Here is a 72,089-nt window from a genome sequence, read left to right as displayed (position 1 = left end):
CTGGTGCCAAGATGGCTAGCCCGTAGGAGTGGAGGATCACTGGCTGCTTAAGGAGAAGTCACTAGGCTGAGGCTGGAAACTGAGAAGGCCAAAGTTCCTATGCCAATAAACAGAAGATTTGGGTTCATGAGTGGTTGCTATACTTAGAACCTGAGTGAGATAAGGAGACCTCTCCCCCCTCAAAAAAAATTAGTATCACGTTCAGATCTACACACAAAAAAATGATTCTGGTAATGGCGTGAAGGGCAGATTTGTTGGGGAAGCCAGCAGAAGAAACAGGAAGTTAACATCAACAGGCCTAAGCTTATATAGTAAGTTAGAAGTAATTTTTAGTTAGGAACTGTTGTGCTTGTTGTTGTTCCTTGGTGTCAAACTCTTTGTGACCCTGTGGAGCATACTCTCCACATGGTTTTCTCAGCAGAGATACTGGAGTGGTCACCATTTCCTTCTTGACAGTGGATTAAGGCAAACAGACTTGCCCAGGGTCACACAGCTAATAAATGTCTGAATTCAAGTTTGAACTCAAATTTGGGCGCTCTAGTGGCTAGCTTTCTAGGTCTAGAGTCAGGAAGACTCTTCTTCCTGAGTTCAAATCTGGCCTCAGGTACTTACTAGCTATGTAGTCACTACATAGGCAAGTCATTTCACCCTATTTGCCTCAGTTTCCTCATTTGTAAAACGGGCTGTAGAAGGAAATTACAAAACCACTCCAGCAGCTCTGCCAAGAAAACCCCAAATGGGGTCATAAAGAGTCGGACACAACTAAGGAATGACTCAACAACTTCCTGACTCCCCGTCCAGTGTTCTCTCCAGTGAGCTATCCAGCTGTCTCTAGATAGTACTTACTAGTTTGTGATATCAAAATGGTTATTTTATTTTAGTTACCAACCATATTTCATACTTAAGTTAACCGTATTTTTCCTTTATTTTTTAGTATTTGGAACAGAGAAACCCGAAAATGATGGTTATGTTTCCCTCAGGGCCACATAGGTAGGAGCCGGGTCATTTACAGCTACTATATTTTATTCTCTCTGTCTCACACACATACACATATACACCCACACACACACAATACACACACAACTTTGTCTTCTCTAGCAGGGGCTCCTCTGATTTATTTAGCTCTCGGTCAAGGTTGCAAGGATTGTGGCTCACACTACTGCTGTAGCTGCTGTTGGAGGACTTAGAGATTTGCACAGAAGAGACAGACCGACCAAAGACGTTGAAAGCAACAGAACTTTATTAAGGGCCCATTTTACCTCATAAAAGGGAATGTGCTTAACATGGGATACTTAGGGGGCCAAGAGGAGGAGGATGAAGGAAAATAGGGAAGAGAATATGTTGGGACCACAGCAGTGATGTGCTGGTAAACGTTTTGTGACTAGGTTCTGGGGGAAAATGCACACGAGACACACCTTTAAACTTGAACTGCATTATTAACATTTTCTTAATAAGTTTCTTAAGTCTAGACAACCGACAGATCAATATGTCAAGGCCTGATCTGTAGCGTTTGTCAATTTCCAAGATGTAAATGCTTACACTGAAAATTTAACTATCAGTTTTCAAGATATATCTGGCTATATAACAGTTACCTCAAAGACACCTTACCCTTTTCACGTGTTTCTTTTCCCTGGCTATTTCCCCATGGCTGGAACACATTCCCTCTTTACCTCCACCTCTTAGAATCCCTTAGTGTTCTTAAAGGCACAACTCAAACATCACTTTCTACATGAGGCCTTTCTGAATCCCTTCAGTTGCTGATGTCTCCCCCTTCTCCCATCCCCATTCTTCATTATCTTCTGTTTACTTTGCATTTGCAGCAATTTTTGAGGGCTGATACAGCTTAGCAAAATGAATAAGCTTTCTCATTTGACCCATCTCTGCAAACTTAAATTTTCTCTCATCTTCTCAGATGAATTTTGTTATTCTACCCTTTTGGGAAGAGAATCTATTGGGGCAATGATGAACTTTAGATTAGTAAGCCTATCTTAACTTGCAGTCCAGACATAACGATAGATAAACAGATACTCTGAAAAATCAACCTTTTTTTAAACTCTAGAAGAGAAGGTAATAAGTATATTGGTTCACAAGTAAGCAGTAAAAGTAGTTCTGTTATCTCTTTCCTCTATGTAACTTTGTGTTAGGAACAAATGTATAGAAAGTGATTTTGGAGGGTACTAGCCCAACCTAGACATGAAAAATAATTCCCTCTATAAGATATCCAACAAGTGACCCTTCAGCTTCTACTTAAAGACCTCAGGGTCATGAGTGGGGAGCCTACTACCTTCCAAGGCAGTTCATTCCACTTTTGCCTATATCATTGAACTTCCCCCAGTGCCTTTTTTTCACCTATTGTTTCTAACTCTCTAGATTTATCCATCAGGGTCCAAGCCTTCTCTCTTCTCCCCCTCCCTTTTTTAGTTCCTAGTCTTTCAACTCTAGAATCTAAGTTCCTTGAGAACAGGAACTGTCTTTTTTACTTTACTTAATAAATGCTTGATGTTAAAAAAAAAGTTTTTCTCAACACCCAGCTTAAGTTTGCTTTTTTTGTTTCTTCCTCCCCCTCTACCTCAGTGCTCTTCGTTCTCACCTTGGAAGTCAGGGAAAGCAAATCTTCCTCAGGGCAGTCTTTTAAGGTAGCTCTCATGTGTTATCCCCCAATTCTGTTCACTAGTCTGAACACTCCCATTTCCTTCTTCTGATTCTCATATGACATACTCCTCAAAGCCTTCTCCATCCTGTTTACTTACCTCTAGGTGTTCGCCAGCTTAGCAAATTTCTTAGCTACGACTGACTATAATATTCTGGGCATGCTCTAACCAGGAGAGAGTACAAATAGGATCAGTTTTCTACTCTGTCACATGAAGGGATTGGATCAGGTTGTCTCTAAAGTTCCCTTGAGTTTGTGAAAACTTCTTTAAGAAATCAGACCTTAGCACCCTGCTCTGTGGCTGAAAGTGAGAAGGCAAGGGAAAGGAGGGAAGCTATCCATCTAAAGGGAAATGGTGGTTGAAAAGGAGAAATAGAAATATGAAAGTGAGGGTGCTGTGGAAAGGTCCATAATGGGTCATAGGATTTAGAACTGGAAGGAACTAGGGAGAAATCTAATTCAGCCTCAACACTTTATATTTTATAGAGGAGTAAACTGGGGCAAGAAGGTTCTCAGCTAATTGCTCTGAACATCTTTGGTACATTTGTTTCTTTGTTTTTTCTTTCTAATTTCACCAGTGCATGTGATGGAGAGGAAAAGGGACGTAATAGAGACACAAACTTGTTTGAATCCCGGGTCTAGCATTTACTAGCCATTACCCAGGAAATACTTGCTCAAGGTGGTTGGTCCTATAGCAAGAGACAGAATGGTAACTGTCACGCCCCTATGAACTACTCTAACCTGGTAAAGGGGAGCTACAAGGTTAGGGTAGCATTAAGGAGATTCTACAGTAACAGAAAACAGATGTACACCAGTGCTCTTGAAATACAAAGAGGCCAATAGAAAGACCTGCAGGAGACTGTTTTGCTCCTTGGAAGATGAGCTCTAAGAAAACACAGACAAGAATTGCATAGGATGAGGAGGGATGGCTGGATTGCCATTTGCACGGATGGAAAGACTATCCATATTGGTGAGATCATAGTCATTGAGGTAATAAACTCTAGGTGACATTAAGCAGATTACTTAATCTTTCTGAGCCTCAGTTTTCTCATCTATAAAATGAGGATAATTATTATATAATTATTATACTGGTGCTACCTATCCCACAGGGTTGTAAGGAAAAGATTCTGGAAACCTTAAAGCTCTAGATAAATAAGAACTCAATTTAGTAGCAAAAAGTTCCTTTGTCACCATCTTGTCTCAAGCAATTAGTCTGAGGCTATGGGTAGAGGAAGGGGTTTGTTTTGTATTCAATAAGAGCCAGGTAGAAATCTTTGGTTTGGAAAGCTCCTGATTTCTGGAGAGTTGGAATCTGGGCCAGTCTCCTCTGCCCTTTAAAGATTAATTCACTAAATGGACAGCTCTAGAACTCCTTGGCCAGATACTCAAGTCATTTCAATTCAGTTCACTAAAGTATCTACCACACGAATGACATCATGTTAAGCCCTGAGGAATACAAAGACTAAAAAAGGCCTTCTCTATTAATGGAAAGGAAAGAAGGAAAGAAAGGAAAGGAAAGAGCTAAGGATTCCAGGAGCCTGAAATAAAAAAGGAATGGACATTGGGCATGGGGGGCAGCTTAGGCAAAGAAGCACAGGGAAGAGATGAGATGTCACGTTTAGCAAACATTAAGCAGAGCACTCTGACTAGACTAATGGTGGGCTAGAGTCAGATTGTAAAGGGCTTTGGATACAGTCTGACCCTTGCCTTCCTCTACGCTCAATAAAAATGTGTTGACTTATTGATTAAACTTGGGCAGACAATCCAACTGTCCAGAGACAATCTGGGCCAGGTGATGGGGGCACCTTGAATGCTTGCTCACTTATGTTATCGAGATTTTAGCAATAAAAATCAAAGTTGTCTGAGCGCTCCATATCTCCCATTCTGCCTGCTCATTCTTCACAGTAGACACATCGCTGGGAACAGAACTCCCCAGGAAAGGTGCTCGTGACCCCAGATATTTTTAACAGCACTTAATAGTTTACAAAAAAACTACATCCAGAATCAGATAAGACTCCCCCCCAAACCCAACTTTATGAGGTAGATGGGAGCAAGGATTATCATTTTTATTTCAGAAGTGAGAAAATTGAGGCTTGAAGAATGTAAGGGATTTACTCAGCGTCAAACAGGTAATGAGTGGAACATCAGGATTTAGTCATGGATCATTTTGGTTCCTCACTAAGAATTCTTTCCACTATATCCCACTTCCAAAGCATACATTGCTGTGGAAGGCATAATTCTGTACAATAAAGGAGGTGTAAAGAAGGCAGGCAAAAAGGCAAAAAATGAAAAGTGAAGAAGAAAGAGAAGGAGGCAAAAAAGAGAACCCATAATGGTCTACCCAGGAATATAGAAGTTTAATATACATCTAACTAGAACGCACCTCTGAGGCCATCTAATTCCACTTTCTCATTTTGCAGAAGAGGAAACTGAAGTTTAGGGAAGGAAAGAGACACCCAAAATCATATAGCTACTAGTAGACCCTGTTTGTTTTTGCTGAGGCAATTGGGGTTGGTTGACTTGCCCAGGGTCACACAGCTATTAAGTGTTAAATGTCTGAGGTCAAATTTGAACTCAGATCTTGCTGACTTCAGGGCTGGTGCTAAATCCTGGTTTTTGAACCCAGATTCTCTGAGTCCAGTTCTAGTGTTTTTCTGGATTGGGCAGACCTGACTCCAACCAGTTCCCCTGATAGTTCAGGTTTGACATTGGAACAAAATAAAATAGATGTAGTCTATTAAGAACAATCAACAGTTAAAAAAAAAGACATGTACTTAGCATCCTGACTTGATTCCATAGAGCCAACTTCCTCTGACTGAGTTTCCCACTGGACCTCCTCTGGCTACTTTGATAAGTTGATCGCCAATCAAATATGAAAGATGATTTCAATATTTTTTTCTTTTTAAAATAAGTTTTTATTGGTATCTTTTTTTTACTTCATCAAAATTTCTTCCAGTGTTCGTCCGCTTCCTCTTCCTACAGAGTCAACAAATGTGCTTTTTTAAAAGGAAAGAAAAAAAAAGTAGAAAAAGTAGAGGAAAAAAATCAGTATACTTTAATAGAGTTTAAAAAAATAAAAAATCAGTATAATTGATCAATATGTCAAAAAAATCTGAAAATATTTTCAATGTACTTTTTTCAGCTTTGCTTATTCTTTGTTATTTTTTCAAGATATACTATTGCTTTGTAAAAAATCATTGTGTACCCATTGTGAAGGTTATTTTCTTGGTTTTCCCTCTACATGTCAATCAATTGGGAAAAGACTAAATAAATTGTGGAGCAGTATTTCTGTTCTGTAATAGATGATGAATGTGATGAATACAGAGAATCATGGAAAGACTTACATGAATTGATACAGAGTGAAGTAGGGAGGAGCCAAAAAAAATCATGATTTATTTTATTAAACTATACTGTTTTTTTTTCCTCTAATTTTTCTACTTTTTTTCTTTTCTTTAAAAAAAAAGCACTTACTACTAAATCAGCTGATAAGGACTGCTCAGACTCGACTGAAAAGGAACCAGCACACACTGGTTGAGTACAGAATCAGTGGGGCAGGAACACTGCTGGCTTTGGGACTTGTTGGTTTCAGGTTCTGGGCTAGAGGGGAGCCTCAGTTCTCCCCTGTACCAGGGATACCAGGTACCAGGAGTAGAGGTGATTGTACTAACAATCTGCTATAAATTTTTTAAAAAGAGCAGGCAAAGGAAAAAGAATCCAACCTTAGAAAGTTACTATGGTAATAGAGAAGACTGGGTTTTGTCTTCAGAGGAGGATATTAAAATAAAAAAGCCTCTCCTACCCCAAAGAATAATGTCAAAGGATCCTCCCCCAAAATAATTTATAGAAAAACTCAAAAAAGACATTAAAAATCAAATGTCAGAGATTGAGGAAATTTTTTTTAAATAATAACAATCCAAGAAAAACAATAAGACTATGAAGAGAAAGTCAATCAACTAGAAAAAGATCCAAAATCTTAAAGACTCCTTGAAAACTAGAAGTGGGCAAGGGGAAGCTGGTGAAGTTATAAGAAACCAAGGTATAATAAAACAAGAATGAAAAAATAGAAAAGAATATGAGACATCTAATAAGAAAAATAACTGATCTGGAGAACAGTTCAAGAGGAGAAAACACAAGAATAATTAAACTATCTGAAAGCTACAATCAAAAAACAAATCTTGATGCAATAATACAAGAAGTAATTAAAGAAAATTGTCCTAAAGTGTTGGAACAAGAGGGGAAAAAAGAAACAGAAAAAATTTACCAATCACCATCTGAAAGAGATCCTATGAAAAAAATCTACAGGAACATCATAGCCAAATTCTGGGAACCCCCAGATCAAGAAGATATTATGAGCAACAAGAAGAAAACAATTCATAAGTGGCAGAGTCACAATTAGAATCATACAAGATCTAGCAGCATCTACATTAAAAGATTGTAGTTCTTAGAACACTATATATTGAAGACCAAAAAAACCTGGGTTTGTAGCCAAAAATAACATATCCAGCAAATTTAAGTGTACTCCTGAATGAAAAAAAAAAAGAATATTCAATGAAATGCCAGATTTTAAGGATTTTGTTGCAAATTGTTGACTTTAATAGAAAATTTCTCATACAAGATCCAAAAGAAATATAAAGGAAACATCAAAGAATAATTACAAGGGACTCAATAAGGAAAAAAAAGGACAAATAAGAAATTGTAAATGGTATATCTAAGATTGTCATTAGTAATTGTGTAGTTCAAAAGAAAGATTGAGGTAGAGCAGAGTGTGACGTGACCTAAAAAGCAAAACTGTTTAGAAAACACAGAGGAATTAAATTGAGGAAGAGGGCTAGAAGTTCTGGAACCTTGCTCTTATTGGGAATGGGTTAAAGCAGGAAATATATATTTTAGAAGAGTATAAAAAAATCTTCTAAATTCAGAAAGAAATAAGAGGATGAGTAAGTAGAGAAGGGGGAAAGGTTTAGGGGAGGATTTTTAGAGGGAACCCTACTCACATCAGATCAGGGTTAAAGAGAAAATCATATACATTTAGAAGGGAATGAAAGTCTTCTATATTCATAAAGAAATAAGAGGGTAAAGGAATAGGATTAGAGGGATATAGAAGGATTAATGGGAATAGCATAAAGGTGGGGAGAGGGGATAAAGGAGGGATGCGGGGGTAGACCATAATAGGAGAGTAGAAGTAAAACAGAGGAGTCAGGAAAGATAGGAAACAAGAGATACAAACATAATAATAGAGATTAGGAATAGAATTTATTAGGTAAAAAAGTAGAGGTAGTGATCATGATTTCAGACAAAGTTAAAGCTAAAATAGATTTAATCAAAAGAGAAAAAAATAGGGAAATCACACTATATATCAGCCATAGTAATCAATATTGTTTTAGACTATTTAAAATAACTAGACAATATAAGGTTGGAATAGTACTGTGGTATAGGAGATGATGAGCTTGTGGATTTGAAAAATATGGAAAGATTTGAATTTACGAAGGATGACAATCATAGTCTATAGATGTATATGAATGCATGTGTGTATATATGTGTCTGAATATAGATATCTATGTATATGCATGTATATATATCTATATATGTATGTATGTATGTGTGTGTGTGTATATATATATATATACATATATATATATATATCCATCTACATACATATCCATGCTTAATTGTAGCTTTCTGGAAGGGGGAAGGGGGAAAAGAATAAAGTAAAAAGTACAGAGAACAAAAGAAAACCTACAAGGAAGCAAAGAAAAGATAGACAGCTCTGAACACAATGTTTAATATTATATAGGCTTTCTTGGAATGGAAATTTATTGCTTTATATTTTGAATCCTCTCTTGCCTTCTGTTGTGTACATGACAATTTTTTTTGGATATAAGTTTTAAATAATTAAATAGATTTTTTTGAAAGAAAGAAAAAACAAAGTAGTTATGCCGATTCACAATTCCACCAATAAGGTACTAGTGGGCCTATCTTCCCACAACCTTTTCAATACTGACTATTCCCATCTTTGCTAATTTATTATAGGTGAGGTAAAACTTCGGGGTTATTTTGATTTTGGTGCATTCTTCCATATGATTGTTAATAATTTGTACTTCTTCCTTTGGTCTTAACATCTTTTTTTTTTCTCAAAAGTATTTTATTTTTCCAAATACACATATAGTTTTCAAGATTCATTTTTAGATTTTGTGTTCTAAAATTTCCCCCCTCTCTCCCTTACCTTCTCCCTCCCTGAGACTGCAAGCAATCTGTTATAGGTTAAACATGTGCAACCCTTTTAAATACATTTCCATATTTGTCATGTTGTGCAAGAAAAAGCAGACCAAAAGAGAAAAAGGCACAAGAGAAAAAAAAAACAAACAAAAGGTGAAAATGCTATTCTTCAATCCACATTTAGTTCTCTCTCTAGATGCGGATAGTATTTTCCATTCCAAGTCTATAGTAATTGCTGTAAATTTGCATTGTTGGGTCTCAATATCTTTAAAGGAAAATTCAGTTTATCATTCATAGGAGCGGGGTTAGGATATTAGTCCCACTGGCATCATTATATTCTCCCCAATGGTGGTGATGACAGTTTCATCAGAGGGTAGATGATCCTGGGAAATTCCGGCTTTCTACATTCTTTGGGTTAATTTATCCTCCAAAGAAGAAAACAACTAATCAAGCAGTGGATATGCTGAACATGGTCCCTTGCATACAGTAGTTATTCAGTAAGTGTCTGTTAACTTGGAAGAACATCAAACTTGGTTCCATAAACATCAAAGAACTTCATTTTAACACGACTTATTATAGCTGGTATTTGCACATTCTAGATCATTTGAGAGCTGAGAGAGTATAGTTCAAAACTTACCTTGTAAAAGAAGGGCAACATGGCATGATGGATAGATGGCGTACTACACTGGGAATCAAGAAGATCTGAATTCAAATCCTGCCTCAGATCCTTATTAGCTGTGAGACTCTGAGCAAGTCACACTGCCTTATTCTCTGTGTGTCATTTTCCTCATCTGTAAAACAATGGTGTTGGATTCAGTGGCTTCTAAGAGTCTTTCCGATTCCAAATCTATGATCTAAACCATACAATCCTACTGTATACCATTAGTCAGTCGGATAGGTGTTTGTCCTCAGTACCATTATCTATCCCTCCACTGAATTCATAGGTCAAGAATTAACATATGAAAATGAAAAAAAAAAGAAGTCTCAGCTATCCATTAGTAAGGACAGAGTGACCCCAAGGGAGTGAATCTGCTGGAATCTTCCTTTTCAATGATTATCTGGCTCATAGAAACATGGATTCAGAAGTTCAAAGGACTCGGAAGTCATCTAGTTGAAACTCCAGAGAAATTACTGATCCAAGTTCATGTAAGTAGCATGAGCTAGACTTTGAACCTGGGTCCTCTGACCTCAGATTTCATATTTTCTCCACTGTCCCAGCTACTTTTTGAGCTGTTTAAAGTGAGACTTGCTTTAAGTGACCCAGTGAGACTGGTCAAAACAACCTTGGAAAAGCAACCTTGATTTTTATTCAGGGCCAAAGAATGCTAGAACTAAGTAGGACCTTGGGCATCACCCAGGCTTCCTGTTGCTCTTGTCCAACAGACATGGTGACAGCTGGTCTCTATATATCCTCCCTTTAGAGTCTGGAAAGTCATAGAAGAGGTAACTACCTCCAGATACAGAGGAACATTTAAATGGCCATTAACCAATTCTCCAGAGACAGCTCAAAGCAGGTGTGTTAAGAATCGTAGCCGAAATACTACCGGAATTTGGTAAGTACAGAATCAATTTCTATTAGCTACAAATTGACATTTGCTGATTTATTTCATAAAACCAATTATGCTAGCTGCCTTTCGCCCATCCTATGCCAGTCTCCCTTCTGCCACCTCTGGACGTCATTGTTGTTGTTGCTAACTGTGTTGTTTTCAAAAGAGTATGATTCTCACAAAAAATAGAAAACAACATCAGGCACTACAAGTCATCTGATTTCTCATCTGGATGGTGTTTGAGGTTGGCAAATTGGAGAGAAAAAGTAGACTTTCCAAATCCTAGAGCTAGAAGGGGCCTCAGTAGTGATAGGATTATCAGCTTTAAAGGTGGAGGTTATCTCCAAAGATCCATCTCTGAGCAGGAATCCCCTTTAAAATTTCCTTCCCTAATTAGTGATTTGAGAGAAATGAATGTTATACCATTATATTAATAATTAATAACTAGAATTATGATCCACTCTTTCCCCTCTTATTTCAGTTAAAACCCATTTCCTGAAAAGATCAGTCAGCCTGAAGGGCACTGCTGAGTGAAGAGATTTGTTTCCAGCCCTCAGGGCACATATGGTCTGTTAGTTGGGGGACCTCATCCAATTGGGAGACCTAATTTCTCTTTAGAGCAAGGCTTCTTAAACTTTTTCCACTTGTGACCCCCTTTATATTTGAGAAATTTTTATGTGACCCCGGGTATATTGGTATATAAAATAGGCATACAAAATCAAACATTTACTGATACTAAATCATAATTTTGTGATCTCTACATTCAATTACAAGACTCCTTATGAGATGGGTGAACCACAATTTAAGAGCAAAAAGAGAATCCAGCCTGGGTGAGCCTTTGATTGGAAGAGGAACCCCCTGTTCTTGGTGCCCTCCATTAGAGTTACTGAGCTCATGAAGGAAAAAACCAGCTAGAGAGGTTGGGATGGAATTCGCTTTCCCAGTGCAGATGCCTTGAGACTGTTGGATTTCATGATCAAGCCACATTCTCAAGAGGAAGAGCTGAAGACTTTTAGCCTGGCTCCTCATTAAATGGCCACCAAACAGGATTGAGCTTCACTTGTCAAGGGAGTTCCCTTTTGGAAGGGATTTCAGATGTTTCAGGGTCTCCCTTGGCATCTCTGGTTATTGAGAAACCACTGACCATCAATTTATTGACTGCTCTGCCAGCCTAATGAAAAAACGGATTATTAATTACTGAGAAACTCCATCTCTCAGGCTTTTCATTCATCTCCGGTTAATTGCCTCTTCTTGAACACCACATTGATGGGAAACTCTAAGGCAGTCCATTATACTTTGGTACTTCTTTAATTGGACATTTTTTTCTCTGTGGTGAGCTGAAATCTGCCTTTCTGAAACTCCTTATTCTGCTCTCTGAACCCAAGCCAAGCAAATCTCATTCTTCTACCTTACTTATGTGAAAATCACTAGTGTTTCTCCACCAAGTCTTCTCTTCTCCAGGCTAAGCATCTTTAGGATTTTCAAATGCTCCTGCTAGAGTGGGATGGCAAATCTTTTCCCTCTCCTGGATGCCCTTCTCTGGAAACTCCCATCTTGTCAATGTTCTTCCTAAAACGTGGTGCCCAGAACTAACTGCAAGAATCCAGATGGACTCTGATCAGTGCAGTGGAACAGAAAGCAGGCACTGGATGAAGAGACAATATGGGAAGAGGAGCTTTTTGGGTGAGGAGAGAAAGAAGTGCCACAGTGGCTGGAAGTATAATTTCTACCTAGGTTCTTTTCACAGACAACAGCCAAAGGCAGCTGCCATTTGTATTAGGGAGCTGGGTCTGGAGTCAAGAAGACTCTTCTTTGTGAATTCAAATTGGGTCTCAGATACTTCCTAGCTGTGTGACCTTGGGCAGGTCACTTTATCCTGTTTGTCTCCGTTTCTTCTTCTGTAAAATGACATGGAGAAGGAAATGGCAAAACCACTCCAGTGTCTTTGCCAAGAAAACCCCAAATGGGGTCACAGAGAGTTGGAAATGGCTGAAATGACTCAAGAACAAGATCAGTTTCCTGAACTTGGCAGATGAGGAAACTGAGACCAACAGTTTAAAGGAATTTGTGCACAGATAATGAAAGAATAGGGTTGGGTCTTAGGTCCTGTGACTAGAAGCTTGTGTCTTCAAGGGGTTACTCTGAAGCCCCCAGTGACTGAGCCCCCAATGCAGGAAGCAGCGAGTTAGCTTTGTTAATTAGCCACAGAAACTTCCCATAAGAAAAGCACAGAAGGGAGAATCTCATTTCTAGCAAGTACAAAGGGTAAGAAAAATGGTCTAGTGCCTTGCAAAGAGCTCACCGACCATTTCTATTCCTGCCAGTGTTGAGTAACAGTTGTGTACATTAAGTGCATTTTGGTCTCCCTTTTAGAGAAGAAGATGAAAGGGCTGGAGTAATGCCTTTCTGCTCTTCAGATTACCAGGGAAAATGAGAGATTTCTTGGAAAAACTGCTTCAGGGGGAACAAAGGAAAAAAGAAAGCAGGAGGGACAAGAATTCTAGCTTGTGTAAGAGGAATATGACACAAAGGGGGAAGGGAAGAAGGTGTACCACTCAATACTTAGGGCTATACAAGAGGTATGAAAGCCAGAGACTTGGACCCTCTGAGGGGGAAGCAGCTTTTTGGACTCCAAGGATTGTGGGGTAACAGGTGCCACCAGAAGAGAGGCCATTCCATACTGGCTAGGGGAAGAATGTTCATGATAGAGGCAAATTGGGCAGAATGCCCTAGATTTGGAGAAAACAGATTTCAAAGACTTCAGAGAAAGGAGTAGGATCTCTGAAAGATAAAATTCAGTTGATATGAACACAAAAATCAATTATTCCATTGAGGAAGAGGAGGAAAACCTGTGTAAGGAATTGATTCAAATGTATAAGAAACTTTCACTGATCAACTTTGATGCTAAAAAGGCAGCTAGATGGTTCAGTGGATAGAGTACTAGACCTAGAGTCATGAAGATAGTTCAAATCCAGTCTCAGACATTGACTAACTGTGTGACCCTGGGCAAGTCACTTGATGGTTTGTTTCACTTTCCTCAAAAAGTGAAAAATGAGTCAGAGAAGGAAGTAGCAAATAACTCCAGTATCTTTGCTAAGAAAAGCCCATGGATGAAGCGTCACACATGACTGAATAACTGAACAATATCTATTTCAGACACAGCCAATGTGGGAATTTATTTTCTTTAACTATATTTGTTATAAGGGCATTGTAAAATGTAATTTTATTACATTTGACTTAATTTTTTTTCTTCTTCCAGTCCAATCCCACTCTCCATAAAAAAGACAAAATTCTTGTAACAAATATGCATAGTCAAGAAAAACAAATTTTTGTGTTGACTATGTCCAAAAATGTATATTTCATTCTATATCTTAAGTCTCTCACCTCTCTTTCAGCAAGTCATTATTGGTACTTTGGAATCGTGTTGAATTGTTTGTGTTGATCAGAATTCTTAAGTTTTATCAAGTTATGTGTCTTTATAATGTTATTGTATAAATTGTCTTCTTGGTTTCTGCTCACTTTGTGTTAGTTCATGTTAGTCAGGTTTCTCTGAAACCATTTCTTTCATCATTTCTTCTGGCACAATGGCATTCAGTTCCATTCATATACCTAACCTAAGTTTCTGTAGGTATTCCTTGACGAATGGATGCGCCTTTAATTTCCAATTCTTTAACACTCCAAAAAGAGTTGCTGTAAATATTTTTGTTTGTATGGGTCACTTTCCCTCTTTCTTCGATCTCTTTGAGAGTGTAGATCTAGTGGAGATATATAGCAGATTCTAAAAGCTTTGTGATTTGGGGGCAAAGTTCCAAATTGCTTTCCAGAATGGCTGGACAAATACAGTTCCAACAATGCAATAACTTCCTATTTTCCTGCAGCCCTTCCCACATCTGTCACTTTCCCTTTTTGTCAATTTTGCCTATCTGGGAGTTGTTTTAATTTGCCTTTATCAAATTATTAGTGATTTGGAGTATTTTTACTTTCTCAGGATTTTTTTTTGCATGGAACATTTAAAAAATATGATTGTTGATGCCTAGATTTTTTTTCCTTTGAATATTGCCTGTTCATATCTTTTAATCAATTGGGGAAACAAAGGGTTTTTCCCCCAAAAGGTAGTAGGGCTAATGATAAAGTTGCTAAAAGAGAGAAAGAAACCAAAAGAAAAAAAAAGATCATTGAAGCATTTTTAAAAATGCACAGAAGAGAAGAAAAGGAAGACCAGAAGGAATGAATCATAGACAAGCATGACAGCTTTTGAAAGTTACATGTTTTTCCTTTAAAGGAAAAACAAGTTGCACATTATAGAGATTCATAGTTTCATGAAGGTAGAAGCAGGACTGAGGACAAACACAAAGGAGAAGTACAGAACAATGTCAAAAGACTTGTAAGTATAGTGTCAGCCATGTCCTGAGGTTGGTGGTGAAAGCTAAGGATAATAAAAAGGTCTTTTTAGCTATATTGTATAGCTGAGCTATGCAGTAGCTAGATTAGACCTGGAGCCAGAGAAAAGTTCAATTCTGGCCTCAGCTACTATCTGGGTACTTTTGGAAAAAGGCATTTAGCCCTGTGTGCTTCAGTTTCTCAATCTGTAAAATGGGGGAAATATTAGCACCTTTTCCCCACTGTCATGAGGATAAGATAATATTTTTAAGCACTTTGCAAATCTTAAAAGACTATATAAATGCAATTATTATTATTATTATTATTAGGAAGGGGGAAGAAAAAGAAGAAATAGTCCCTTGCTAATGATCTTTCTTCTAAAGTATGGTATCATGGAAAGAATCCTGTATTTAGTATCAGAGGGCCTAGTTTTAAAGATTTGATATTAACTAACTAGGCAATCTTGGTCAATTCACTTTACCCGTAGGGGTCTCATTTTCCTTATATCTAAAAATGGGTGAGAGTGATCTGTGAGATTCTTTTCAGTGCTGTAGTCTAAGCTTCTATGAATCATAGGATGCACAGTAATGCTTTATTCATCTATGATTGACTCATCACACTCTTCATGGTCCATATTCCAAACCTTTGTTTCTTTCCTTCCTTCTATTTTTTATTTGTTCAGTTCCTAGGTATTCATAGAGTATGGCAGGGCTGCCCATAGTCTATATTCCAAATCTTTGTTTCTTTCCTTCCTTCTATTTTGTATGTGTTAAGTTTCTAGGTATTCCTAGGATATGGAAGGGCTGTCTATGGTCAATATTCCAAACCTTTGTTTCTTTCTTTCCTTCTGTTTTGTATGTGTTAAGTTCCTAGGTAGTCATAGAGTATGGAAGGGCTGGGTGTGGTCCTTGACCTCGACCTGTGCATGCCTGTGATTGAGTATGAGATACCTATTGGCTATCCAGAAGGAGCGATCTAACCTTGAGTCTGTGATATATGTGTTACTGGAGTTCAGGAAAGAGATGGATTCTGGAGTCATCCCAAATATCATGTCTCAAACTGAACTTCTAAGAGTGAATGCAATCACAAAACAAGAATATTGAGAGAGGAGAGAGGGCTAGGAAAGATTCCCATGCTGGAAATGGATGATAAACCAACAAAAGAAACTAAAAAAGAACTTTTGGATAGATAGGAGGAGAGCCAAGAGAGAGCAGTGTCATAGAAGCTAAGAGAGGAAAGAGGGCCCAGAAAGAGGAAGGAGCTCTTAAAATCAAAAACTGCTGAGAACCACTGAGCTTGCTCTTTATCTGGAGGCCAGAATTGTCAAAAGTCCTCAAGAAAGGCAGCAAGGGAAGGAAATTAATGCCACTTTCTTCTTTTTCAGTATTACTAGTGTTGAGAATGGGAACCCTCCAATATAGACCATGTAAAGTGCTCCAGACACTTCCAGATAAGACTGTCAACCTTGAAGCTATTCTTATAATTGATGGTGAGTTGATTAGACACATATTCAAAGGCTTGGGGCCAGATGACTTACTTGGTTTAGGAGTCCCACTTTCAAAAAACCCAATGAAATAATCCAGTCTTATATAAAGTAGATAAAATGTGGAGGATGGGGTAAGGAGAAAAATCCTTATTCACTCTTACAAAAGGGGTAACTGCAAGGTCCCTTTAGGTAGCTAGCACTCCAAGTATGTTTAAAATGTGATTCAAGTGACAAAAATTAAATTTAGACAATTTCCTAGACTCCAATTTATGTATAAGAGTCAGACCCTGTCTACAGTGAATTACAAGGAAATCTAGGGATAAAATTCTTAAGGCTTTGTCTTGAGAAGGGTAAAATTACTGACCAAGGAGAAGTACAGTTCTTTTAAAAATATTTTATCCATTTTAAAAATTATTATCATTTTTAGACTGTGACAGCAGGGACTGCCTTTTGCTTATCTTTGTGTGAATTATCCCTATTGATCAGTACGGTTTCTGGCTTGTAGTAGTCTCCTAACAAATAATAGCTGACCAACGAAAAAAATAAAATAAGTTTTTAAAAAGAAAGAAAAAAAATTTTGTCATTTCCCCCAATACTTCCATGGAATCTTCTCATGTTAATGAGGTTGTAGAGTTTGACAAAACAAAGAAAAATTGATATTGCTTCTCTCGTATTATACCTGCCATTCAGTCTCTCTGCCAAGAAGAGGGAGATCTCTCATCTTCAGACTTCTGGAATCAACATAGGTCGATTTATTGATCTGCGTTCCGACGCATTTTAGTAACATTTTTCTTTACGTCACTCTGGTCATTGTGATATTGAGCAAGAGTTAATTTCTCAGCGAAAGAAGAATGTACAGGGAGTTTGGTTGCTATAGAAACCACATCTTAAGATGATCAGGACCTATTCTATTTTTCTGTCGTCAAAACAATTCTAATGGAAGTTGCCTTCTCCATCATTACAGAGAGACAGCCCATCATGGTACATAGAGTGCTGGGCAGAGAATCAAGGTCTGGTCCTTCCTCTGGCTGTGTGATTCGGGACACATCACAACCTCCCTGAGCTTCAAGAGATTCTTTAAGAATATAAGTTATAGATTAGTTGTAACTTGTGCCACTGAAGGAAATCTCACACAGATCCTCATTGACTTAGACCCTGATGCTTTTCCCCCCGTGAGCTGGTTGTCCCTACTGGAAATCATGGAAGCCCAGAGCCAAGATCAGATTTCAGCCACCGTCTCTGACACTTACTAGCTGAGTGACCCTGGACAAATACCTAGACCTCTCTGAATCTCAGTTTCCTCATCTGAAAATTTATTTTCATGTTGTTATTTCAAACTTTGCATGGTCATTTGTAATATTTCAAAATCACATCTCAATAACATAACTCTTTACACACATGAAAATAATGATTAGTGAGATTTGAACCCAGGAGAGCTCTACACACAACTCCATCCTTATAAGAAGGACTATTCTGGGGAGTAGATTATCTGCATCATTCAAGAATCTCTCCCATTCCAAAGAGATTCACCATAGGATTTGAAGTGCTCCTTGGGACCCGGATGAGCCAGACATGATTTATCTACAACTTTGTCAAAAAGGTAGAAATCAAGGCTGAGAAAAAGGTAGAAATCATGGTTTAAAGAAATGTAGAAATCAAGGTTTAATCTGGATCAATTTTTCCTTTTTTTGGTCCAAATTAAGGGGAGATGGAGAAGAGTCAAGATATGATAATGCCCTTCCTTCATTAAAGAGGTAGGGAACTACAGGTGACGAATGGTGCATGTACTACCAGACATGCTCATTTTGTTAGTTTCGTTTTTCAATTTCAATTTCAATTCAATGAACTGCTTTTCAATTCTTTGTTACAAGGACTGGCTTACTGGGAGATGGAGGATTTATCTGGATATGTGATGACTAAAAAATTTATCCATGAAAATAAGAGAAACTTTTTTAAAGTTAGTGAGAAAACATCAGATGGAAGGACTTAAAAACTCATAGTCTAACATAGATTTGCCATCATTGTTTCCAATCTCTTATAGAAAATGCCGAGGATGTTGCCGAGCATATTTTAAGTCTGATATATGGCTCCCTGAGCCTGAACAAAAAAGAAATAAAGATTATTGTTTTGAAGGTGTCCAAAATCTCAAAATGTGATAAATTAAACCTAAATCTAGCACAGGTTCTGCTACAAATATTCAATGTGGTTTGGGGGACTGGATTGCTGCCTGATCAGCCCTTGCTAAGAAATGAGTAAGTAAAAAGTAACAAGCTTCTCTGGGTCTCATTTTTCATTTTTTTCCAAAAGAGGGACTTGGGCCAAATTACCTCTGAGGCCCCTTCCAGCCCTACAGAGATGTCAAGACTTGGTAAAAATGGAGGCTTGGAGAGGCCATAGGATTTGCTCAGGGTCACAGATAGTAAGTAGCCATTAGAATCTAAGTTCCTTAGATTTCTTTGTATCCTAAGTGCTTAGCACAGTGCTGGGCACATAGTAAGCACTTAGAAACAAACTGACCTTAGCCCAGACTGGCTTACCTGAGCCATGGAATGGGGGGGCTCAAGACAGAGTCAAAGTGCTTTAGACAAGGATGGGATGACTAATTGGGAGGTATGACATGCCTTTGGGGGCATGGTTTGGACTAGGTGGCCTATGAAATCTCTTCCAACTCTGAAATTTGATGATTCTATGACTTAAAGTCATAAATCAATGGCTACTTTTGTAAAATGATTATTTCTTTCTTTTCTTCTTTTGGAAGTTTAATAGTATTTTACTTTTCTAAATACATGCAATGATAGTTTTCAGCATTCACCTTAGCAAAACCTTGTGTTCCAAATTTTTCTCCCTCTCTTCCCCCTCCCCAAGACAGCAAACAATCAGATACAGGTTAAATATGTGCAATTCTTCTCAACATATTTCCATATTTGTCATGCAAAGCAAGAAAAATTGAATTAAAAGTTAAAAAAAGATGAGAAAGAAAAAAACAACAAACAAACAACAGCAAAAAGGTAAAATTACTATGCTTTGGTCCTTATTCAATCTCCATAGTTCTCTCCCTGGATGTGGATGGCACTTTCCATCCCAAGTCTATTAAAATTGCCTTGAATCAAAATGGTTGTTATTTTATAATTTAAACCCACCTTATGGTCCAAATGTCAGTATCTGGCTAGATGAATCAACCAATCATCTGCCTATTGTGTTTCCAGAGCTCTATCAGGGCTTATGAAAGATGCTAACAAATGACAGTATTGACCCATGACCTCAAGCAGTTTTCAAAGAGAGAATGATGAGTCTCTCTTTAAGGATATAATCCAATGACCTGAGTTTAGATTCTGTGGGATAAAGAAAACACCTAGATTTGGAAGAAAAAGAGCTGGACACTTCAATCCCCGAACGCCCACTAAGAGCATCACTCGCTATGGACAAGTTATTAAAACTTTTCAGAGCCTCAAGTCTTAATGGAAGGTAATATAGTGGCGGCGGCTTCCTTCCTTTCATCTCAGGGTCGTGCTTGAGATATAATGTGTTCTCCATTATCATTATTACAAACACAATACAAAACGTGACACAGACCACAAGAAAGGAAAAACCCACAGCAGTTTAAGTAGTAAGGAATGACTTTCTAAAGGCGACAGCCCTAGAAGATATGTAGAGGTAATAAAGGAAAGGGGAGACCATTTCAGACAAGGGGACAATGCCACGAACAAATTACAGATGTGGGAATGAGTTTGGTATGTACCAAGGACAGAGAGGAGGCCTAGAACACAGGGGTCGTATGCATGAGCAGCAGCGGAGCAGCTTGAGGTTGGGCAATTAAGGAAGGCTTTAAATGACAAGCAAAGGATTTTGGATATTTGATGCAGTGGACACTAGAGAGTTCTTAATAGTAAGAATGGCATTAAGTGTGGTGAAATAGATAGAGAGCTGATATTTAGATATTACTTGGTGTCAGAAAGAACTGGGATTAAATCTCAGGCCTCTGATACATATTAGCTGTATGATCATGGGTAAGTTTTTTAACTTCTCAGTATTCCACACAATCTCTAATATTCTATGTTTCAGATGAGTTGCTGATCTGTACCTGCAGAGGGAGTTTCCACTCTGGGAGTCCCCTAAAATGATAAAATCTCACCCTACCACTGAGTGGTAGAACCAGAAGTCAAATCTAGTTTTGCAGACTCCATTATCTTCTACTTGCCCTTGATTAATATTTATTGCTAATTGTGGATAGAGGACTAGGCCTAGAGTCAAAAAGACTCACCTTAAAGTGCTATATAAATGCTAGCTAATATTATTATCACTGTTGTTGGTGGTGATGGTGGTGGTGGTGGTGATGGTAGTAGTAGCACTAGTAGTAGTAATAGTAGTGTTGGTAGTAATAGTAATAATAATAGTAGTGATAGTAATAGTAGTAGTAGTAGTAATAGAAGTAGTAAATGCTAGTAGTAGCAATAGTAATAGTAGTGGTGGTAGTAATAGTAGTAACTGACATCTACACATCACTTTAACATAAGCCCAGCTAACACAAGCTCAGCTAAATTAAAAAAAAAAAACAACTTATCACCAGGTTGGCTGAAGGGAGAATTTAGCAATACCTTTTGTTTTTACAACACCTAAATTTCTCCTTGTATCCCTTCTCCACCATCCCAGAGAGTCCTTCTATAAATCAAAGACATTTAAGAAAAAGGAAGAGTAGGAAGAAGAGGGAAAAGCAGCAAAATGAATTACTACATCAAAAAGAAATCTTCCAATGTAGGCAATGTTCCATATTCATGGGTACCCCTCTCATCTCCACCTCTCCTGCCACCCCCAGCAGAGTTATTTATAATTTGATACTCCGACTCCAGGAGAATGGTGAGAGTACTGTTGTTCTCATCTATGTCACAAGCCCTCTGTTATTCATAAGATGCGATGGTGGAAAAACATCCATTCCCTCATGGCTGGTCCTTGGAGAAGAACCTCTCTAAATTTAGCTGGTCTTTGTGTAATGGGCCTATGCGGGCCTTAGATGCCAAGTACACAGTCCCTTCCCAGGACTGTATGTGCAGCTTTTCCAGCTTAGCTGAACCTGCCACAGCCTTATCTTTTTATCTTCCAAGATGAGAAATTGTGTTTGATGAACCATTCTAGCCAATGCCTGCAGTTAGGGGGTACAGTATATAGTGCCGGATATGGAATAAAGAAGACCTGAGTTCATATCCTGCCTCAGACACTCAATCAGTTGTATATCCTGGATAAGTCACTCAGCTGCTCTTGACCTCAGTTTCCTCATCTATAAAATGGGGATAATAGTAAGTTGTTGGGAGGAATAAATGAGATGATATATGTAACACACTTTGTAAACTTTAAATCACCCTAATGGTATGTTGTTTTTAAAAATTTGTTTGTCCTTGAAAGAGTCTTGAGGACAACTGAGCAGGAGGTTACAAGATGAAGTTTTCTGAGAAGACCGCCAAGGTAACTGTGATCTCGTTGGCTTTAGCTCTACTTCAATTTGAAGACATTTCCTTTAGCATTCACTACTGTAAAGACAGCATAGATCTTGAGGTGATGTAACCCAGGCTTGGGGAAAGAGAAGACTCTTAAGTGAGGATGGAGAAAAGTTTCCTTTCTTCAATAGGTTTTAAGGGATCATTTAATTATTCCCATGGTAATGTGATAGATGTTTCTTTGAAACATGAAGGCTTTCTGTTTTCTAAAGGGGACCTGGAATGGTAGCAGCCATGTTGAACTTGGGGGCCCTGCTCATGGAGCAGAGCTTTTTCACATCTTCCTTCATGTCAAGATCTCTCTGCACAGGTTCATCTAGACAATGAGACTCAGAAAATAGCTTTGGCTTCCATATATTTGCCCAAATCACCAAAGGACAGAATTCCTTTCAACCTATGGGAGATCTTGTTTTGCTTCTTTGGGTAAACATTAATCCTACATTTAGGGATAGGATCAAGGTAGTTAATAATTCCTACCATTTTGTGTTGTTAGTGAAGTTATATTTCTCACTTTAACTTGCCCCACAATTATTTGAATGCACCCCTGACCCACCACAAGAATAGAGATTTCCTGTTTGAAGGACTTGCCTGGTTTTATTCAAAAAGGCAAGCATTTATTAAGCAGCTACTATGTATCAGGCCCTACTCTAGATACTGGAAAGACAAATCGAGAAAGAAAGTTATTCTTTGCTCTCAAAGCATTTACAATCTGCTATGAAAAATAACATGTACACAAATGAATAAATACAAACATATGCAAAGGAAACGCAAAGTAATTTCAGGGGTCCTCGTCAAAGGGATTAGGAAAAATTTCCTGGAGGCAGTAGTGTCTCAGCTGAGACTTGAAGGTAATCTAGAGGTTCCAAAGAGTGAGAAGGGAGGATGTTCCAGGCACAAAACAGATGGAACGCTGTGTATGGTAGAACCAGACAGGCTGTGAGGGGACCTGATATGAAATCTATCAGTTTAGAGCCAGTTTATCCATATGGAGGTCTTTTATGTTTTGTATTGCAATAATTCCCCAATATATCGCCCCCAAACATCACTAAACTCCATTTGTCACACACAGGCACGACAATTAAAGCAAAATGACTGACAAACTATATCTGACATTGTATGCGACATTTTGCACCTGTAGTACTTCACCTCTCTACCAAGAGGAGGGAAGAATATTTCAATGGCTATTCTTTTGAAAATTTCATTTCATTTTTTTCAGTTAACAAGCATTTATTTTATTTTCCTCCAATTCTCTCTTTCCCAATGATTAAAAATTTTCATAAACAGAGGCAAATTCCCTCATTGGCCATGTCCAAAAATGTCTCTCTTTTTCTGCACCTTAGGTCCATTAATTTTTTTTACACAAATGAAGCTAATGCATTTAAAATTACAAGGGAAATAGCTAACTAACAATCTTTGCAGAATGTCCCCAAAAGTCTGAATGCATTTAATTTTTATTTAATTTAATAATTAATTTGATTCATTCAGTCATTTTTAATCTAATTTGATTATTAACATTATGAAATAATTTAATAACAAAATTAATTTAACTTAATCTTTAAGTTTTAGTAGCTTGGCTGTTTGATAGTTTTATTCTTATAGTACCTGGGTATATCTTCGGTAGAAATCCCAAATTTGTTATATGCTCATGTAGTTTCTTTGGATGGAATTTCTCTCTCTGCCTCTTCCTGCTGAGATCTGTCAGTGAATATCCAGGAATGCTGATAACTAATGGCGATTTATTGGACATCCTGCAACTTGGCTTAAGCTATTTTTTTCCATTAGGTTTTAGTTGACTTTTCAGGGTTCTCTGGAGTCTAGCGGTACCAAACCCGAGTAGAAATTGATCTCTGTGGGAGCTTATTGAATTCAAAAACCACAAAATAACATTATCTATGTTGTATTATATTTTTGTGTACTCTGTTAGACATTTCCCAATTATATCTTAATCTGATTCAGAGGCACTTAGGAGAAATGCCGGTTGGAAATCTCTCCTCTAGATCATTATATCATTTGACAAATCAATAGTTTTGTTTCCTCTACCGCAGATCCCCTGGCTCTGAAAGGTCAGATTTCATTTGATCTTGCTGGGGTCTAGGACTCCAGGCCATTTCTTGCCTCTCTTGGGGGAAATCTCAAATATTTGAGTTTTATTTGGCTAGTTAACACCATCTCCTTTCTCCCCTGCTAGATTAGAAGTTTTTAAGGTCAGAGATCATTCCTTTTGAACAGTAGCAGACGATAAGACACAAACTGATTTTGCATAGAATTAATTGTGGAATGAGTAATATCCATGAATATTTTTCACCAAGAAGAAGAAAAGAACTTTGCCAAAATTACCTACCAATGCTGTACATGTCTCTCATTGCTACAATTGAAGGAAGAAGCCCTGGTTATAGGTTAGAGAAATTAATTGAATCAACCAATTTATTAATTAAATCGAGTAGTCGATGAGACCCTCACTCTACATTTAGCCTTGCTGGTTCTTGGGCGTCAGAGATAAGACTGCGTTGGGCTCTGCATTGAAGCCTTTCTGGCATAGGAGGTCTTGTGGGAACATCTGCTCTGTAGGTGGGCTCTTGCAAATCTAGGGTCACTTTCACAAAATCAGATGATTAAAGGTGTCCAGGTGCCAAATGTTGCTTTGTCTGCTCTGAATATGGAGATGATTATGGTATAGCAAACAAAAGACACCAGTATTGAATCATCTGGACTCGAGATGACTGATTTTCACATCATATTTCCTCATATACTCTCCAGTCCCACCAACACCCTTGATGTTGCCCATCCACAACACCCATCTCCTATTTCCGGCCTTTAAATTCTGGCTTGTTTATTGAAAGCAGAAGAAATCCTGGGGAGTTTAGAGCAAATGTACAGGGGAAGCCCGCTCTGTGAGCCCATGTTGTCTAGCATAAAGAATGTTGGATTAGGAGGCGAGGGCCCTGGATTCTTGTTCTCACTCTGGCCATTTATTAGATTGATGACTTTCAGAAAGTCCTTTATACTGTGAGCTTCAATTGCTTATCTGCAAATGAAAGGATGGGATTAGCTGTTCTCATTATTCTTTCCCACCACTTATATTCTTCAGTCTATGAAATGTGAACCAAACTCTTCTCTGTGTTTTTATTCCAGCACCACGTTTCCCCCAAAATGAAGACTTAGCCACTTAGATTGTGAGCACCAGTACGCAAATACATCCATCTGGAACCTGGCCGACTCAACAGAATTCACCTTACAACATATTGGAGGAAAGACGGTAACAAAGATGGCTGCAACTAGACTGAGGCAACTGAACCTTTGTACAAAGGTGCTAAATATACTGGGAGCTGATAACACTGGGAGAACTTTAGTCACTTGGAAGCAACTTTTTTTTTTAAGAAAGAAAGAAAACTTCCTGAGGGCAAGAAGTCTTCAGCTCAGTCTTTGTCTCCTTAATACTTTGCATAGTATCCCAGCATCTTGTAGATACTCAGTAAGTGCTTGCTGAATGAATCACAGATTTTAGAAGCTAGTTATCCATGATAGGATGCTGCCAAGGATTGTGCTTGAGTGCTCCCCCTCCCAGCATACTTATCCTGGTCATTTCCCAGCATCCGTCTGGTAGAAGGATAATGACCTTGTGTCTCTCTACTTGAGCCCTTTTGAGAATGGATTTTGTGTCACTTGCCTTCGTGCTATCAGCACAAGGCCCTGACAATTCCTAGTTACAATTCGAGTGCCATTCTTTTATCTCTCATTTAAATTCTAGACTGTGTGTATGTGTGTGTGTGTGTGTGTGTGTGTGTGTGGTGTGTGTGTGTGTGTGTGTGTGTGTGTGTGTGTGTGTGTTTAAAGATTTTTCTTGGTAAACTGATAGGATCCTGAAGCACAGTGATGTTTGACCGCTAGCAGCCATCCTTTAACTCTAGTAAACTCCTGTCCTTGTTGGTGGCCAAAGGCTCCAGGGCTAGCCCACATGCCTCTGTGATCCCTCTCTGCTTTCTGAGTGCCCGATACTAATTGCATTGGTTCAGTCAAGAGCCCCTCTCTCAGAAGACTCAAGCTGAAATCCGGGCTCTGATACTTATCACTGGATATGTGACCTTAGGCAGGTCTATCTCTCTCTGCCTCAGTTTTCTTATCTATGAACTGGGAAGAGAAACAAACTTGGAGGGTGATTGCGAAGAAAGGCTTTTTAAAAGTTAACGAGCCCTAGAAATCTGAGTCATTATTAATGAAAGGCGACGTGGGGAAGGGATAAGAGATCTGGATTTCAGCTCCGACCTTTATTAACTGTGTGACCTTGGGAACATTCTGACACTCAACACCCACACTGATGAAATCACCGATCTTTTTTTCTTCTTCATTATGTCCAATGATGCATAACAGCTTACTGAAGTTAAAAGGCTAATAACATAGAAGTATTGTGAATAAATAGCACCGAATAAATATGGATTCAGTGCAGTTGGCAGAATAAAATAATAATTGATATTTACATAGGCCTTTAAAGTTTACAAAGTTCTTTACATATTTTATCTTATTTCGGCCTCGCAAGAGCAGAATAAGAAACCCTGAACGGCATCGTTCTCCCTGTTTTGCAGATGAGGAAGCGAAGGCTCAGAGAGATTAAGTCATTGGCTCACAATCATACGGCAGGAGGGAGGATGATAACAATAATAATGGCCAACATTTAGATAGTGCCTACCATGTGCCAGGTCTGTGCTAACTACTTTACAATTATTATCTCATTTGATCTTCTCAACACCCCGGGGGGGGGGCAGATGCTATTATTATTTACGTTTTACAGATGAGGAAATTGAGGCAAGCAGAGGTCAACTCACTAGCCCAGGGTTACTTAGCTAGGGAATGTCTGAAATTGAACTCAGATCGTGACTTCGGGCCCAGACTTCTCTCCACTGCATGTACTAGCTTGCTAGAGTCAGAGGTGAAATTTTAACCCAAATCTTCTTACATCCAAATGTCAGGAACTAAGAATGTTTGCCTTGAAGAGAGAAGGCTTGGGGGCAGGCAGTTGGGGAGGGGGCAGAGAAGGACTAGTGTCTGTGCAAATTTTCCAAGGAAGCACTATCCTGAGGAAGCCCAATCAGAACCATGTGCTTGGTGCCAAGGGGCAGCCAGGGGTAAAAGCTGCAAAGTTATGAGCTAGGGCTCATAACAGTGAGAGCTGTCTCAAAGGTGAATGGGCTATCTCTAAAGGGAGGGGGATCTCCCTCACTAGAAGCCAGATGGCCATTTTTCAATTATGGTATGGAGGACTTTTTTGGGAGGCAATCTGTGTTAAGTGACTTGCCCAGAGGCATACAGCTAGTGAGGATCTGAGGCTGCATTTGAACTCAGGTCCTTCTGACTTCAGGGCTGGCGCTTTATCCACTGTGCCACCTAGCTGCCCTTAGAGGACATCCTTTTGCATGAATATATTTGGTCAAGATGGTGCTGGAGTCCTTTCCAACCCGGCAATTCTGTGATTTTATTAAGTCATCTTTTACTGTAATTCCGATTCAGTGAAAAAAATCATTTTCTATTCTCCCTAATTTTAAAGGGCCAAGGCAGATTTCAGCTCATATAATGGGAAAATATCCTAACAATTTGAGCTAATCTTAAGCAGGAGAGGCTGTCTTTTGCAGATAGTGATTTCTCCATCCCTGGAGGTATTCAAGCAGAGATTAAAGCAATAAAGAGGATTTCTTACTTAGATATGGGTTAGACCAAGTGACCAGGGACCAGGTCCCTTCTAACCCTAAAATTGTTGTGTTTTTTTTTAATACTATAACTTATTCAGCTACTCCCCAATGGATGGACATCTATTCGTTTTCCAATTCTTTACCATCACAAAAAGACCTGCTGCAAACATTTTTGCACATGTGGGTCCCTTTTCATCCTTTAAGATCTCTTTGGGATACAGGCCCAGTAGAGACACTGCTGGGTCAAAGGGATGCAGAGTCTGATGGCCCTTTGGGCAGAGTTTTAAATTGCTCTCCAGAATGGTTGGATCAGTTGACAACTCCATTGACAATGTACAAATGTGCCAGTTTTTCCATATCCCCTCCAATATTTTTCACTATCTTTTCCTGTCCTCTTAACCAATCTGAGAGGAGTGAAGTAGTACCTCAGAGTTGTTTTAATTTGCATTTCTCTAATCAAGAGTGTTTAGGAGCATTCTTTTTCATATGTCTATACTTGGCTTTAATTTATTCATCTGAAAATTGTCTGTTCATATCTTTTTATATGAACAGACAATTGGGGAATGACTTGTATTCTCATAAAAATTTTTTTTTAGTGACTGATAATGACTTTATAGATTTTTGCTTTAACAAAGGCCTTTAAGTTCCTTAACGAAATGATTCTGTGGTAGCTAAGAAACATAGTGAACAGAGGGCAGAACTGTAGTCAGGTAAACCTCAGTTAAACTTTTGCCTTAGACACTTATTTATTTAGCTGACTTGCCTGGAATCGGTCAGTTCACTTATGTCAGCCTCATTTTCCTCATCTGCAAAATGGGAATAATAATAACACCTACCTCCCAGGGTGGTTGTAAGAATCAAATGAGATAATATTTGTAAAAGGCTCTGGAAACCTTAAGGTGTCATATAAATACTAGCTGTTGATGTTATTGTTATTAATGTTTCTATATAATTATTCTGAATGTCCATTACGGCCTGATACGGAGGTAGACCAAGCAGCCTAAAACAAATACAATTCATCTTCAGTTCTGGCTGTAATTTGGCCCTTTGTCTGAGGTGAGATCTGAGCTAAAGTATCCTGACATTATAATTCCACCAGCAGAGATTTGGGACAGTGTAGTCTGTCCCCAAACACCTCCTAAAATCTTTTAAGGGTTTCTAGCAGATCCTTTGATCTTGTTTAAATATTTGCAAGATAGTTCCTAAAACTGACTGAGAAAGGATGTGAGTCCCTACTAGGCAGAGCTTCCAAACCTGGCAAAACTGGAAAGACATTGGTCTTTTTGCCCGGATGCTACAGGAAGAGACTTCATTAATGCCAGGTTCTATTTCCTCCAGAAGCAGGCTCGCATCCACTAAGTATTCTGGGACTTTGAGAAGAATGGGGAGTATGGCCGCCAGTAATTTCGATCCTCTAACTTTGCTTAGGAGAAGTTGATTTCTTGGATCTTTTAGTGGCTTGATCTTTAGGAATAATGTTATGGGGAAGAGTCAAATGCAACTGGGACTACTCTTGTTTTCTATCTGTGGCTCATCCCATACGGAGAGAACTTTTTTCTGACACTCAGCATACTTTGTGCTACCTACTCCAGCCTTCTATTCCTGTATACTCAGAGAATGCACAATCATCTTGAGATTAAGATGAGTAAAATATAATTAAAAGGGGTAAATTGTTGAAAAAATAGGAAACAAATTATTTAATAACCTTGGATGTTGAGTAAAAAAGGCATTGCAGTTTAGTGTGAAAAATTCTAGCTTTGGGGCAGCTAGATGGTGCCATGGCTAGAGCACTGGCTGTGGAGTCAGGAGGACCTGAATTCAAATGTGGCCTCAGACCCTTGATACTTACTAGCTTTGTGACCCTGGGCGAGTCAATTAAGCCCAATCACCTTGCCAAGACAAAACAAACAAAAAAAGAAAAACTCTGGCCAGGGAGTCAGCATCCCTGGCCTGGATCACAGAAGTTTTACTTTTTTAGTAAAAGGTTTTTAGTAAGAGAAGTTTTACTTTTTTAGTTTTAGTTTGACTTTGGACCAGTAACTTCCAATTCTAGGGCCTCAGTTTCCTCATCTGCAAAATGGAGCTCATTGAACTAAATTTTTTCTTCGGCCCTCTCCGGTTCTAATGTGCTACAGATCTTGTGAAATGTTTGGATTGTCTGTTCGGGATTTCCATTCTGTTGGTCTTTATATGAATAACGATAATAATAACTACCATCATCACTATAGCTGACATCAATATGGTACTTTTAAGGTTTTTCAAATTAAGAGATTTGATGTTTGAGCTTGATAACAACCCTATGAGGTAGGCATTATTATTGTCCTCAAATAATCTAGGGCCTCACTTTCCTCATCTGCAAAATGGGGCTCATTGAACTAAATTTTTCCTTCGGCCCTCTCTAGTTTGAAGCCGGGAGGCCACAGTAATTCCGAAAAGGCCTAAGCACATGGCTGCGTACATTCAGTGACGGTACAGAAGCTTTTATTTTGACAAATGTTATCCTGCTCTCCAATTGGCTGAGAAGTATCACATGCTTCCCCTAGCCAATCAGGGATTAAAAAAACCTGTGAGAGCTCGAGAAGGTTCTCGTGACCGCCTCAGATCCCGGATTCGTCAGCTGATCGAGGGCCTGCCTGACTTCCGGGGTTCCTTCCAGGTTCAAAGCGCCGCTCCTCGGACCCTGTGACTTCTCTGAAAACCCATAACGGCACCGAGTGACTTGAGGCTGTCAGCCTTGGATAGCCAACCGCCAGAAATGGAAGGAAGAGAAGTAGGAATGTTTCTCACCCTTGTTTTTACTCTTCTTTCAATCAATTCAGCAGGTGAGAATACTAACAGCTCTTGGGGGGAGGGGCAAGTGATTGGTATTATTTGAATTGCATCTAGTGGGTTCCTGTATTTATGGGGAGGGGTCTCCCACAATCTGTGAAGAGTTCAAAGTGTAACGTGATAACTATCCGACGAGTCCGAGAATGGCTATATATAAGTACGGAAATGATTACTCCATCTTCTGATAAGTCACTTTGCTTGTAGAGCTCGTAGAGACCGTGGAATTGTCCCGAAAGGGCATGTTCTCGGGCCAATTGTTGGGTCTGGAGCTGTTTTCTGAGGCTCTGCTCCATATATACTCGAGTTCCTTATATCTGAAGTGGGTAATTTGATTCTGATCATGATTTGGGTTCTTATTATCCTTAGAAGTACAACCGAGACAGCATACTTAAGGAGATCCCAAAACTTAGGGAATCCACCTAAGCCATCCAGGTCTCTCTTGGGTAGGATTTGGCCAGACCCACACGGTTCCCTCAGCAGGGACCAATGGGCATTTGCATTGCCAGGTCTCCCACGACCCCCGATATTTCAGAGGGCCATTCCACTGCCTCCAGGGGTGGTCCCAATGTCCAGCTCTAGTACCATAGCTGCTGACCTCCAAGAACTTCTCGTTCCCTTCTCCCTGTTGTTGTTTAGGCCCACTTTCCTTCTCTCCCTTGTTTGTGGTCATGGGGTTGCTGTTACTAATTCTAATTCATCCTAGCTAAAGAGGCCTAATACTAATTCAAGAAAAGTCTAATCCACAGAAGTTATGCCATATACTAAATCCCCACAGTCATTCTGCCTTTTCGACTTAATTGGATTTTAGTTTTAAGTTATGCTACTGTTTCACCATCCTACCAGACAATACCAATCATTAACACACGTTCACATGGTGTTTGCCCAATTCAAAGCTAAACATTTCTGGGAAAAATGAAATTGCTTTGAAATTCCCTTCTGTGTCCTGCAGATGGACTAGGTGGATGGAATTCATCAGGCTGTGAAGTAAACAAAAGCGATGTCAATTATACAAGCTGTCAGTGTAATCGTCTTACTCACTTTGGAGTCTTAATGGTAAGTTGGCCATGAATCTTTCCCAGAGAGAATTGAGGCAAATGTCATTAAATTGCAAACAACATTTGCATGTAAGCTGAGTCACAGAAGAAAGTTTTGTATAAGTGAAAGCTGTTGCTTTGGGGTCTCCAAAGCCCTCGGGTAGATCAGACCTAAAGCCATGGAAAGAAATATTCAGAGATGTACGTGGAATGATAAGCATGAGATTTCTTGCTGGAAATTTACTATCCCAGGGCTGAGGTGCCCCAAGATAAATCTAGCTTTTATCTACTAGGCTGTGGTTATGGGGGCATAACCAGCTGCCTCTACTTTCATGAAAAAGTCCCCTATCACTTTCTACCCAGGCCATTCAAAAGATTTTCTAGCCACTACTGTCACATGAGTGTCTCACCACATTGTGCTTCTGCCCCAAGCCCTCTAATGGCCCTCCAATGACAAAACAAAATGCAGACTCCTAAGGCTGGCGTTCACAATTTGATTCAGCCTACCTCTTCCCGTTTATAATTTTCTTCTTCCATTTACATGCTCCACTCTCACTCTAGCCAAAATTGACCATTTTCTGTTTTCTGAATCTATTCTGTGCTTTCCTATCACCACATCTTCATGCACGTTAAGACCTTGAACCAGAAATAACACCCTTCTCTCTACTACCTTATACCTGAAATTGCCCTCCATCTCAACCAAAAGCCATTCTGTCCATTCTTTTTTTTTCCTTTTTTTGAGAAGCAATTGGAGTTAAGTGACTTGCCCAGGATCACACAGTTAGCTCTGAGGCCAGATTTGAATTCAGGTTCTCTTGACTCCAGGCCTGGTGCTCTATCCACTGTGCTATCTGGCTACTCCATTCTGCCTATTCTTAAGGACCACGTCAAATGTTATAGCTTTTGTGAAGACTTTTAAATATTCACCTCTAAACATATAGGGGTCAGAATAGATAATCTCTAAGGTCCATTTTAGCTCCAACATTCTGTGATTCCACTGAGTTACCTGGAAGTAATACCTCCTTCACACTTATATTAGAGAGGCATTGTGGTACAGGATAATGGTCACTGGACCGAAGGCAGACAACTCAAGTTTTGCCACTTCCTGCTTCCGTGACATGACTACCATCCCCTCATCCCTTCTCAACTTACTGGACAGAGGTGACTTCTGCAACTATTCTATATTACTATGATATATATATATATGGGTGACCCTGTAGGGGGGATGTGTACAGATGTTTTATATATATATATATGTACAGATGTTTTATATATATATATACATATATATATATGTAGAGAGAGAGAGAGAGAGAGAGAGAGAGAGAGAGAGAGAGAGAGAGAGAGAGAGAATGAGAGAGAGAATAGAATAGGTAGATCCTTGAACCTAATTTGTTGGCTAGGGGAGCATTGAGGGGAATTAAGGAAAAGAATTGAGTTTTCAAGTCCAAAGCTTAAAAAATTCATGAATGATGAGGGCAGAAGTGATTAATGGCAGACCCCAGGAGCCTTCCATTTTTGGATGGCCACAACATTTTACCCCAGGTCTCCCAAGTTGAATCTCTAATATGTATGTATTGTGTTCCTTAGGATTTGTCCAGGTCTGTGGTGGATAAGGTCCACGAACAGATCTTAATGACCGTAGCATATTCTGGATGTGGAATCTCTTCTCTTTTTGTGGGAATTACAATAGTGACTCACCTAGTTTTTCAGTAAGTAGATGTGTGTCTGTGTATATGTGCATGTATAACTAACTCTGATGGTTATTTTCCTACTTAGTATATACATTTCAAGGGCAGAGAACAAAGGAAGAAGTCTGACCAAATGAAAAGTGAAGTGGGCAGGTTTTAAAAGGTTAGCCCAATGAAGATTCCGTTTATTGGCAATGATTTTTGGAGTTAAATATAATCGGACCATTAAGAAATCAGGGAGCAGAAGATAAATGGGAAAAATAGCCAAAAAAATACTTGGCACGTTTCTATAGGATTAAACTCTCTTTTCTGGGTAAAACTTAAATTGTGCCTATAACCTGAGAAACATCCAAAATTTGGGTAACATGGAATGTAACTGGTGATTTTGTTTGTTTTGAGGGGTGGAAAGTACCTCTCTTTAAAAAAAAACATTTTTTAAAATCAAAAAGCATTTATTTCTTCCTCCTACCTCCTTCCCCCTATTAGAAACAAAAAACTATAAAACCTTAGTAATAAATATGCATTTTCAAGCAGAACAAATTGGCCTTGAATAAAAATTATATGTCTCATTCTATACCCTGAGTCACTTACCTATCTGTCAGGAGATGTGTAGGTAGCATGCTTTGACATTAGTCCTTTGGAATCTGAAGTGAGTTATTGTACCGATCAGAGTTCTTAAGTCCTTCAGAGTTGTTTAATCTTTATAAAGTTATTGTCTAAATTGTTCTGGTTCTGCTCATTTCACTCTGCATCATTTTATTCAAGGGTTCCCAGGTTTCTCGAAAACGGTAAATTTTGTCATTTTTTTATATAGCACAATTGTATTTCATTAAATTCATAATTTGTTCAATTGTTCCCCCAATTGATAGACACCCCCTTAATTTCTACTTCTTTGCTGCTACAAAAAGAGCTGCCATGGATATGTTTTGTATATTTGGTTCCCATTCTTCTTTCTTTGATCTCCTTGGGATTTGGGATTTGCAGTAATATGCACAATTTAGTAACTTTTTGGACCTAGTTCTAAATTATTTTTTAGAATGGGTGGAGAGTAATTAGTGTGCCTGTTTTCTTGCAGCCTCTCCGACATTTGTCATTTTTCCTTTTTTGTCACCTTTTCCAGACTGATGGATATGAGGTAATGCCTCATCATTTCCTTAATTTGCTTTTCTCTATTTATTATTAGTGATTTGGAAATTCGTTATGTGATTGTTAATAACTTGGATTTCTTTTTTTTAATTCCTATTTTAATTTCCTTTATCTTTTAAAGAATAGCTTTTGTTCTTGTAAATGTAAATCAGTTCTATATCTGTAACATGTGTGTATATGTATGTATATTTTTTGGAATGAAGTTTTTATCAGAGAAACTTGCAAGGAGTTTGCTTTCAAATTTTAATTTAAACATTTGGCATGGGTTTAGAGACAGCTTTGGGTAGGGATAGAAGCGGTGGCAGGCCTCAATAGATCAGAGACCCTAGTTGTCAAAAAAAGCTAGCTAGCATTTATACAACATTTATATATTATATATATAGCATATATATATATATCTCTAGCGTTTGAATGTTTGCAGAGTACTCTTTACAATATTATCTTATCTTATAACTGCCCTGAGAGATGCTATTATTATCCCTATTTTACAGATAGGGAAACTGAGGAAATAGCCATTAAGTGACTTGTCCAAGCTCACATAACTAGTAAATGTCTAAAGCCACATTTGAACTCGGGTCTTCTTGATTCCAGGTCTAACCAGTTAAGGGTCCCCTGTAATCTTTTGACCAGTTGTCCAGTCTCTTATCCACAGGGCTCCAGAAATCTGAAGTCGGATGTGGCTCTTGCCTTCTTGCTGGTCTGCAGGCTGTGGGGGGGGAAGGGCACATGCCCCGTGTTACATTTTTCCCTCTGACAGGAAACAGACCTATCTTGCTGAGAACTTCTAAGTTTTCTTGGGCAGGGATATTATCGGACTCCATCCTTTTGAGGCTTTTGCCGCTCCAGATTCATTTCGCAGCATTATTTTAAAGATTTTGGGAGAGGAATTTGAGAGAGCTCAGATGAGCCCTTGTCTTTGTTCTGTCATCTTGGCTACCTCCTCTCCAGAACAGAATTTTTTGTATGTGTTCCATGAATTTGAAAAGGCTGTGGTAGCAGTCTTGGTTTTAAATAAGGCATCAGTAGAGACAGATCTGATTGAAAGGGATGAGCAGGGTATCCCTTTTAATCAGGTCTGTCTACCAACTGTTTTTTTTTTCTAGAAATAGACAAATTTAAATCATTGAAAAGATATTAATTCCTCTTGTATGGGCCATGCCAAAGTAATAAAAATTACTATCTTGCTCAAATTTATTTACTTATTTAATCATATACATTAAAATATTATTGGGGTTCAAAGGAGACCCTAAAGAGGTTGGGGTTCCAGACCAGGGTCATGAGGTATCTCAAAAGAATTCGCAGGGTGGGACCCAAGTTTATTCTAATTGCAATGCTGATCGAAGTGGGCTAAGTCCCCAGAGAATTTAGCAAAGAACCAGGAGCAAGAAGATAAATTTATAGGAAAAAGATAAGAGATCAGGTGTTTCATGGCACTGATATGCTAATTTTATAAAATTGAGGAGCAGTCCTAGAATTGAATTCTATGGCTTAGAAGTGGAGTTGCACCCCATTGTTGAGTTCAATGGCTTAGAGGTGGAGTTGCACCTCATTATTAAATGCTATGGCTTAGCTTCAGAAACTTTGTTATGACTGACCCATAGTTATCTGACAGTCAGCATTGTTTGTGGAACTACAGCAGTCCCAAGGCCAGGTGACCTTAGGGTTAAGACCAGATAGCCTTAGGGTTATTGCCACATCTTCCCTAGGAGCTACATCACTACAAAGGGTTTATCAAAGGGTTACTTTATAGAACAAGAAAATAAAATAATGCAATTCACTTGGAGGAACAAAAGGTCAAGGATCTTAAAGGAAATAATGTGTGTGGGAAGATAAGAAAAGGCCACCTAGCAGTATCAGATCCCAAACTGATAGGGCAATAACCACCAAAAACTATTTGGAACTAATTAAAAAATAAAAAATTTAGTCAGTGGGATAGATTAGGTAGACACGCTCCAGAAACAAACAGACATGGTGCTACCACAGTGTTTGATTAACACAAGGGGCCCGGTATTGAGATTAGAACTCACTAATCAACAAAAACAGTCGGGAACACTGGAAAGCAGGCTAATGGAAATTTGTTTCAAGTATATTATACCACATGCCATGATAAATTCCAAATGAATGTATGATCTAGATGTAAAAGGGCATAGACAAATGAGAGGAGCAGGGAAGAAGACACATTTCATAATTATGGATAAAGTAATAGTCATCGTCCAAACAAAAGACAGAAAGAATCACGGAAGAGAAAAGCCTGATTATATAAATTTGAAAACTTTTTATACAAACAAAAATCAATGTAGTTAAAATTAGAAGGAAATAGGACAAGATTTGCAGCAAATGGCTCTGATTGTTAGACTGTGGATGATAAATAGACCATAGTCTGCACCTTCCCCCTTCCTGTTGAAAAACTGGCTTTGGGAAAACTGCCTTTGAAAAACCCCTAAACTTAAGATGCCCCAGAAATCCCAACCCCCTTTGCCTACCAAAACAACTCCTGTCTCCCCATTTCTGTTTTTTCCCAAAGTCAGTACAAACGGATCACAATTAAATCTAATAAAGAAGTTAACACTCATAGAGCATTTGTTTTATTCTAAGCATCTTTGCAATCTTGAAACAACCAATTACCAAACTCTTCAGTCATTGTTCTTAAAACTTTTAGATTCTGCTAAGATGTTATTTTAATTTTAATTAGATAATGTTATTTCTGCAGCCCCCAGCTTGGCCAGAGCTGAAGGAGGGGTTTGGGCTAATTATGGTATAACAGAACTCTTCAAAGTGACACATAACAAAGACAGACATGGCACAACCACAGACTACACAAAGGTAACAGAATTTTTCAGACCAACAACTTCACCGTATATCAGCAAATACAACTAGGGGCAAGTTCCAATATCTCAGGAGTGCTGTGAGGGGAGATTTCAGTTTGAGAATCTCTGCCTCCCAGAGACAATCTCTGCCTCCCAGAGACAGAGATACCCAGACTGAGCCTTTAGAGATAAACCAGGCTCCCAAGCTCCAGCTTAAAACTAGACGGACCAGACCAGACGCGGTCCCTGCCTTTACAGGGAATACCCAGATGTATTGTCTTGCTTTTTATATAAGAAAATACCCAAACCTTATGGGCCAAATGGCACCCAAAGGTGTTGATTAGTGCCCTGACAACACCACCCAGATATTGTATGGCTGTGTCCAGCTCCACATTTCTGGGGACCCAAATGCTAGCAACCATACCAGAGAAACTTACCCTACAAAGGTTTCAGACCAGATTCTCCACTTAGGCCCAATAGGGGGTCTGTCAGCTGTTAGTCTGTCTTCAGTGTGGATAGACCTAGTCCCCCCCCACCCCACCCCACTCTCTGGGGTCCTGGACCAGCTCAAGGGCCAGTTCCCCTAGGGGCAGATAAGATGAGCTGATTCAAGACTCCCCTCCGAGGCCTGCAGTCTAATCTCTCTCTCTTCATCTCACTGGGGCCTCCAATAAATATTATGCCATGATACGGAGGTGAGTAGAGACCATTTCATATAATGGAGGATTTATTGAAAGTCAACTGACCACACGGGAGTTCCATCCAAAGCATGTGATGTCGAACAAAGAGAGCACAGGCCCTTTTCTAGGCTTCCGTGCAAGTAGGGTTGACAGAAACCAGACAAGTGGTCAGCCTGTTTCCTTATCCAATATCTTTTGTAGCTGTTGTTATCTTTAAGATAATACTTCAAAGAGAAGAGCAGAGAGACAGGGGTCTTGCATGAGGTTTCTGTTGCTATTTGTTTGCAAAAGAGGGTTCTGAGAGAAATGGGGAGACAGGAGTCTTTTTGGTATGCGAAGGGGAGTGGGATTTCTGGGTCATCTTAAGTTTAAGGCTTTTTAAAACCCAGTTTTCAATGTCAGTTTTTCCGGGGTGGGTGGAGCTATGCTCTATCAGCCAGGATCAACATGATAAAAGTCAAATATGTCAATGTGGGAGGTACTGATTCAAATATAACAACAGGGCTTATTCCCCAATAGATAAACCAATGAAGGACAGAGACTGACAGTTCTCAAAAAAAAAAAAAAATCAAGCTATCAGCTACTATATGAAAAAAAAGGTTTCAAATTACTAATACTAGAAGAAGTGCAAATTAATTTCTCAATTCTAAGGTTCCATCTTATACCTATCAGATTGGCAAAGATGACCTCAGTGAAAATGACAAATGTTGTAGGAGTTTCAGGAAAACAGGCACATTAATACACTAGTGGTGGATTGATCAACCATTCTGGAAAACAATTCCAGAGTCACTATACTGTGAAAACACAACATTTAAGTCTAAATACTGAAAAAAAGAGGAAATGTATTCATATGTGCAAAAACATTTGTAATAACTTTTAATAGCAGGAAAAATCTTGGAAATTCAGTATGTGGACGGGTGGGTGGGGTGCCCATCAATAGGAAAATGGCTGATTAAATTATGGTTTATTAATGTAATGGAATATGTTTGTACCATAAGAAATAATAAATGGGTCAGATTCAGAGAACACTAAGAAGACTATGAACTAACACCAAGTGCAGTAAGAACCAGGAAAATAATCTATACAGTGATTACAAAACAGTAAAAGAAAGGAACTATGAAAGACCAATGCAATGAACGACCAACTGTGATTCCACTTACAAAGTGTTTAATAAATTTCCATTCCAATCTATCCTGTAAAATCCTAGTCATAGTTCACTTTTTGTGAAGTATTTTGCCACTTATAGAATGCCTTCTCGTCTCACAGGGCAAAACAAATATGGTTGGTCCCATTTTGCAGAAGATCAGGCTCAAAGGGGAAGGGTGGTGTATCCAGAAATCACACAACTGTTGAGTTTTGAGGCAGAACCCTAATCCCAAGACAACTCGCTGCCTTGCATATATATCGTACTTATGTAAATGTAGATGTATATCAACTAGGTGGTACTGTAGTAGAGTGCTGGGTTTGGAGTCAGAAAGACTCCTTTTCCTGAATTCAAATCTGATTTCAGACACTTACTGTGTGACCCTTGGGAAGTCACTTCCCCCTATTCACCTCAATTTCCTCATCTGTAAAATAAGCTTGAAAAGAGGCCAGAAAACCCCATATGGGAGCATGAAAAGTCAAACACAAATGGAAATGACTGAATAACAAAAATGTGTGTGTATGTATATAAACATGTATGTATACATTATATATTTATGTATGTGTGTTGTCTAGATATTATAGAGAAGAAGAGAGGTAGCATGGAGATGTAGTTAGAATCAGGAAGGCCTGGGATCAAGTCTTACTTCTGTGGAACTGCTTGTTTAGCTTCTCTGTGTCCTTGGCAATTGTGTGAGATCATAAATTATAGACCAGTTGCAGCCCTCCATCACTGGAGGGAATTTCTATACCAAAAGTTCCCCCGTGCAGATGAAAACACGTTTGCATTAAAAAAGAATGACTGCCAGATGAAAACCATTTAAAAATGTACAGGGATGAATACTTTGTAATTCTAATGATCAGTCTTAGCCTCATAGAATAGATGGGAAATGTAGCTTCCTTTTTACCTTGGAGAAATGGGGAACCATGAATGTCAAATTCTTTTTTTTTTTTTAAATTTAATTTTATTTAATAATAACTTTGTATTGACAGAATCCATGCCAGGATAATTTTTACACAACATTATCCCTTGCAATCACTTATGTTTCGTTTTTTCCCCTCCCTCCCTCCTCCCCCTCCCAAGATGGCAAGCAGTCCTATATATGTTAAATATGTTGCAGTATATCCTAGATATAATACATATTTGCAGAACCGAACAGTTCTCCCGCTGCACAGGGAGAATTGGATTCAGAAGGTAAAAATAACTCAGGAAGAAAATCAAAAATGCAGATAGTTCACATTCATTTCCCAGTATTCATGAATGTCAAATTCTGATAGACATAATCAGATACAAACAATATATCTCCTGATTTTCTTAACTGATTTTTGGGGTCTTTGTTAGATATTAAGGGCTCTTGACCTGGGGAGTATGAATTGCTTTAAAATGCTTTGATAACTGAATTTAATAGGATTGGTTTCTTTTGTAATACTATATATTTCATGCATTTAAAACCCTAGTTCTCAGAAGGGGTCCATAGACTTCACCAAACTGATTGCCTAAGAGTTCTAGGACACCCCAGGAGTTAAGAACTTACATTACAGAGTAAGGCTTGCTGATTTAGGGGAGCAATATACTGGAAATAAATGATTTTAAAACAATCAAAAACCATCAATAGTATGTTAAAAAAAGACAAAACAAATTTGCAGATATTTCAATTAAATTCTACTTATGTTTTTTTTCTCTTAGCCAACTTCGTCAAGATAATTCATCCAAAATCCTAATCAATTTGTGTGTTGTATTGCTGATGTTGAATCTGTCATTTCTAACCTGTACCTGGTCTGCAACTTTTGACAACTCTGGCCTCTGTACTGCCATGGCTATGCTACTTCATTATTTTCTGATCTCATCCTTCACTTGGATGGGTCTGGAAGCTGTCCACCTGTACTTTGTTGTGATCAAAGTCTTCAACATCCATGTGAAAAATTATATATTTAAATTTTGCTTGATTGGCTGGGGTAAGTACTGATGCTACTGGGTTTGAGTCTCAAGTCATTCCTCCATTTTGTTGATCCCCCAATTCTTTGATAAATCCCATCTGTAGCGTGCTTCACTACACTACAATGTAGGAGTAGGAGCTGCCGCACTAGGGGCCCAACTGGCACTGGCCAGTTACCCAACATAACTCTCGCCTCTTGCTTCCTCCCATATTGTTTTGTCTCCTCTCGTTTCCTTTTCTCTTTCCTATGTCCTCACAGGGCATCATCCCCTTACCTGTGAGTGTTCTGTCCAAGGGAATTTAAATTTTGATCCCAAACTTCCCAAGATATCTTGGCGTTTCCTGACTTTGCCCAGTCCCCCCACTCCAGTCTGATTCACTTGCATATCATGGCAACACAGCTATGCTACTGCTTACTAGCTACATTTCCTTAGATAAGTCTTTGAATCTTGCCTTCAGACCATCTGCTAGGACTTATCTTCTTTAAAAAGCATCTCATTAGTCATTTTGGTTGTGTCTGACTCCTGGTGACCCCATTTGGGGTTTTCTTGGCAAAGATACTGGAATGCCTTCTCCAGCTCATTTTACAGATGAGGAAACTGAGGCAGACAGGGCTAAGTGACTTGCTCAGGGTCACACAGCTAGTAAGTGTCTGAGGCAAGATTTGAACACAGGAAGATCCTTCTTCACTTCACTTTAGAGCTAAGAGGGACATTAGCCATCATTTATTTGGGAGCCAGAAAACAACACTTTATCTAGACAACTGTCTTATTTTACAAATGAGCAAACTGAGACTGAGAGAAGTTAAACTTTAGAAATTTACAATCTTAGAAGATTTTTTATTTGTTTTATGGTTTCACTGAATTTCCCCATGTCAAAACTATGGTAGTTTCTGAGGTAGGTCAGCAACTCATCTGCAACTTAGAGATAAAGTGGCTCCATGTCACACAGCCTATTAGAGGCAAGATTTGAATCCAGTTTAGTTCTCTGCCCACTATCTCTCAGTGCCAGCATTATTATACCTATTTTATAGCTAAGCAGAATGAGGCTGAAAAAGCACTCAATGATCACTTAGTGACTTGATTCTTCCCCCTTTTCCAAGGCAGTGTGACAGTAGGCCTCCGGAGGCACAAGGACCTGCCTGGAAGCAGCGTGCCGAAGGAGAAAATTGGGGCGGCCTACCTTGGAGGAAAAAATGCTCGAGAAAAATCTGCATCCCAGTGCAACCCATTGCCAAGTTGCTTTTTGGCATGACTGCCGTATGTAACAAGCTGTGGGTGCTGTGTTTGAGCCGTTGGCCCACTGTTTCCGTTAGCAGATTGGAAAACTCCTCCTTGGGATGTTTAGCTTTGGAGAATCCACAAACCATTCTGGTTTTCTGCTGCCCATTCGTCTATGACTCATTGAACGTGGCAGGAGGTTTCTTGAGGTATGCTTTGTGTATGTGTTCCTGCCTGATGTGGTCTTTCTTTATTCACCCCTCCCTGCCCCATTTTCCCACTAGGGCTTCCAGCAACCATCGTGGGAATCATCTCTATTGTGAACAGGGATTTATATGGCATTTTGAAGGCATCTTCATCATTGTAAGTATAAGTGTCTTGAATGAATGAAAGTTGTGTGAGGTGACAGGAGACAGATGTGATGGGGAAGGATGTATGGGACTTTGTATTAGATAAAGTAAGGGGTAGACCGGTCTCCCAGATTTTAGTAGCGCAAGGAGGGCTGATTTCATTACTTAGGAAAGCACTCTCTCCACTGGGACAAAACACAACTGTCCCACTGCTACTGCTCCTCCATTCCTCATCCCCCATCACCATGCTTTCCTACAGAGTTATCATGCTGAGGATACGAGAGTCAGACCGCAGTTCAGGTGCTGTGTTCAGTCCCGGAAGCCACATTTTAGGTGGACCGGGATGGTTTAGGAGCCTTGAGATCATGATGTATGAGGATCGGCTAAAGGAACTATTTCCAGCTGGTTATCCTGAAAAGGAATCTCAGGAGGCATCCGAGAGGGTATCTGAGCAGAAGCAGTGAAGCAAAAAGTGGGCAAAATGCTAGACCCAGACGCAGGAGGACCTCATCTTAAATACTTAAAATCAGTATGTCCCTGGACCAGTCACAAAACATTTTTCAGACCTCTGTTTCCTTATCTGAAAAAGATGACCTCTGAGGTCCCTCTAGGTCAATAGCTATGATCTTTAAATCTTTATATATATATATGTATATATGTTAAGTATTATGTAAATCTTAGTTATTCATATTGTTATCATATATTTGAAGTGCCATCTTGTGAGAGAAGGCTTAGTCTCATTTTACTTGATGTCAGAGGGCAGAAAATGGAATAATAGGTAGAAATTATCAGAGGCACATATTTCAGCTTGATGAAAAGAAAAAAAAATTCTAACAATTAGATCTGGCTAAAGTGGAAAGGATTGCTTTGGGAGGAAGTCAATTGGCTGGCACGAGAGAGCAGCAAATGCTGGACCACAACTTGTCAATTCTGTTGTAACCTGGCCTCCCTTCCAAAGCTTTGACTCTTGGATTAACCTAGTCCAGGAAAGTCATCGGGATGGGGCACCCAAAGGAGGGACTCAAACTTAGCTCTCCAAATCTGGTGCCACCCATGGGGCAAGCTTCTTTATACACAGCTAGGCCGGACCTCAGATGACAGACATGTCCTATAGGCTCCCACTTGTTCATCTTCTGGATTTGAGCTCTGCCATTGAGAACTCAGGATTTGAGGAGCACCAGAGGACGACGTAGTAGAAATCCCATGATATAGGCTCTTTTTTTCCCTTTGGCCTATATAAGGAACTCCCAGTATGAAAACTCCCTCTACCAGTGCAGATCTGCACCCATTCTGCAACTTTGTCTTAGTTTTCTGGGGAACTGAGGAAACATAGGCTCATGAGCTAGCTGAAACCTGGTTAGACACATGTTTTCTGATTCCAAGTCCAGAGTTCATTTGACTCTACCAGGTATATGGCAAGCCTGACTTTCCTGAAGCTGATTGCCCCCCACGGAGAGAAACTAATAAGTCTATATCCCTACTTGATCAGGAATCTTCTCTAAAGACCTACAGACTCCTCACCTCTGCAATAAGTCATCCTACTCTGGGACACCGTGTTCTTAATTGTTAAGAGAGTTTTTCTCAAGTCAAACTTCTGTCTGCATCTATGCAGCCTCCAGTTGCACTGTTGCTAGTTCTGTTCTCTGAGACTGATAGAACAAGTTTCATCCTTCTCTTTCAGACCCTTGAGGCAGCTGGGTAATGCAGTAGGTAGTACACCATGCCTAAATTCAAATTCAGCCTCAGAAACTTATTAGCTATGTGCCCCTGGGCAAGCCTGTTTGCCTCAGTTTCTTCATCTTTAAAATGGGGATGACAATAATAGCACCTATCTGCCAAGGCTGTTGTAACGATCAAATGAGATCATTTGTAATGTATTTACTTAGCACGGTGCTTGGCACGCAATAACTGCTACAGAAATATTACCTATTATTATTATTGCTCTTACTTGAAAACATATAGCAAGTGTCTAAGTTTCTCTTTCTGACTCAGTTTCTTCAGCCGTAAAACAGGCATCAGTAGCTTGAGGTTGTGAGGGCGATGCTCAAGAAACTTTAAAGTGAGATACAGACGTCGTTGTGTGGGGCTGCAGAATAGGGCTGCAGGCTACAAGAGAGTTGGTTATTATATTAAATTGGTCTTGTACCCATGTCCCACAACAGAGAGATGATTAATGAATGCCTCTGGTAGGTAATTGGAGATGTTACACATGCACCATTGCACACTTCTTAATAGAAAAACACCGTCCATCACCCCCTTAGGGCCCAGTATTTCCCTTTGTCCCTGTCATGGTTATAGTAGGAGGCTTGAAATTCACATAACACAACATGTTCCTCCTCAGTTCTCCTTCCATTGTATTTTCATTATCGTTGACAGTTTCACCATAGCCGAGAAAATGGAGTGGGATCCGACTTGTTTTATTGGGCCCCGGGGGCAGAAAAGGGAGCAATAATTGGTAGAAATTGTAAGGAAGCAAATTTAGGCCTGATTTGTAAGGGTCATTTTTCTTAGCACTGAGGACTGTCCCAGAGCGGAATGGCTGCCTCTTTGGGAGGTAGCGGGGTTCTCCCCTCATTGTAAATCTTCAAGAAAAAGCAGTACGATCACTGTTCAGCTATGTTTAGACAGCCTCTGAAAACCTTTCCAACTCTGAGTAGGAACTTTCACAAAAGGAGCTAACTCTGTTGTTCAGATGGGGACTTGCCTGGTACCACTAAGCTCCTAGCAAAAGAGGAGTTCCCATAGTTCCCTGGGTCTAAGTCCAGCTTGGCCATGCTGTATGACCTGGTACAAGCAACTTAGCCTCTCAGAGCCTTGGTTTCATCCCCTATAACAACATAGGGGATTGGACTTCAAATATTGAATCCTAGCCTATCGTAAGTAGGAGGCGTGGAAATATGTTTAACATGATTGAACATGGATAACCGATATCAGATTGCTTCGCCATCTGGGGGAGGGAAGGGAGGGAGGGGAAAAAAAATTGGAACTCAAAATCTTACCAAAATGGATGTTGAAAACAATCTTTACATGTAATTAAAAAGATTAAAATTAAATTTGAAAAATTAAAAATACATTGAAAAATAAGTGTGAGGTACTTAATAAATGCCCCCTTTGTGGTAATGAATGTCATCATCATGGTGTGGGCCTAGACTGGGAATCCAGAGACACAAGTTCTATTATAGACTACCACCTCTATGTGACTTCAGACAACTTAACTGCCCATCTCTGGGCCTCATTTTCCTGCTTTGTAAAATGGGGAGGGGACATATTCAGGACCTGAGGGTTTTACAGATTCTTTTGAGTTCTGACAGTCTGCGGTTCTATTTTTCTCTATTTGACACATTTTCCCCCCTTTCTCTTCTTTTTTTTTCTTTTACAGCTGCTGGATTGAAGATGATCTTACCTTTTACATCTCCACTGTGGCCTATTTTTGCCTCATATTTCTCATAAATCTAGCCATATTCTTCGCTGTCCTTTATCAAGTTAGTTTCATGAAATCTCAGAAGCACAGAGTGTTGAGAAGCATAGTACTGCATGACCTCAAGAGTGCTGCGAGCCTCATCTTCCTGTTTGGTCTCACCTGGGGCCTGGCCTTTTTTGCTTGGGGCCCTGCGAGGACCTATTTTTTGTATCTCTTTTCCTTTTTTAATGTGGCACAAGGTAATCCATATGAGCTGACCCATATATGGAAAGCGCTTTGCAAACCTGCTTATAAACACTGGTTATTATTATTATAAATTAGCATCAGTGGCCTGAAGCTCACTCCCACTGTCTTTAAGAACAGTCACGTGCCTGTTATATTTCAAAATCCTATGCCAATTGGCCGCAGGATGAATTCTCTTGACCGTTCTGACCTGCCATTTCACTGCTGACACTTAGAAAAGGTCTTGAGCCAAGTCGCTGTGCCTGAAAGATTCATTACTCTGTGCAGCCGGGCTGCTGAGAGAGATGGACTGGTCTTTGGGCACACGTTCACTGCCTGTCCAGGCTTATTAACTGATGCTTACGGGAGTCTACATGTTCTCCAAGGCTAGTAACCTTGGAGAACATGACATGATGGAGCATCAGAGAAGGACATTAGTAGAGGTCTGATGTTCTCAAAGGCAAGGGAGCTGCCACCATTGTACGCCAAGTCTTTCATTATCTATTGGGCTGACAACTTGGCATCTGTTAGATATTGGAGATTTGAACCACCTCATTATTCAAGGGAATGGGGAGAAGCCTGAAAAGCAACCGGAGTCCAAGCCACAGTATAGATTTTCTAGCATTTCTTGAAGTTCATTTTATTAGGCTGCCGTCACTGTAATCTGATGCATGGTTTAAGACGGAAGGGCAGTGAGGATGACAGCAGACTTAGCAAATTGCCTTCGATTATTCCACTGGGAGCTTGAGAAGGAGGCAAAAAAAAGTTTGGACCTAGTTTTAAAGGTCACCTGAAATCTTTTGATATAATTACTACCCTTCTGTGTGCCTGTGTATCTGAAGCAGGTTAGGGAGGGGGGCGGGGTAGGGGGGGTGAGAGAAAACAACAATGGTTTAAGTCATCTGGGGCTAGGGAGAGTTCTGGTTCTAACATTCTAGATGATTTTCAGCATCACTTTGACATCACTGTCCCTATCACTGAGCTTCAGTTTCCCCATTGTGATGGGGACGGGGCTGGGGAAACAACAAGGGTTTTTAGTCATCCTAGGGCTAATGAGAGTTCCAACTCTAATAACATTTTAATTCTGTGAAGAGGATTAACTAGATGACTCTAAGCGTAGCCACTGTCTGGCTGCCCATTCTGGGTCCTAGTTTCTTCACCTGTAGAGGGATACGGAAAGAGCAAGGGTATATAGTCTTTCTCTTAAAGATGGGATGAGTTCTGAATCTTTGTGAAGGCTGATGACTTAGTAGTCTAGCCAGCCTTGACAACCACTACCCCCTTTTGTGGATCTCAGTTTCCCCTCTGTGGGGGCGGGGGGGAGGAGAAGAGAGGGAGAGTAATTCTAAAGCTAGTTTGATTTTCATCTCTTAAGATTTTGATTCTCGGAGTCTTGACAAGAACTGCCCCTCCTTCCTTGGCCTCAGTTTTTCCACCTATAAGGGGTGGTTGGGGAACATTTTCATTTTGTGAAGGCCAGATGAACTTTATGATTCCAGCTAGAGCCTAGTAATGATCAGTGCCCCTCTCTCGGTCTCAGCTTCCCCACTAATGGGGGTAGTGGCTGGGAAACAACAGGGAGTCATTCAAGTCATTCAAGTAAAGAGAAGTCTGACCCTGACATTCTGACTTCGTGTAAGAGTTGAACTTTATGATCTAAAAATGTGGCCAACTGATATTCCCCACCCCAAGCCCCTCTTCTTCTGCTTTCTTTTTTTTTCTGAGAAGGCACTAGGTGAAGGACCATGCTAGCTGACAACCCTCTCAAAATCCAGATATGGATTTTGAATTCAGGCTTCTGTGTCATGGAGAGGGAATGAAGGAGAAACCAGTAAAATGATTTGAGAGAACAATATTAGGGCTTGAGAAAAAAGCAACCAGATAAGAAAAAGTGTTTAGCAAATTTCTTCTCCTACCCAACTAAATAAAATCCCTTCAATACAGAGTCCTTCTAGGTCAAGGATCCAAACAGGATTAGAAAAGACAGGAGAGGTCTGTTTTAAGAAAATAGGCCTTTCTGGATGGGTAGGCTAGAGAAAATGGTTGAATTATTGGGACCTATCATCTGTATTACAATGACACTGCCATTCTTTAGTTGTATTGTTGCTTCAGCACCAGATTTTATAGAAAATGATGCCATTTGGGGCCCAGACAATATATAAGGATTTATTCAGTCCTTCCGAGAGATGGAAAGTAGCAAAGGGGGTTAAATCAAAACCCATTCAGATAGAAAAGGTTCCTGTAATTACTTTACTTCATGGACAAGGAAACTGAGGCTTAGACAAAGGGATCCTACCATATACCCTATTCCATTAACCATGTTAGTAGAGTGGCTTCTCAGGCTCTTTAGAAACTCAAGATCTTCCATATAAAAAAATCCAAAGCCTAATATTACATTCAAAATAACAAAGGCAAATAGTAAATAGTTACAAGGCATTGCAATTTATGGTTATTTTTGTAGCATATTTTATACCATTATCTAAATTGATCTTCACAGGCATTCTTTTGAGGTAAGTAGGATATGGTTAGGAGGAGAAAACAGGCCCAGTCAGAAGTGACTATTCTGTCCAAAAATAGATAAGAGTGAACAAACAGAAAATAGAGACCAAGGGAGAAGCACAGGTGGAGAGAGAAAGAGACAAAGAGAAAGGCAGAGTGGGAAGGGAATGAGACACGAGAGACAAAGACAAAGATGGGGGAATGGAATGAGAGAAAAGGAGGAATGGTTGCTTTTTTCTTAAGTCCTAACACTGTTCTCTCAAATCATTTTACCGGCTTCTCCTTCTTTCTGTCTCCATGACACAAAAACCTGAGTTTAAAATCTAGGCCTGACATATCTGGACTTGGTGCTATTCCAAGAACAGCCAACATCGTCCTTCACTTGGTGATTTCTCTTAAAAAAAAAAAAACCAAACAGAAGAAGATGGGACTTGGGATGGGAGTAGCAGTTGACCACATTTTTAAATCACAAAATTCAACCCTTTCATGGAGTCCGAATGTTAGAGAGATGGACTTCTCTTTACCTGAATGAGTCCTGTTGTTTCGTTTCCCAGCCACACCCCCCATTAGAAGGGAAGCTGATTCCCAGAGAGGGGTACTGAGAGAAAAGGCTGAGGGATGGGAAGGGTAAGGGAATGAGAGAGAAAAAGAGTTGGAGTGGGTAAAAGGGACTTCCAGGGCTATAGAATCCACAGGTAATTTCTCCTGAGTTTCTGTTGCTCAATTTCTGTGCCAAGAAAATGAGGATTGTACTAGATGCTCTGCGCTGAGGTGGGAATCCTTTAGGGGAAGGAACGATTCGGTGGGGGGGGAGATGTAAGACTAAAGTGGTCGCTAAAAAGCTTTTATATTGTACAGAGTATGGAGTTGGGGAAAAATTGGTGTCAAGTAGCCATGGTTAGTGATGGCACTCAGCTCAGTCTGAGAAATAGCCATGTATCCTAAATTCACAGATTCTAGAAAGGGTCACCATAACTCTTCCCATAGAAATCACTTAGACTCCCCTCCTCCTCATTTGATAGATGTCAGCAACCTGGGGCCCCTAGAAAGGGAAGTAGGATAACCAATGAGTTGTATGGTGTTATAGTAACCTATTTAACAATAGATAACACCCTGTTCTATTTCCAATTCATCACTGTACCAGGCTGGTGTGGGCAGTGAGAAAAGGGGAAGGAAACAAAGGGACTCGTGGGCAAAGTCTTGACACCTAGAACCCCAACAATAAGCAGAGCCTGATACATGCCCCCCCTCCCAGTCTCACATTTGGAAACCTACCTACAAAGGCATGGGATGGCTCTAATACTGCTATTCAAAGAACAGCCGAGGCCAGAAAGTACAAGATTCTGCCCATTAATGCTTCCTTTGCCTTCCTTTGCCTGATATAGGATTCTTTGTCTTTGTGTTCCACTGCCTATTGAAGAAGAATGTGAGAAAACACTGTCAAGACTGTTTGTGTTGTGGAAGGCTGCAACGGAATAACAAATCTGGTAAGACACCTGACAGTTAAAGCATGGCAAAGTTTATTTAACTTAGCAAATAATTTCTCTCAGAGTCTTATTTGGCACAAGTTCAGACTCTCTACCTTCTTCCCATGAACACTCTTGGCATTCGGTACTGGGCTTGGTCTGGGCCCAACGCCGACGTAAACGAAAGAAAGTTTTCATTGGCCACTTGGTTCTATAGGAGCGTTTCTTTGCGGTAGATTTGGAACGCGTGCGCTTCTGAGGCAAGCTCTCCGGTTGCTTCTCGGTCTTCTGCTCTTGAGGACTGGGTTCTTCCATCACTTCTACGATGAAATTTAAGGCATCGGTGCCAAAATGACTCACCAGCACACCTGAAAACATTCCTTTATGGTCGGGTAGGCTAGAGAAAATGGTGGAATTCTCTGGAGCTATCATCTGGATCACAATGATACTGTCATTCTCTAAACGTACTGTTGCATCAACATCAGATTTCATAGAAAATGATGCTGTCTGGGGCTCAGGCAACATATATTTTTTCTTTTGGGCCTCTGGGGGCTTTGATTGCTGGGAAGGCTTGGGTTTGGGGAAGAGGCCAGCCAGAAGCCCTTTCCTGAACATTGAGGCAGCTCAGAAAAACTGCCAGGCAAGCCTTGGGCAGCCCTTTATATTGATTTTCCCATGTCATACATCATAATCCTATCTCTCATGTCATCACAGAAATTGAGTCATGGAGGCCACTGTCATGATGTCAGCATTTTAATTCATGCACTGATTTGCTATCATTTTAGATGGGCCCAGAAGATCTGGACTAAAATGTAAGGACAAGCAGCACCAAACACAAGAGAACTGTGAGGATTTATTGGTAATACAGTCTCAAGCGGTAACCATGCCACGCAATCAGCCTCTGCCCACTCTCAGGGGCTCTGAATGCAGGAACGATTTCTTCACAAATGTCCAAAGTGGTGAGAAGCATTCCATGCTGATGCTTGGCTTAGGGGTTTGGGGGAAAGGAAAGATGGAAGGGCCCTCTGATGTTTTTACCCCCAAATCAATGTCTACTGGGCAGCAGACAGCATTAGATTTGGGGTCAGAGAATCTCTCTTGAAATCCCAGCCTGGGTGATCCTAAACAAGTCACTGATATCTAGGCTTTAGAAATTTGAAGGGACTGGATTGGAATCATTAGATCTATGATCCTATTAGCCTATGATTCCATGGCCCCTGATATTCCTTCCATCAGGAAATCTGGAGATTTTCCGGTGGCCATATGAATTTAGGCACAGATAAAGCACATAACTTTGACATAATTTCATCCAGAAAAACCAGGCTGGGTGAGTGAACTCAACTGATTAACACACATGTCCTAATAAGATCACAGGCACAGGGTTTTTTTTTCCCTTATAAGGAAAGCTAGCTGACCACCGAGACACTGATTAACATACATGTCCTAACGAGGTCATAGACACAGGGATTTTTTTCCTTATAAGGAAAGCTAGCTGACCACTGAGGCACTGATTAGCATGTCCTAATAAGGTCATAGATACGGGATTTTTTCCCTTATAAGGAAAGCTAGCTGACCACTGAGGCTGAAGGAGGATTGCCAACATACATCATAATAGGATGACCCTTTCTAGTTTGCAAAATGTTTTTTCCCATCGTGGGAGCAAAACTAGGCCAATGAAAGGGTTACCGCTACTAGAAATCAAAGTAATTGGTTGGAGTTCTGGCTTGGCCACTGTGGTTGCTTTCCTGTTTTATAAAGTGTACGTACTTTCATCTGTAGAACCACAAGTAGTTTCCACAATTAATCTGAGCTCATCAGCCTTTAGGTATCCTTACCATCATAGATTTAAAGCTGTTGATCTTTGAGATCACCAGGGACAAATGTTTTCATCAACAGTGTCATAAACATGGGTCTATGCTCTCTGATCTAAATTCTGACCTTCTGTGTTCTAAGGTATTTCTATCTCACACATCCTGTACTGTTTCCTAGTCTAGGCTATTAAGCTCAGTTTATTGGTGTCTTTGAACTAATCAAGTACCAGTCAAGGTGATGGAGTCTTATGAGGAAAAGCTAGTGAAAGAAAAGCTGTTTCCACAGCCATGGAAAGCTAGTTGCTAAATCTGTGCTTTGTGGTCATAATGGAGTCTGGATGAGATGAGACCATGATGATGTTAGACTGAAAAAACTCCAACCCAAGAGTGTGGGAGGGGACAAGGGAAGTGAGGAGGAGGAGGACAAGAGAGCCATTTTTTAAGGTTTCTCCTTTCTTTCATTCACTCCGCAGATGGCTGTGATGAAACTGCTTTATCACCAAAGTACTGTGGTAGGAGACGACATGACTCAACATCAGAAACACAAGACTTTGAATCCTGCCTCGGGATTTACTAGCTGTATGACCCTGGACCAGTCACTGGGGCCACCATCTTTGTTGACGATTTTGTCTCTAAAATGAGTAATAATATGATAATTTTTTCTCAGGGGCATTGTAACATCAAAAGAGATGTTCATGAAATATTTTGTAAACCTGAAGGCACCATAGAAATAGTATTGTTATTTTCCCATTAAAGAGCATATATAAACCAGTTCACAGGAAGCATTGTTGATTTTCCTGGGATCATCTGTCTTTGAGCCAGAAGAAACTTTGGGGTTCCTGTGGTTGGCCTGTTCACATTTTGGGGTTTCATTTTGGTAGTAAGGATTGGAAAAAGGCAAACAAGTTTGAGGGTGTTAATTTCATCTCTTCCTATAACTTCTCCCATCCTGGGTCCGTCACCCGCCCTCCCGGTGATCGAATTCTTGCTGGATGATACAGAAACTACAACACTAACCTCTTGGTACTTTTAAACTCATTGAAATGTGATTGCCAAGGAGAAAGGTGTTCTCTTCACATCCCACGAGCCCCATTAGGCCTGAGAAACATAAGTGAGACCATCTGAAACAAGAGCCCAACTTCTAGGCAGTAATACTGAAGGAAGAGATACTTATTTCTGCACCTTTACAGCTTTCCAAGGTCTACATTGCTTATGAGTATCCTCTTTCCATTGGTCTTTTTATCTGATGCAAGTTAGTTTAGAGTCTGCTTAACCACAATGCAAAGAGCACAATTTAACTCTTGAGCTTAAGTTTCAGCAATGTCATCGGCAGCATCAGGAGTTCTAGTTTAACATACTTTCAAAGATTAGTTAAGAAAGTCTGGCATCCTCCAGTCCAGGTTTATACTCTGGGCCAAACCACTTCTAATTTGGGACAGTTGTTTCTCTTGTGGGCCTAAGTTTTCCATAAAATGAAAAAAAACTAGACTGTTGTCCAATCAATTGCCATTTATTAAGAACTTGCTGTGCACCAGACATCATCACAAATGTTGAGGATACGAAGGCAAGAGTGAAAATGTTCCTGCTCTTGAACAACTTATGTTATTGGTGGCAACAACATGTACGGCGGTGAGGAGAGCTCTATTGAAAGCAGGAGAATAGGAATATCTTCACATAGAAGGTGGCCTTTGAAGTGAATCCTGGAGGATGTTCTAGATTCTAAGAAACTTAGTAAAAGAGCTTCTTCCAGTCACAGGACAAAGCCTTGGCAAAAATATGATGGCAGGCTATCGAACGGCACATACTGGGAGCACCAAGTAGGCCATATTATCGAGTAGATCATATTGCCAACCAGGCTGTCTTGCTAAGCAGGCCATATCAATGAGTAGACCAATATTATCAAGTAGCCCCAAATGCCCCAAATTGCTAAGCCCGCTACGCTTAAGTACCCAAAGCTTGAGCAAATAGCAAGCAGATCTAGAAGTCCTAATAGGAAGCGAAGGGCCTCAGGTGGAATGAAAACCTCATGGTAGGAAGATGACTTATTCCAAAGATCCAGGCAAAGAGCAGGGTAGCATTGTATATTAAGAAGGTATATTCATATGAGTGAGCCTAGGCATAGAGAGGCAGAAAAATGCAGTAGAGAGCATTTGGATGGAATTCAGCAGAGGAAGAGAAAGAGTTTTGTTATTAACATTCATGGATAGAAAAAGAAAATAGATGAAGAATCCAAGAAACATCACAGATTTAACACAGAAGCCCAATATGGTAGTAATGGGAGACGTCAGTTATCCAGACATCTACTGGAGCTCTCTGTTTGTCCAAAACATAATGCCAAGGCCTCAAGGTACAGCCATAGCAGAAATAAAGCATAAGACTTAACAGAAGGTGATGAAGGTGATTGAACCCATATGAGAATCAGTTGAAGAAACTTAGGATGTTTAGCCTGGAAAAGAGAAGAATCAGTCTGGGTGTGGAAGCTATGTTTTTGAAAGCTGTCCTAAGAAAGAAAGATTAGATTCTTTGTCTGGCCCCAGAGAGCAGAAGCGGGAGCAGTGGGGGGAGGAGAGGGAGAATTACAAGAAGGCAAATTTAGGCAAACTTCTTAACAATGAGAACTGGCCCAAAATACAATGGGTTGCCTTAAGAGATGAATCCATTTCCTTGGAGGTTTCCAAGCAGAGGCTGGATGTGTCACAGTTGGGGGGATTCCTGTTGAGTATGACTTAGACTGGATGAGACTAGAAGGTCCCTTCCATATATCAAATTCAGTGCTTATCTCTGGTTTTATGACCCGGGATCCTTGCCGCTTTACCTCTCTGAGCCTTGGTTTTCTCATCTGTAAAACAGATATAATTATAGCATCTACCCAAGCAGGCTAATTTCAGAAAAAAACCTGGAAAGACTTACATGAATTGACACTGATGAAGTGAGCAGAACCAGAAGAACATTTGTACACAGCAAAAACAACATTATGTGATGATCAAGTATGATAGACTTGGCTCTTCTCAGCAATACATTGATTTCAACAGACTTGGGATAGAAAATGCCATTCACGTCCAGAGTACTATGGAAACTGAATATGCATCAAAACATACTATTTTCACCTTTTTTGGTTTGCTGTTTCTTTCTCGTGATTTTTCCCTTTTGTTCTGATTTTTCTTTCACAAAATGACTAATAGGGAAACATGTTAAACATGTACATATATAATCTATATCAGATAGCTTGCTGTCGTAGGGAGAGGGAAGGTAAGGGAGGAGGGAGGAAAAAACCGTGGAACTCAAAATCTTATTAAAAATGTTGAAAACCATTTTTATGCGTAAATTGGAAAAATAAAATACTATTGAATTTTTAAAAAATATAATAAAGCAAAAAAATAGCATCTACCTTATAGGGTTATGGTGAGACTCAGATGAGATTCGACCTATATAAGGGGCATTATTTGCAAAGGTGTAACATGGGAAACTCAATGGAGCTGTTGTATGCAATAGGCTTTGCAAGCTATAAAGTGCCATATAAATATTAGCTATTGTTATGGTTATTATCATCAATACTTCAAGGATCTATTGCTTCATGAGATTATAGATTTATAGAATAAGGGTTGTCATGGTATAAATGACTAGAGAACTGGTCCTGGAGCCAGAGGCTCTTGCTTCCCATGTGTGGCCATGGACAAGTCATAGACATCCTGACTTATCTGCTAAGTTACAAACACATTGCAATTTGCATTGATGGAGGGAGTTTCCACAGCAGTGAGATCACAGATCTTGGATGTTTGACTGTCCTAACTTGCTATAAGGAAAAGTAAAGGTCAGGTCTATTTGTGCCCAAGGTACTAGGAATCGTGACGCTCTTTACCTAATGGTGGAGTAGATAGCTGTTCTTGTGTGATAAGAAAGGTTCCACAAGGGTCCATCTGCCCTGAAGTTCTCCTTCTCTCCTCCTTCCCTACCTGACTCCAATCTGAAATCCCCGCTATTAGAATGATCACTTTAAATTAAAGTTCTGTGCATCCAAAAGGCATCTGTCAGAATATGCGAATGGTAGGCATGGGATTATTGCCAGGGTAGCCACTAAAAAGTACTTAGCATGGATTAATTTCTCAGATTAGAAGAATCTGAGGTGGGGAGGGCTCTAAGAGATGATCTAATCTCCCCTCACCCCTGACAAGTGGATTAATCAACATCCTTTTAACATTCTCAACAAGGGACAGCTCCAGTGCTGGTGCCGAACAGTCCATTTCATTGACGGAAGGTTCTAATTGTTAATGCTTCCTTTTATTGAACTCCAATCTACTTCGTTATGACTTCTGCCCATTTGTACTAGTATTGCACTCAGAAGCTTATACGCAATAAGAAATCGACTCCCTTTTCCACATGGCAGCCCTTCTGATATCTGAAGACAGTGATCATGTCCCCCTTAAGTCTCTTCTTCTGCAGGCTAAACATCCCCAGCTCCTTATAAGAAGATGTGCTTTTGAATCCCTTCATCCTCTTGGTTATTAAGCATCTTCTGTATGCAGGGCACAAGGGAAGGAAAGATGAAAAATGATGAAGTCGCTTTCCTCAAGGAGACATTACATTCTCTTTCACATGGAGAAGCAGGGTGATAGGGAATTACAAGTATACCGATAAGTCTTAATACAACATAGGAAGCGATGGAGGGCAAAGGAGAGATCCTGGCAAGTACTCAAGGACAATTTGGAAAGAGAGAACACTTTTAAGTGGGGAGGATCTGGGGAGGGCCCAGTGGGGATGGGGAGGAGATGGCACCCAGAAGGCACTTCTATTGAACACATATTAGTTTGTCAGCATTTATTAGGCACTAACTGTGATAGGGATACAAAGAATGGGGGGAAAACAGCTCCTGCCTTTGAGAAGCTCACATTCTAGTGAGGCACTAGGCCTAGTTTCAATGGGAAGTAATCTCTAAGGAAAGACGGTATGACTAGGAATAGCCTCTTGCAGAAGGTGGAATCTGAGCCGAGTCTTAAAGGAAACCAGAACACAGAGTCAGAGCAGAATCACGGGGTTTTGTCAGACTGATCTACTGTGGCCCAAAGGCCTGAGAACTTACTGAGGAGGTGACAGGAAGCATCAAGATGCTAATAACTCAAGTGAAGATTCCAGCACTTGTTCCTTCTCCCCAGCTTCCTATTGTTGGGAATCTGATAGAGGGTAAAGGAGCAAGCAGGAAATATGGATGAACACACAGATCACCTTGCCTGGGAAACCCTGCCGAGTGAGCCATTCCAAAGGCTATTTGAAACTCCCAGGTAGCAAGCCATCATTGATTTAGTAGATGACAAGATCCTAGCTCTAGAGCAGGAAGAGACCTCGGAGATCTTCCAGTCCAATTTCCCCATTCTACGGTTGAGGAAACTGAGGCCCCAGAGGTTAAGTGATTGGCCTGAAGTCACACAGCTAGGAAATAACCAAGGCTTAGGCAGTTATTTGAGGAACATAGAGATTAGATGACTTCCTCACTAGCACGGAGTCTCAAAAAGAAAGATTTGAACCCAGATTTTCTTGACCCCTAGATTAGTGATACATATATCATGCTGTGCTTGTTTAGAAACCCTAGTGGACATTGTCACAATAGAGTATAGGATGATGGGATTATAGATTTAGAACCAAAGATAACATTAAAAGTATTTGGGTTCAACCCCTTCATCTTACAGTTGGGGAAACTGAGGCCCAGAGAGGTCCTGTGATTTGCTAAAAATCACACAAATAGTAAGTGACAGAGTCAGTTGAAACCTAGCTCCTCTGCTGGCAAATCCATTTTTCCAACATTGGGTTTCTTTTTTTAGTGGAGAAGCCACTGGACTTGGAATCAGACCATTCCAAGCTTTGACAATAGTCAAAATTAAAATGCTTAACTGGCAGCTAGGAATGGTCTGATTCCAAGTCCAAAAACAGGCACAAAGACAAGACCTGACTATCAGGAACAAGCACGTCTTGTTCGGTCTGTGTGCGGTCTGCAAAGCTGTTACCTTTCCCCTTTTACTTCCACTGTGAAAATGCCTTTTATTTCATTTCTTTTCTATGATTATGTTGAAGTTGGGAACGGACCCCAAAAGGTTGGGGTCACAGACCTGTCACGGAGTGTCTTAAAAGAATTTGCAGGCTTGAACCTGTATTCAAGTCAAGGAGCAAAGTTTATTGTAATTGTAATGCCAATTGATGCGGTCTAAATTCCAAGAGAGTTTAACAAAGAAACAGAAGCAAGGAGACACCTTTGTCCAGTTGTTCACATTCATTGACATGCTGATTTTATGGACTAGGGGAAGAACCAAGGAGTGGTTTCCAGTGATCATCACATTACAAACAGTAATGTTTGTAGGACTGTTCTAAGGCCGGGAGACTTGAAATGATGACAGACAGATTGTTAGAACAATAGGCTCAGGATCACTAACATATCTTCCCTAACGTCTAAGGGAAGAAATATTACATTCCGAGGCCTGAGGACTTTTCTAATCACTGATAGGACAATAGCATTTTTAGATCAGGGGGCCTCAGTATCATAGATTCCAAATCCAGAAGATTTCGAATCATTGACAGATTATAGAACAGAAGCCCCCTAAGGTCAGGGGACCTTAAAATTGTTGCTCTCTTCCCTAGAAGTTATATTACATCAATTGATTTTACATAGGTGGGATGACTGACTATATGGCATACTGCTAGGGATGAAAACAGCATTTTCAAGAGCATTTGAGCATTTACTCGTGATCCCTCATGCTCATTAGCAAAACACATTTCTTCCCTCAAATGACAAGAAAATTCATAGAGCAGAGTTGGAAATATCATGAGAAAGACAGTATGGTATATACTGGAGATGGCAGAAAGCCTGGAAGCAGGGGAACTGGACCTCAGGCCAACTAGCTGTGTGACCCTAGGCAAGTCATTTGACTTATTTCCTCTAAAATATTTACACACTGCCCAAGTGATGGGGCTAGTTGTAAGGAAGTATTAACTAAGCTTCAAAGCTCTACAGAAATGGGAGCCACTTTATTTTTGCTCATGATAAAAAGATCAACAAAGCATTTGTGAAGCACAGAAGTCAATACAGGGTAATTTAAATGAGGAAAGGAAAAAGGCTGGAGGAAGAAGAGGGAGAATGGGAAAATGCTTCAGGGAGACAATGGTATCTGAAGGGAGTCTTGAAGAATGATGGTCAACAGAAATGAGGATGGAGTGCATTCCAGGCTTGGGACATGGCTTTTACAAATGAGACTTACGTGAACTGATGCAGAGTGAAGTGAGCAAAACTGGAACATTGTAGAATGATCAGCTATGATAGACAGCTCTTCAAGGTAATACAGTGATCTAGGACAATCCCAATAGACTTGGGATAAAAAATACCATCCATATCCAGAGAAAGAACTATGGAAAGTGAATGAAGATCAAAGCATACTATTTGTATTTTTTTGCTTTCTCATGGTTTTTCCCTTTTGTTCTGATTCTTTCACAATATGACTAATGTAGAAGTATGCTTATTGTACAAATAGAACCTATATCAGATTGATTGCTATACTGGGGAGGGGTGAGAGGGAGGAAAAAAATCGAAACTCAAAATTTTACAAAAATGAATCAAAAAATAAAATACTACTAAGTAGGGAAATTTTTTAAAAAGAATGAAAAAAACTCCCACATTTGGAAGGCAACTCAGGAAAACTGACAACAAATGCTCCGAGGTGGGTGTTAGGAGGAACTGAAGCAGGGGTGTGCAGATAACTGTTCAGCATTATTAACATTCTCCAAGATTTTCTCCAGTCCAGGCAATCAACAAAATGCTGCCTCAAGCTCTAGATTTGTAAAATTTGCAGGTGAATTTGCAGGCACGATGAAAACTGAAGAGTGGGCTCTTGTATATTAGTACCACTAGACTAAGGCCCAAGTCATACACATTCCTGCTCACGGAGCGGGTCAAATAGAATGGACCAAATGCCCAATCACAAGAGGGCTATGAAAACCACAGAATACTGTACTGGATTGGGAGTCAGGAAGACCTGAGTTGAAATTCTGCCTCAGACACTTATTAGCTATATGATTGAACCGCTATTTGCCCCAGTTTCCTCATCTGTAAACTAATTTTACTTCTCAGAGTTGTTATGAGGAAAAGATGGTAATGATGACTCCTGTATAAATTCGCATGCAGGTAATCACCTTAGAGAGGCAGAAAGCACTATATCTGGAAAGAAAACATTTGATTTCATATACCAATACTGTTGCTTTCATCTGTGTGAATTTGGACAAGACCCTTAATCTCTCTAGATTTCAGTCCTTGCTTCAGCAAAAGGAGGGGCTGGATTGGGATATAAAAGGTCTCTTCCAACCCCTTTAGTGGGGAGTGACAGCTGCAGGCAAGATGATTTCTTTTGGTTTTTTTTTATAACTAAGAATAAGAAGAATTCACATTTATAGTACAATGCTATAAGTTTTAACAAGCACTTTTCTTATATCAGGCCTTTGAGACTGATATCAGAAATATTAGTATCAGTCTCAGAAATGGAAAATGTCATGCAGCTATTGGATCTAGGACTGGGATTCAGGTCTTCTTCTACCCCCTACTTCCTACTCAGGTCTGGTTTTCTTTCTAATACAAACACAAAAGCATCTTCCAACAGTAGGTCAGTATATGTAGAACATGGGGTGTTTGGCAGAGAACAATGTGTTGATGCTGAAAAAATAGAAAGGAGAAAGATTATGAAGAACTTTAAATATCAAAGAGAAGAGTTTATAGGGTATTTGATTCTAAAGGTGAGTAGTGGAGATATGGCAGGGTCAGACACATGCTTTATGAAAAACACTTTGGTGTTTTTTTTTGGTTAATTTTTTTGGGGGGAAGGCAATCAAGGTTAAGTGATTTAGGGACACAGTAAATGTCTGAGGTTGGATTTGAACTCAGGTACTTTATTTTTAATGTCAGTAAATTTTATTTTTCTTTCACTTGAATTAGACTTTTTCAAATGTATGATTAGATTTATAACCAATTCAGAGTAAAAAATTCAGCACGATATTTTATTTAGTTTACACAACATATACTCTCTTTACATGCAATTCTTATGGGCTGTTTTGGTATCACAGCAACAATCTTAATGCTGGGGAGAAGTCCCACAAAAGTAGGAGGGGTTGTTAAAAGGAAAAAATTCAATTTGTTACATATTGAAAGAAAACAAGACAGGGTGTGAGGCAATCTTTAGTCTACTTGGTAACCTGGCACACCTCCTACTTTTACATAACATTAAATTTTTTTCACTTCATAGTATTTTCTTTTTTTTCAATTACATGTCAAGATAGTTTTCAACATTCACTTTTGCAAAATTGTGAGTTCCAATTTTTTTCTCCTCCCTTCCTTTCCTCCCCCATTCCCCAAGAGAGCAAGCTCTCTGATATAGGTTATACATGTATAATAATTTTAAACATATTTCCATATCAGTCCTAGAGTGAAAGAAAAATCAAAACAAATGGGAAAAACTGTAAAAAAACAAACAAACAAACAAAAGAACAGTGAAAAGAGTGTGCTTTGATCCATACTCAGTCTTCATAGTTTTTTCTCTGGATGGGAATTGTCTTGGATTACTAAATTGCTTAGAAGATCTAAGGTGGCCATAGTTGATTATCATCACACAATCTTGCTGTTATTGCAGCACCTACTTTTAAGATTAATATTTAGGTATTAATATTTTATTTTATTTTTCTTATTAAATATTTTATTTTTCCCAATTACACGTAAAAAGAATTTTAACATTCTTTTTTTTTTCAAATTCTAAATTCCAAATCCCCTTCCTCCCTCCCCTCCACTGAGAAGGCAAGCGATTTGACACAGCTTATACATGTGTAGTCACACAAAACACATTCCCACATAAGTAATTCTGTGAAAGAAAATATGGGAAAAAACCCAAGAAAAATAAAGTAAGCAAAGAAAAAGTATCTTTGATCTGTATTCAGGCTCTACCAGTTCTTTCTCTGGGGATGGACAACATCTTTCATCATATAAGTTCTACAGAATTGTCTTAGATCATTGTATTCCTGAGAATAGCTAAGTCATTCAAAGTAGATCATCATATAATATTGCTGTCACTATATACAATGTTCTCCTGGTTCTGCTCATTTCATTTTGCATCAGCTCATTTAAATCTTCCCAGGTTTTTCTGAGAGCACTTTGCTCATCATTTCTTAAAGCGCAATAGTATTCCAACAACTTGTTTAGTCATTCTTCAACTGATGGACATCCTCTCAATTTCCAATTCTCTGCCACCTCTAAAAGAGCTGCCAAAAATATTTTTGTACACATAAATCCTTTTTCTTTTTGTTTTTTTAATCTCTTGGGATACAGACCCAGGTACTAATATTTTAAACAATAAGATGTCATGTTTTTAAAAAGCAGTCACATGATTTAATCATTAAGAAGACAAAGATGGACAATCAGTTCATCATTACTCACTAAAGAAACTTCTCAAGAGTCAGTTGTCAAGTTAGGAAAATCACTTTTGAAGTTATTCGAAGGAAATAGGAGGGAGTCTCATTAAATGCAGGCTATAGCACTAGTCGATTTATGATGTGATAAAAATTTGAACTAGGGTAATAGTTATGTCATTAAATAGACAAGGATGTGTATGTAAGAGATGTTCTAGAGAAAGAAATGGCAAGATTTGATAACTGATCGGCTCTGTGGTTTGAATGAGGAAAAACAATTGAGGATGACACAGACTACAAAAGATGGGTGACTGGAAGAAGTAATAGGGCAGTTCTGAAAAGGGAGAGGTTTGGAGGAGCTCTGTTTTGGATAGGTTGACTTGGACAACCTGTTTAAAATGACCAGTAGACAACTGGTGATGCAAAGCTGGAGCTCAGGAGGGAAATCAGAACTGGGGAAAAGCAATCTGAGAGCCATTGTATAGAAACTATTACAAAAAGTTTCTTTATTTTACAACATGCCATACTGAATGAGTGAATGAATAAAAAAGCATTTATTAAATGTTTATTTTGTTTCAAGGGCTATAAGCAATGTTGATCCTTGCCCTGAAAGAGCTTACATTCCACTGGAGAAGACAACACACAAAGGTGAGGGGTGGCCAAGGGTCAGATGCTGTGGGCTGGAAAGTTCCCGGGTTGGTGAGTGGGGACATGGGGAGCAGATTGATGCAACTCTGAGAACAACTTAGTTCCAAACTGGGGAAGGGAGGAGTGAGCAAAGTGGCTATTGGTTGGGACTTTGTTGAACAATCAGTTAATAGGGGATTGTTGTATATGGAGTCCGGGAAAAGCAGTTGCCGATCAGAAAATAGTATGGAGGGAGAAATTTGAATTTACTCCATGGATACTTCTGGGTGGCAGTTCAAACAATAAAAGACTCACTAAATATATTACAATTAGGATTTTGTTTACAAAATTCTGATGTATAAGAATATATTGTTCTGTGGGGTCTTCAAAGACCAGAAGATCACAGAATCATAGCTCTAGAACTGAAGGAAAATAATAAGAACAGTTAAATGAATGAAGTGAATTTCTTAAGTACTTGCTGTGTGCCAAGCACTGTGCTAAACTTTGGGAATACAGAAAGGAAAAGGTAGTCCTTGCTCTAAGGGACTCTGGCCCCCCCATTGAATCATTTGTCAAGTCTTCTCAGATCAGTGCCTTCCCCCTGTCACTACCTTTATACAGACTCTCATCAACCCCTACAATGGCAATACACCTCTGACTCTGTCACTTCCCTTCTCAAGCTCAATCTAAAGTCTATTAAGGGGAGACATTTACAAGAGGGTGGTGGCTTGAGAAGTCACAGGAAGAGTTAGGTGGGACCATAGAGTAGTCAGTTGGTAAGACCCTTGCCAGAATCAGCATGGTAGTACTGATTTGTTTAAGGGCACTGCAGTAAGATGGATGGCAAGGGTGGACAAGCAGACAGGGCACCTCACATGATCTACACTCTATATAGTTAGCTATGTGTGTCTACCGTGGTTGACACACTAATCAATTCAACACAGCTCAGAGGCCAGTGGTTCTAAACTGAAGGGTTAAGTCAACTGTTGACACAGAAGATCTGGTGGTCCATAGAAATATTTATCTAGCACTTTAAAGGTTTTACAAAGCACTTTATCTGTAGTGCCTCATTTTACCCTCACAACTCTGGGTATTAAATCTTCACTTTATAGATAAAGGAAATGAGGTCCAGAGGGGTGAAATGATTTTCTGATGGTCATACAACTAGTAAGTGGATTTTCTGACGGTCATACAACTAGTAAGTGTTCGAGGTAGAGGGGTGGAGGACTTCAAAAACCCATGTTGGGGTTTTTCTTTCTGCTATACTAAGTTTTAGGAAAGCAGAGGCTTTGTGTTTAAATTTTGTATTCCCCTTATCCTAACAAAATAGATGTTTGACAAATCTTTATTAAATTCACTTGAATTCCACACCAAGTACTTGTGAAGATTTAAGTGAGGCATGCTTGGCTTAGACTCATTCTGCTTTGCCCCAAAGGATGAAACTAGGAGTAATGGGGTAGAAGTCAGAGAGAGAGGTAGATATCAGCTTGATTTAAGGAAAACCTTCCCAAAAATGACATGGGTATCAAAGTGGAATGGGCTGCCTTGAGAAGTAGCAGTGGGTTTCCCATCAATGGACAATTTCAAGCAGATTCTGGAGTGCTCATGTTGGAGCTCATGTTATATAAATGATTCTTCAGCATATTCAGGCCATCATCTCCATGTCTTCTGGGGTCCCTCCTAACTTTGAGATTCTGCGAAGCCTCTCACTCGATTAGCTGCGCTTTCTGTCTATGGCCTCCTAGGCTCAGGGTTGGGGCAAAGAGATTCAAAAAGAATAGCCTTTCCCTTCGGTTACATGGTCAGTGGGCTGCTTAATAACACCATGAGAATCCTCCTACCCCCCAAAATCCCAATGCTGCCTAGTCTAGGAACCAGGTTTTGATAGGAATCGTTGGGAAAGTCACTGTCAGCTTCACCTTCAGCACCTACCTCCTAATGCTATAAGAATAAAGTGATTTTAAGGGGTTGAGGAGAGTGTCTGATATAAATGTTAGCTATGGTTATTTTCTTCTAGTAAATGTATTTATTTTTAATACACATTACTTTATGAGTCACATCGGGAGAGAAAAAATCAGAGCAAAAGGGAAAAACCATGAGAGAGATAAAGACAAAATAGAAAAAGAAGTGAACATGGCATGTGTTCATTTACATTCAGTCTCCCTAGTTTTTTTTTTCCTGGATGCAGATGGCATTTTCTGTCCAAAGTCTTTTGGGATTGCTGTGGAACACTAAACATGGTGATTATTATTAAATATCACACTAAATTCCCAATGACTCTCCATTATTTCAGTTTGGTTTTTTTTTTTTCTTTTTTTTTTTGGATCAGATCTGTGATTCCATGGGATTGCTTTAGGGAACGCGGGATGAGAAAAGTCTCCTAAGGAAGATTGGCACCTGTTCTGCAACTTATAGTCTTGTTTTTGCTGAGGCAATTGGTGTTAAATGACTTGCCCAGGGTCACACAGCTAGAAAGTGTTAAGTGTCTGAGGCCAGATTTGAACTTGGGTCCTCCTGACTTCAGGGCTGGGGCTCTATCCACTGCACCACCTAGTTGCCTCAACTCTTAAAGAATGACCTGGAGTTCTGTAAAGTTGTCATCTGTTCAGGGTCACACGGTGTATGTCAGAGATGGGAACCGAACTCGGGTAATCCTGACTCTGAGGCCAGCCCACTAATTCACTACGGCAGAGCCTCCTCTCCTCTCCAACAAAGTTCAGAAAAGCCAAGTGTGACACATCAGCCATACTTGAGAAAGTCCCTCGTTCTGTATCTATTCTCTCTGCCGAGAGAAGAAAAAACGTCTCACTGATAGTCCTCTGGAATCAATCTACAAATATCATCAACCGCCTATTATGTGCTTGTTGCTGTGGCAAGTGAAGGGCGAAGACAAAAAAACCAATTTGTATCCTAGAGGGGGGCGTTTTATTGGGAGAGGTGCCTCGTACACATAGAAATATGGGCAACATTTAAATACAAGGCAGGGAGGAGGTACTCGGATTTGGAAGATCAGAAAAAGCAAGAAGACGGTTATTGAACTGAGATTTGAAGGAAAATAAGGATTGCTAGGTAGAAGTGAGAAAAGAACCCGGCTTAAGTTACTTGAGAAAAGCTACAGAAGCTTCTAGAGATCAACGAAGGCTCAGAGAGCTTGGAGAGAATGTGGAGATTCCAGAGTCCGCAGAGATTCCAGGGCGCAGGGAGATTCCAGAGCGCGCGGAGATTCTGTGACGGCGTAATCCCGTCAACGAACTTTCCCTTAACGTTATGTTGCGACGTCTGTTGGGTGGGGCAGAAGCCATTTTACTTGCCGAGCTGAGGTGGTTGCCGTCTCAAGGTCCCGCAGTAACTAGGGCTTAAAGAGACTCTTGGGGCCCTCTCCCACATCCTCACTGTGATTGTTGATCCCTTGTCGGTACTGACATCGTTGCCACTAGCTCTACTGCCATCATGCCATTATTGCCACTTCGACTGGCGGTTGTGTGCTCCAGTAACCAGAACCGCAGTATGGAGGCCCACAATATCCTCCTTAAACGGGGATTCAGTGTCAGATCCTTTGGGTCCGGCAGCCGCGTGAAACTCCCAGGGCCAGCGCCAGACAAGCCAAATATTTATGACTTCAAGACGACTTATGATCAGATTTACAATGATCTCCTCAGGAAGGACAAGAAGCTCTACACCCAGAATGGGATTCTGCATATGTTGAACAGAAACAAGAGGATCAAGCCCGGGCCAGAACGATTCCAGAATTGCAAAGATTTGTTTGACCTCATCCTTACCTGTGAAGAAAAAGTCTATGACCAGGTAGTAGAATATCTAACTTCCAGAGAGCAAGAGACCTACCAACCGGTTCATGTGGTGAATGTGGATATAAAAGATGACCAGGAGGAAGCCATCCTAGGAGCCTTTCTCATTTGTGAACTCTGTCAGTGTATACAGCTCACAGAAGATATGGAAAATGAGATCGATGAGCTCTTGCAGGAGTTTGAGGAGAAGAGCAACAAGACCTTCCTTCACACTGTCTGCTTTTACTGATGCCAGTTTTCCAGGCCATCAACTTGTAAGTAAAAATTTCTGTTCACTGCCCCCCCCCTAAAAACCATCTTTAGATATTCCTCTTGTTAATCCTTTTTTCTTTTATGTTCTTAATTTTTTACTTTCAGATATTTTGTCAGAAGGAGGAAGTATTAAGCTGTATATAAGAAGACGAGAGAGCTATTTAAAAGACAGATGAACAAAATGTCTTATCCCACTTTCCCTTATTCAGTGGGATGCTAATTATGTTAGGTATTTTCCTTTAATAAAATTTATAGTGTATTTTCTCAACTTATTTCTTTTGTTGTGTGTCTTTCTTTACTATAATTGGCTAGAGTGTACAAAGTTCTAAAAGAAACAACAGAGTGTATTCCTAGCTATATGACCTTAGAATTGTCCTATGTCTTCAAGACAGAAGGGTTAACCGCCAGTCACATTAAAGCAGAAGTTGTTGATTGAAAACTTAAATTCAGAGTGCCTAAGGGGAAACTCAACAGTGAGGAGGGGAACAGTAGCAAAGCCCGCACTCTGACTGGCCATGGTCAGCTAGACAGTTATCTCCGGCGACCCTGGCCCACTTCAAATGCTTATCTCTTCACTCAGAAATACTGCTCTTCTTTCTTTTGGACAAATCTGGTCTTGGTCCTCTAGAAAGTTCAGCACACTCTGAGCAAACTTATTGTGGTTTGGTTCGGTTTGAGATTAACCAAAAAAGTCGCAAGTTCCTAGATGGGTTTTTAGTCTTAGGACTTTTAGAGAATCTTCCAAGGAGGAGGAGCTACCTTAGATTCAGAATTTTGAACGCCCCTACCACAAAAAGCTCCCTTGAATCTTGGAGAGCCCCTCCAAGCTCTAAGTGCCTTAATCATTGGGTGGGCAGCTCTGATTCCCTTCTTGAGATAGATTGATGGCCCTGTGAGGAGAGAAGGGGATAGATGGGAAAGATGTCCCAGAGGTTGAATCGATGGGCTTTTGTGCCTGATTAGATATGAGAGGGAAAGGACAGTGAAGAGCAAAGAGTGATGGGGAACTTCCAAATCAAGACTGATCACTACATCATGAATCGTGCTCACAGTTATCACCCGTTCTTTTCAAAGTTCAGCTCCAATGCCACCTTCTTTAAGAAACCTTCTCTCCTTCCCTGCCACAGAGTAGCAACCTTTCCCTCACCTGAACTCAGAGCCTTTTAAGGCAATACCTTATTTCTATGCTACAATAAAAAAGCAGCTAACCTGTAGTGCTTTGAAGTTTATAAAGCACTTTGCATACATTATCTCATGCAATATTCTTTCTTTTTTATTATAGCTTTTTATTTACAAGACATATGCAGGGATAATTTTTCAGCATTGACAGTTGCAAATCCTTTTGTTCCAACTTTTCCTCTCCTTCCCCCCACCCCTTCCCCCAGAGGGCAGGTTGACCAATACATGTTAAATATGGTAAAGTGGAAGTTAAATACAATATATGTATATATGTCCATACAGTTATTTCATGCAATATTCTTTCACAGAAACTCTGAGAGCAGTAGTGTATATATTATTATCCCACCCAATCTGACAGATGAGAAAACTGAGACTCAGGTAAGCCCGATGTCATATAGCTAATAAGTGATAGAACCACGGCTCAAACTTGGGTCATTTCACTTTTGGCTTTGGAAGGAGAAACACTGAGGTGGGGGTGAAGAAAGAGTTGGGGAAGGAACTGGGCTGAAGAAACAGAAGGAATTGTGAAGGAGAGCTGGAGGAGTCAGGGAGTTGTAAAAAAAAAGATTACAGATTGAATTTGGGGAGGAGGAATCTGGAGGGACTTGAGAAATTAAAGCAGGAGAAGATGGACACAAGTTGAAGGAGACATGTTAGACATTAAAGTGAAAAACTTGAGGTTTTTCCAAGAAGGAATTTCTTTCAGAAGGAATCAAGCAAAAGGACCTGAGAAAAAGGAAGACCAGAATTAGAACAACTTGACAAAGAGGAGAAGGAGGAGAAAGAGGAAGAAGACTAGCTGAAGAAGGAAGCTAGTAAGAGAAAGTAAGTAATAAAGGCTTCGGTAAAAAACTGAAGACCTCCTTGTCTCTCATCTTCGGCCAGGGTGCCATGGGTCACCAGCAGCTCAACTGGAGCCCTCATAAGCCACAGGCCTTGGTTACATAAAAAAATTATATCTGAGAATGGGATATGGATTTCTAGACATAGCTTAAAGCACATTATAGGAAAGGCTTCTGGTCAGGGAGTGAGTATACTTAAGGGTGAGTAAGAATTACATTCGTATTTTTTTGGAGGGTGCACTCCACTAAACAAAACATATGCCCACTAAGTGGGAAATGTCTTGGGCCATTTTCCTTTTTTCTTTATACTGTCTTCATGATTTTATCAGCTCTCATGTGTTCCATTGTATTCTCCATGAAGATGATTCCTAAATCTACACACCCATCACTCATTTCTTTTGTGAGCACCGATCCTATATCACCAACCACCTGCTGAATATCTTTACCTTAATATCCCACAGGCACTTCAAATTTAATACGTCCAAAATATAAGTCATTATCTCCTGCACTTCCCCCCCTTGCTGCTCAGTTGGGTCTGACTCTCCGGGACCCCACAGGAGGTATTCTTGGCAAAAAGATACTGGAAGGGTTTGTCATTTACTTCTCCAACTCATTCTACAGAGAGGGCACATAGGCAAATATGTTAAGACTTGCCCACAGCTGGTAATCTGAGGTCAGAGTTGAACTCCTGTCTTTTGACTCCAGGCCCCATGCCCTGTCCATTGAGCCACCTAGTTACTTTCTTTCTATACCTTAACCTACCCTATCATCTTCCTTCAATTTCAACAAACATTTATTAAGTCACAACATAATTTATTACAAATCCTTTTGTGGTAAGTTCTGGGGATACAAAGAAGGGGGAAAAAAAGGTCTCTGCTCCCTTGGAGGGCATATTCTAAGGAGGGAGGCAATATTTAAGTAACTAGGTCCATAATTATTTCTACAGGATATATACAGAGTAGATTGGGGGTTCCTAATCATTTTAGTGGGCTACACCTCTTGGTCATGTGGTGAAGTCTGCAGCCCCCTTCTCAGTATCATATTTTTAAATGCATGAAATACAATTTGAAAATTACAAGTTACCCAGTCATATTGACATGCAGCTATCAAAATTCTTTTTAAGTCTCCAGATCCCTAGTTAAGAACCCTTAATCTATAGGGATCCATACCTCTGCTATTGGGATTTTGCCTAACACCTAACTCACATCAAGTAATTTGGAGTGTTTGCTGTAAAAGCACATTATGTCTTCATTTGAAAACCTTGCTAATTTCTCTTTCAATTTTCTGATGAACTTAATTTTCTGAGTTGTTTCAGAAAGTAGCGCTGATTCTAAATGTATGTGTGTGTATGTGTGTGTTGGTTGGTTGCTAAGGAGATATTGAGGTAAATCAGGAAATGAAAGTAATTTGGAGATGAAAGGGCAAGGCATTAGTAATGGGGGGTGGACTAAGAAAGGTCTCCTGCAGAGACTTGAGATGAGTCTTGAAGAATGCTAGGTAAATTAAGAGGCAGAAATAAGGGGCAGAACATTCTAGTCATGAGGAGACAGCTGGTGCAAAAGTATGGAGGTGGGAAATGAAAGTACAAGCAGGCTGCAGTCGCTGGATCACAGAGTTTGTGGTGGGGAGGAAGCTATAAAGAAGGCTGGAAAGACAGGAAGGGGCCTACACAAGGGACTTTAAAAGTCAAAAAGAGGATTTGCACTTTGTATATTTATATTCATGTTCAGTACTACTCACTGTAGTAAAACGATCTTATTGCTCCTCCCTAATTTATTTCCCATCAATCTCACCACAGCTGCCGCTCCAAGTCTTCTCCTGTCAAGTCTCCCACGTCACCCATCCCTTCTTACCCTTTTGGCCAAAGACTTCACGCTTTCAAACTGAGACCCTTTGCAGAATCTTCCCTCAAATACTCTCCTCTTCATCACCTTCCTCTTTACCTCCTTCTCCTTTCCTGCTCCCTTCCTCCCTACCTTCACCTCTTAGAATTTCAGGTTTTCTTTAGGACCCAGCTCACTTTCTGCTTCAAACTAGATTCCTTCATCACAGGCCTTCTCACCCCACTCCATCCCCAAAGTTAACCATACCTCCATGGCCCATTCTTCAAATCTACATTTTAGGGCAAGTGTCCCTCCCACCCCTTCCAACTTTATCTTGTACTCCTGATCTTTGGTGATGGGATTTAGATGGAAACAGACCTGAGCCAAGTCATCAGACTATTGTTTTTTTGGTTGTTGTTGTTTCTATTTAATATTCTGCAGACTACTCCAAATTTCGTGTGTTTAAGGGAACCTGACATGTTTTACTAGCCAGGGTAGCACACTTAGAGCCCCTGGATCCCCTACTGGATATCATCCCGGCTGCAGGTCCTCAACCTTTATAGCATGGTTAAAGGGTGGGGCTTTGATGGGGGTGATGATAATGAGGAGGCAAAAGTGACAGAGAAGAAGGAAGAATAGGAAAAGGAGGAAGAGGAGGACAAGTTTGATTGACAAGTGATTGACAAGATGTTGACAAACCTCAAAGAAAGAGACAGCTCCATTTGTTAAAAGGAAAAAGAGGAAAGCCTGACATGTACCCTAGATTTTGAGAGCAGATTTCAAAAGGTTTAGAGAGAGAATAGGGAAGACCCTATGCATTAAAATTCTATAGGGGAAAGTCACCCAGGAGAGATGAGAAACTCTTAAGAATTAAATCCTGAAATTACAAAACGAAACAATTTAGAAGAGGGGGAAGTGTGGAAGCTGTCTAGAGAGACCAATGTGACTGCCTTGGGGATCCATCAAACCAACTTAGATTTTAAAGACATGTAATGAGAGCAAGGGCAGCTAACAAAGGATCGATACCAAAGCGTGGTGTGGTGCTGGAAGAATAACGTCTGGGGTACTAAAGCTCAGAATGAAGAGGAGATGGTGGGGAGAGATAATGGCAACAAAAGTGAGATTTGTTAAAAACCAAATTGAAGAAAAGAAGATCAAAGAAGGGACAGAACAATTTCCTAGGATAGATGGGAAATGATGATAGACAACAGAGAGAATGCAGACCTATTTAACTTTTATTTTGTTTCTATTTTCTCAGCCAGAGAAAACAACATTTGTATTGGAAAACAGAATAAAAATGGCTAAAGGAAGTTGAAACCCAAGATAGGTGGGTATATGGTAAGTGTAGACTCTGTATAGACTCTGGGGGTCTTTACCCCAACTCCCACTTATACTGACAACATGGGTCCTTCATTCATACATTTCCCACTCAG

The 72,089-nt window shown here is 39.8% G+C and overlaps 2 protein-coding genes across 2 annotated transcripts; both read left to right on the top strand.

The window, feature by feature from the left end:
• Nucleotides 1–41,899: 41,899 nt before the first annotated feature.
• Nucleotides 41,900–52,469, top strand: LOC127542672 (adhesion G-protein coupled receptor G4-like). The gene is made up of 5 exons (XM_051968428.1): nucleotides 41,900–42,299; nucleotides 45,666–45,946; nucleotides 49,814–49,915; nucleotides 50,680–50,853; nucleotides 52,179–52,469. Exons 2-5 carry the CDS (start codon nucleotides 45,778–45,780, stop codon nucleotides 52,280–52,282), a joined length of 549 nt encoding a protein of 182 aa, XP_051824388.1. The 5' UTR covers nucleotides 41,900–42,299; nucleotides 45,666–45,777; the 3' UTR covers nucleotides 52,283–52,469.
• Nucleotides 52,470–66,080: 13,611 nt separating this feature from the next.
• LOC127542912 (RNA polymerase II subunit A C-terminal domain phosphatase SSU72-like) lies at nucleotides 66,081–67,084 on the top strand. Its single transcript, XM_051968821.1, has 2 exons — nucleotides 66,081–66,814; nucleotides 66,918–67,084. Exon 1 carries the CDS (start codon nucleotides 66,205–66,207, stop codon nucleotides 66,787–66,789), a length of 585 nt encoding a protein of 194 aa, XP_051824781.1. The 5' UTR covers nucleotides 66,081–66,204; the 3' UTR covers nucleotides 66,790–66,814; nucleotides 66,918–67,084.
• Nucleotides 67,085–72,089: the final 5,005 nt, after the last annotated feature.

This window comes from Antechinus flavipes, chromosome X (assembly GCF_016432865.1).
Source record: "Antechinus flavipes isolate AdamAnt ecotype Samford, QLD, Australia chromosome X, AdamAnt_v2, whole genome shotgun sequence".
Taxonomy (NCBI): Eukaryota; Metazoa; Chordata; class Mammalia; order Dasyuromorphia; family Dasyuridae; genus Antechinus; species Antechinus flavipes.
Note: the sequence above shows the minus strand (reverse complement) of the source record. Positions and strands in the feature narration are given on the sequence as shown.

Coding starts and splice junctions, on each gene's coding strand:
- LOC127542672 (XM_051968428.1), top strand. CDS start 45,778: ATGAAATCTCAGAAGCACAGAGTGTTGAGAAGCATAGTACTGCATGAC. Junction 49,916..50,679: donor GCAACGGAATAACAAATCTG/GTAAGACACCTG, acceptor CTATCATTTTAG/ATGGGCCCAGAAGATCTGGA. Junction 50,854..52,178: donor CTTCACAAATGTCCAAAGTG/GTGAGAAGCATT, acceptor TTCACTCCGCAG/ATGGCTGTGATGAAACTGCT.
- LOC127542912 (XM_051968821.1), top strand. CDS start 66,205: ATGCCATTATTGCCACTTCGACTGGCGGTTGTGTGCTCCAGTAACCAG.